Here is a 71,861-nt window from a genome sequence, read left to right as displayed (position 1 = left end):
TGTCTCTGCTACAGGAAGTCTTCACTCTCTGAGCCCAGAGAGCGTTTCGACGTATAAAGTTTTTGCTGAGGAAAAGTGCACACAGAAAGTGCAAAGTCCACTTGCTCCAAAAAGTCCTGCAACTGCCAGAGTTCCCTCTGTGTAGACATCTTGCAATGTGTCTAACTTCCTTCAGATAAGCTCTTCACAAATCTGACACATTTTCCCCAGATCATTCCAACAGTATCCATGTCTCCAATGCCCCACAACAGTGAATGCTGAAACTTGAGTTCTTTATCTATCCTGGGGTATGTGTTAGTTTGCCCAGCAACACAAAGAAGACAGTCACAAGATGCATGCAGCTGCACTTTTAGGAGGCGGGGAACCATTTCTGCTGACTCAAAGAGAAGTGACCCTTTCTCACTTTCCTTAATACTTCAGCAGTGGACTGAAACCAGCTTGCTTTACAAGAAATAAATGGAATCATACACTTGTCATTTTGTATCTACTTGGCAAGTTACAGTGGGGAAAACTGGGAAAATATTAAATAGGAGAATTCATGTAATCATGAACGCTTCTGGAATGGCAGTTCAAACTAATATACTGCATTTTCTGTTTTCCAGGTAAACAGTGGGGGAAAATACCATCAAAACCAAAGAAGGTTTAACTGGATTTGTTTCCTTCCTCGGCATACACGTGGGGCTTCATATCAGGAAACCATGAGCTGCTTTACTCAAATGCTGGGAAACTGGATTAGTTTTCCTTACTTGGAAGAATACCTGAGCTCAAGGACTTACTCTTGGTGGTTGAGTATGCTTCTGATTTTGCCTTGTTCAATCGTTATAATGACATATTTGTTTGTCTGTGCAATCTCATTTTTACTATATGTCTACAAGAAGAGGAATAACCAGCAAGAAACTGATTTTGATACCAAATGTTGGAAAAAGCCAAAGCAAATTACGTTTCAAGTTTTAGATACATTTGGAAAGATATGGCATGGTGAGTAAATGTTTCTTTCATACCAATAATTCAGCTACTATACTTTCATAGGACTGAGCATCAGAATTTCAGACTTGAGGCCCTGGAACAACAGTTACCACTACTGGTTTTTACCATGTGGTGGGTACATAGCGAATTTAATGAGTATATCATCGTGTAGTGAGACTTTGAGGGTGCAATTTTCTTCAGCATGGTAAATCACTAGGTAACCCTGAAGCATAAACTCTGTACACAAACCATGGAATTTGTCAGCAAAGGGTGTGGTGATGTGGTGATGTGGTGATGGCTGCTAATTTGGATGGACACTGTGAGAAACAGGATGATGGAATACAGAGAGCTTTGGCTTGATCAAGAGGATCCATCTTATGTTCTCATCGCTTCCCAGAGTGTGGTGTTGCTTTAGATGTTGAAGCATGAATCAGAAACACATTACTAAAATCAAGCTTGGGTCATAAGGATGAAACCCTCTGGCTACTTAGGACATGGTCAAGGGTGCATCTGTCTGGGAAACTTTTTTCTCACATTGTATAAAGTGATTCAGAGAATGGCCTGAAGATGCCTGAAATTAGAGCTCTTAGGGATGGGGAAAGAATGTGCAACACTGTACGGAAGGGTAATACTGTTCTTCAAATAAAAAAGGCTCAGGAAAATATAGTGTTATAACCCATATGAAAGTCAGGGGCATCTTAACCATTGGCGCTAGGGGTGCACAGCACCCAGGCGCCGGGCTCTCAGGGGTCCCAGGCTGAGAGTCCAGGGCCGAGCGTTGGAGTCCAGGGAAGAGCTGCCGACAGCTGAGCAGAGCAGAGCCCATCAGAGTTCGTCTTCTGCAGGCGGCTCTTCCCCGGACTCCAACGATCGCTCCCAAACTCGCACCAACCTGCCCGCAGCAGAAGAGCCTGTCGGCTCTTGCCCCAGCTGCATGGCAGCTAACTGTTTCAGTGCCATGCCCGGAGCACCATGTAACGTTGTGGGCACTGCACGATGCATCCTGTTGCATGTGCTGAGCTGTGGGTTCCTTTGCTGGCTTTTCCGCTGTCGCTGCACGCTCCCAGCACCGCCCAACATAATGTGCCAGCACAGAACATCGGGGAATGCAAGTGGCAGCAGAGGAAACATCTCTGGACAGGATCTGCCGCACGCCAACAGTGCCGACGGCAGCAACAAATCCGATGAATAGGAGTGAATGGATCCCAGTTGAAGCAGTTAGACGCCATGCAGCGGACGGTGTGGAGGCAGCAGGCAGACAGTGTGGTGACTGTGCCGCCTGATATTTTGTTCCCCCCTAGCATGGAACCCGCACCCACCTTCATGCCCCCCTGTGCGTTTGGCGCTGGAACCCCCATTAGTTGGCGCTGTGAGTCACTGCGCCTGCAACCATTCTAAAGATAAACAACTATCTCCTAAAAAAAAGTCAACAACTTTGGGGTGCCCCGTTAAGAAACGCTCGACAACTCTGGGCAACCTAGAGGTGCCTGGTGGATCTTTGCACCCCGACACCGCATATGCTTAAGATGGCCCTGATGAAAGTTTCAAGGAGATTGAAACAGCAAGTCACAGTTTTAGTGCAGAATGCTGCAACATATAGGAGAACTTTTTAACTGATCGTAAATTACAGTTTTCTGAACCACAGTGTTTTCTTCCAATAAAAGATTGCAACATTCCATTTATTTTTCAACAAAATAACATTTATTTGTTGCATTTTATATTATTTCCAGGTTATGAAGTTTTTGGCATGGAACATCTCCCTAAAGGACCAGTGCTTATTATCTTTTATCACCCAGTTTGTACTATTGACTATTTCTTCCTTATCGCTAGACTTTTCAAGGAGACAGGAAGAGAGTGCTTTTCAATATGTGATCATAGCATATATCGGTTTCCAGGTAAGTTATTAAATTTAAATCATGCTTTTTTACATAAAATATGTGAAATGTGATATAAAATAAAGCTATAAGATATAAAACAATGCTATAAAATATAAAACAGTGTATCAGGCAAGTAGGTGAAAAACAAAGCATGAAATATCACCAAGTGTCCTCACAAAAAAGGAAGCTGGAAACTGCAGGCTTGCTTTTAGCCATTTACAACATCAACCTCTTCTCGCAATAATGTTTCAGGCATCATATTTGAATCAGGCAATGTTTCCAATACAGCATGTCAACCTGGGTCTTTTGGCCCTTGATCACAGATTGCAGGAAAACCTGACCTGACCTCAAAACAGCTATGAGAGTGCTGCTGCTGCTGCTGCTTCTTCCACTTCTTCTTCTTCTTCTTCTTCTTCTTCTTCTTCTTCTTCTTCTTCTTCTTCTTCTTCTTCTCTAGTAATTGCAAGACAATTCCTGTGCTTCCATGCAGAAATTTCATGCTTTCTTGTACAACTTGTCTACATTCTTCCTCAGGGATCTAAGAACTGAAGGAATCTGGATAATGTGACATCTGCTTTCTATGCTGTAACTGCAGGCTCTCATATAATAATTGCTGCTGACTTTAATACTAGAATACGACAAGGTTTAGGAAAATGCATCTCTAAGTTGTTGATTTCCTCAAGTACAAAGAGTTTTGCAAAATTCAGTCATTAGTAAAGATGGCTATTCGTTACTGGAAAGAACAACGCAAAGTATGGGATTCTGCTTGGGAGCATCTGCACTAGCAAACCACCTGCGCAAAATCCTCTGTGGCAGCTGGGATGGGGTGGGAGGTAATGGCCAATCAAGCACTCCCACACACAACTTTTGTGCCCCCATGTGACACTGCAATCAAACACATGTGGCACCCTTGCTGTAGTGTTCATGGCCCTCCACTGCCACTCCCCCCACATCATCTTCCTCTGATGACACCACAGAAAGGTCATGGAAGGAAGGAAGGAAGGAAGGAAGGAAGGAAGGAAGGAAGGAGCCCAAAGTGTGCTCTTTGGGGGTATTCCACTGGTTAATTAATGCAGCATATACTCTCCACCCATATATCTGCGGATGAATCTCTGCTGTTTTCCACCAGCAAAGCCTCCTCTGTGCCATGCGTGTATCTCTCTCTCCGTGTGTATATACTATATCCAAAAGCTCTGCAGCCTAAAGGGATTGAAGTTTTGGGTGGTGCAGCAAGCACTATGGACTGTATTTTTATCATAATGCAAACTTGAATGTACTACAAACTTGACTTGAGGAACCCATGTCTAAAAAGGTGGCCACCTCAGCACTCAACCCCACTCAATGTGCTTTCCAAAAAAAGCCTACTGTTAGAACATCTGAGCAAAAGAGGAATTAGCATAAAGTCCCCCTCCATGAAATCCTAATTGAAATGGATTGGCAGAGAGCTATGCTTGTGATCCATAATAGTGCAATATCTTTGGAATAATGGCACTTGTATTGTATCCACACTCTACTTCTATTTGGGTCTTATTTTGTCAGGGTGGAAGACGGCTTTAGATGCAGCCGGGGTGAAAGATTTCAATAAAGCTGAATGTGTGGAAATTTTGAAGAAAGGCCATTCACTGGGCATTCCCCCTGGCGGAGGTAGAGAAGGAAACTTCAGTCCTGACTACAACATAATGTGGGGTAACCGCACAGGTTTCGCTCAGATAGCTTTGGAGGCAAAAGTGGTGAGTGATTTTTGTGCAATTTGCATTGCCTTCAGGATTATCCTAGATAAGACGCAATGTGTTGATATCCTTGATCTAGCATCCTAAGTAGTTGAGCATGGCAAATCCCCTGTTTGGGGGTCAAATGATATCTGCATTTTCCACCACTGCTCTTTTTTGTTTTAAAGCTATTAAAATCAATTACATTTAAAAAGAAAAATAGCTTTTTTCCTCTTCAATTCTTGAAAATCTGGGGGACAGCATGTGCAATTTGAAGTCAATTACATCAGGCTTGTCATTGTAATGCCAGATGCGGAGCATTATTCCTAGTCCTTAACCAAAATAAAGGTGGAGTGGGTGGGGTAAAGTAATTCTCCAGTTCTCAGCTACCTTTTGATTTTGATTTTTGATTTTATTCTTTTAGCCCATCATCCCTATATTTACACAAAACATTTGTGAAGCATACAGGAACATTGGAAAGTCAAGTGAGTATCAAGAAATCTGCTTTCAGGCAATAAACATTTTATAATAATATACATTTTTTTTAGAAACAGAATATCTTTTTACTACTTTCTAGTAGACTTTATTCAGTGTACACTGATCTGCAAAAGTTTTGCTGCCTGTCTCAGGACTGAGTGAACATGTCCTTGCTTAGTTTTTTATTAGATTTAAAAGATAGCTATAATCTATAAAAGTGGTAGGAACCCCAAAATGGAGGGGAACTGAGCAGGAAAAAAACCATATTCTGCAGTCTATTTTACAACTTATGACCTTGATTTTTAAAGAGCAGAGAAGAGCTGACAGAATATGCTGCTTTTTCTTTTCCAAAGGACTCATACTATTGAACGCTTCCTCTCTGGGATGGATTGACTGGAATTGCTAAAAACTCAGAATGCCAACTAATTTCAAATTTGATATGGGATCGCTTTCTTACAGACTCTTTTCCCTTTCATACATAGGGCTGACAAGATGGTTATATGAGAAAACACGGCTTCTCTACCTTCCCGTATATGGAGGATTTCCCGTGAAACTGAGGACATATATTGGAGAACCCATCCCATATGATCCAAATATAACAGCTGCAGAGCTGGCTGAAAAAGTAAGCTAACTCTACACCTGGAAGTAAAAAAGCAGGATTTTCCCCCCTGTTGGTTTCTCTCTTTCAGTTCTATAAAATGGTTTCTGCCTACTGACTTGCTCATTCTATATGACCAGAGATATAGACTCCATTCTACTCTACTATTTTTACCCATGCCCTGGTGTGCTGTTTTCAGGCAAGGAACCAGGGGGTGACTGTTTTTTCTCACTAGCCCTGTCAGCCCTTGCCATTCTAAGAGAACGAGGGAGGTGTTCATAGTGAGTTCAGGCACCTCTTTTTCTGGATAAATAGCACTGAGCATAGTGAAATATAACTCAATAGCATTTCTACAGTTTTCCTCACATAACTGGAGGTAACAACCATGCAGGAAAACTGATACGTTCCAAGCAGCCCAAGGCACTTATGGTTGGTTGTATCTCAGCAATTCTGATACAGTGCTCTTGGTAAAAACAAATCTGTAACTGAAAAAAAATGGGATTCTTTATTCTAATGGTTCTGATCCCTTTAGCATTTCCTCACAGATATGAATAACTGTGAATACCCATTTTGCAATATATTGATATAATCCAATATTCCTTTGTTCTTCTTTCAACAGACAAAGACTGCAATTGAAAATCTTCGGGATAAACACCAAAAAAGGCCAGGAAATATATTAAGAGCTATTTCAGAACGATTTGATAAGCATTACAAAGCTGACTAGTCCATATAAGGCAGTTGTAATGTTTATGATCATGCATCTGTAATAGAAAACTTTAATTATTATGTAATTAAAGCTAAGTTAAGATACACAGAATTGTGCTGGATTGTATATTAATTATTGTGAAGGGTCATTAGCTCATTAGCTCAGCCCTTGGTGTACATGCTGAAGAGCCTAAGTGCCTTCTTGTCCTATCCTGCAAAACTCCCAGAATTCCCCTTTTGGAGACTTACACTGGTAGCACCAGAATCAAAGAGTGTAACGGGAAGGTGAGTGTTTAATTGAACCTTGAAATAATGCTATATCTGAAAGAGTAATGTCTACAAATCTTCTGTATCAAAACAGTGACACTTCTTTTATGTGTATAAAAGGCTGTTCCAAGATCTGAGCCCTGTAAAGCCTCTCCTCCATCCGGGGTTGTGAGCGGGAGACGATTCCCGTGTCACGCAGGGGGCATCTTGCCCCCTGCACTCTCATCATTGCTGGCGCGCCACGCCTCCCAGTTGGGCACCCAATCAGGGGCCACCGCAGGGGCATTGTTTAGCCACTCAAATGCGGCCGCGCCAGCTCTCCCCACCATTGCGCTTCAGATTTTCCATGAGTCAAGTGTTCCTGCTCGTCGTCGTCTTATTTGAGCCAAGCACGTGGAAGAATTACGAAGTCGGAAGTTCCTGTTCCGATTCTGCAGTTGTGAGGTTTGGAGGAAGGGGTCCAGTGATTTTACCTGCATTTGTACTCTTATTTCGCCTTAGTAATTTTTGTGGGGCATCTGGAGGGTTCCTGGCTGTTGTTTTGCTTTAGTTAGAGTGAGGTCTCGGGTGGCTGCGGGTCGCTCCAGCACTGCCGACAGTACTGTTCTCCCAGCCTCCTCACCAATCCGGCGAGCCTCTTGGGCTTGGGTGGCGGTTAGGCATTGGAATGTGATGTTGGTGTATGGAAGGGCAAGGTGTGGCCATCGCCTACCCCTTCGCTTATGAGTATTCCGTTAAAGGAATACAGCGGTCGTGGATCCTGTCCGATGCCCTGTGTGGCGGGGCGCCATGGCACGACCCTCGGTGACATCAGGAGAGAGCTTATAGTTGTATTTGCATCAACAGGCTCCCCCTACTGGTGGTTAACCCCTCATCAGACTCACCCCTGTCTGAGTGGGTGGAGTCAAATTTGCTGTGGTCCAGTGCCTAAGCCAATACATTCTCACATGCCGTAATCAATAAAGTTGTGGCCTTTCCTTGCCCATTAACCTAATATAATGTCTCCACGTGTCTTCATTACCTAAGCAGGGATCGGGTCCTCGAATCACAACACAAATCTTTCTGCAATAGCTCTTGTGTATGCTCAGTGAGTCTCAGGACTTGGACAGCATAATGATGATACTAAAACACTCACTTGCTGAACAAGAACATGGAATACATGGAGTAGGCTTTGTTGCGTGGCGAGTCCCCTCCCCTCAAGTGAAATGAAGACACTGGACACATTATTTAAGGTTAATGGGCATAAAAAGGCCACACCTTTATTGATTACAGGAATTGGAAGGTATTGGCCTTAGGCATTGGCTCCTATCGACTACCCGGCATGGGGACCGGGATGGGTTATCCACCAGCCGTGGGAGTCCTGTTGAAGTACGCCAACTAGGATCCCACGGGTGTCACCACTCGGGGGCGTGCTGGAGACCCTCACTTCCCTAGGTTTCAGACAGGGCAACGCCCCCCGGAGTCCTCTACCAGACTCCCCTTTTCATTGGGGGAAGGTGATGGCACTTCCTCCCCCCTTCATTTGCATAACAATTAACCCCTGCCAATGCCTAACCACCAATACCAAAGAAGTTGTGACGTTTGCTACGAGGTAGGCGAAAAAACCAAAAGGCTGGAAGTGCGCCAAGTTGGAAGAATTCCTACCAGGCCCCTTGCAGCGACCAACCGGAGTCCATAGCAAGGTCAAAGCTAGCTAAGCCTAAAGGGTGGGTGGGATGGGAAAACCGGGCAGCTGGAACAACGGGGCAAAGAGGGCGGTCCCCGGGTGTACCTGGCCTTAAATGGGCTGGGCCACACCTCATCTGCCCGCCGATTGGCAGGCAGGGTCGCGGACACACCCGGGGATTCCCTCTTCTCGCGGGGGATAAAACCAGCCCCCTCGTGTGTGGGAGGGGGTGGCCCGCAACCCCCCTCCTCTTGAGCTCGGAAGTGGCTCTATCAAAAATGATCTTGCGAAGCTCTTGTCAAAAGTCCCTACCGGCATTAATGAACGACTTTCAACTCTTTGAATAAAACTCACCAAAAACCAACAGGTTACCATTCTAAGTGCTTATGCACCAACACGGGATGTCAGTGAAGACATTAAAGATAAATTTTACTCTCAGCTGGATATCAGGGTTTTATATAGTGCAAGTGCAGAATTCTTTGTTTTTGTTGCAGAAATTAAATCTTGTAGCAGCAAGGGTGTTTCCGATGCTGCTATAGCCTCAGGGCCAAACTCCCTTTCCAACATATGTTTCGATTGGATGTATTGCCATTGTTTTTCACTGGTTAATCCATACTTTACTTGCAAAGTCTTATGTTCCACAAATTTGTAATTTTCATCAATTAATTGATTCAATGTCAAAATAACTTTTTTCATCCAATTTTGCCAAATTATTACCGTATTTTTCGCTCCATAAGGCGCACCTGACCATAAGGCACACCTAGTTTTTAGAGGAGGAAAACACGGAAAAAAATATTCTGAATCAAATGTTGTACTAAACTATTTAAAGCAGCAAAGCGGGCGGCTCCTGTCCGCTTTGCTGCTTTAAAGCGCGCCTCAGAGGAGGGAAGGAAGGGGGATCATGGCTTATCTAAGTCCAGTTAATAATGCTGAGCCTGACTTTATATGCTTCTCAAAGCCCTTGACATATATACATTATAATGACATGCCGAGATAAGCCTCCTGCAGAGGAGGAGGGGAGGAGAAGGGAGGGAGCCATCATAGCTCAATGGGGAGAGCATGGAGAAGATCCCATCCCAAGTTCAGTCCTTGAAATATTCTCTGGGTAGGGCTGAGGGTGTATCTCCTGAAACCCTGGTGAGCCTCTGCCCATCAGTGAAGACAAAACTGAGCTAAATGGGCTCAGGGGTCCTGACGTGGTTCTGTTCCTGTTTAAATTAGCCCTTTCCTCAGAACCACGAGGACTACAATGTTAGTTTGTTGTTAAAGGGAACAGCTGTAACCTCAGTGGCTTTGCATGCAGAACACCACACGTTCAATCCCCGGCTTCTCCAGGCCTGAAGCCCTCTTGAAGTTGCTTTTACAGCTCAGGGGAAAGGGTAGGCAGCCACAGCATCTGTAGACTGTAACATCCTGGATTAAGGGAGGGAGGGATTCCCGTTGCAGCCAAAGAATTGTTTGAGGCCACCACGAAAGAGCTGATCTTAAGCTTGAAACCAGGACTTGCTCTTTAACCATGCTGCTTCTCCAGTTGCCAATGCCATCCATGTAACCTGTGTGAATATCAAACGTGGGTTGTGTCCAGGAACCTGGATGGATTTCTTTCATGTGTGTGCTTCTTTTCATCTTTAAATAAGTAGCCCATGCACGTTTCCGGCTCTTATGGCCATTGAGATTAGCCTGGCCGTCTCAGTGGAAATCTGGGGAGGCTGAGGTGGACTTTCCAGTGGTCAAAGTGTGGTTGTGTCTTCATGCCCGGCATCTATTTCCTGCCCTCTTTCCCCACTGCACCCCCACACCCTGCTTCAAAGGAGGAGGGAAGGAAGGGGAGCCATGCATCCTCTGCTCGCAACTGCAGCGGATTCCCTCCGCTTTGAAGCAGGAAAGTGGGAGAGGAGCTCCTTACACGAGTGTAAGCTGCTCCCCTCCCACTTTCCTGCTTCAAAGGGAGACCGGGAGGAGGGAGGGATGGATGGAATCCCCTTCCCTCCCTCCTCCCCAGCTCAGCAGCAGCGGTTCTTGCTGGCCTTACAGTGAGCCGGACGGCAGCCCAGTCCATCCCTCCTCCCGCCTCACTGTAAAGCCAGCCAGAGCCACACACACGCTCTACGCAGCTCTTGCTTTAAAGGGAGAGCTGCGCAGAGCATGTCAGCAGCAGCGGCTCTTGCTGGCTTCGCTCCCTAAGACGCACAGACATTTCCCCTTACTTTTTTTGGAGGGGTGTGCGTCCTATGGAGCGAAAAATGCTGTACTTGATTTCCAATTTTTATTTTTGGGTTGGCCCATATTGTTAATTTCTCATGCTGAAAGGGGTCAGACTTATTATTTTTATTTATATCCAACCAAATTTTTATAGGTGCTTTAAAAGTCTCCAGGATAATAGGATGTTTCATAAAATTGGAGCCGAGTTTACTCAGCAGGTAGGCCAGGTGATATAGTTCCAGATTTGGGAGACCAAAGCCACCTTCCTTAGTTGGAAGTTGCATTTTATGTAGTGATATTTTTGGTGGCTTTGTACCCCATAGGCATGATCTAAATAGTTGATTTGTTTTTTGGAAGTAAAATTTGGGAATATATATTGGTAATCCTCTAAGAATATATAAAAGCTTTGGAACAACATTCATTTTGAGGACATTAACCTTTCCCCAAAGGGAAAGGTTTAGAGGTCTCCACCTTTCAATATCAAAAGAAATCTCATTAATAATTTGATTCAAATTTAATTTTACAATTTGGTCTATATCCAATGAAATCATTATACCCAAGTATTTAATAAAGTCTTTGCACTTCCGAACTTGATGGTTTCTATACTATGTAGCCCTTGGCCCAACTGGTAAAATCTCTGATTTTGTCCAATTTATAGAATATCCCGATATTATGCCAAAGGTTTTTATTTTCTCCATAATTTTTGGAATTGTTTCTTCTGGTTTTGTAATAAATAAAAGGATATCATCCGCAAATAATGAAATTTTGCATTTATCTTTGTTGTGTTTTACACCTTTGATATGCTCATGCTTCCAAACTACTCTTAAGGACCATCTACTTTCGGAGTTCCCTGATAACATTGAGAAACACTGGACCAAAATAAAAACATCCATTGTTGCAGCCCATGAACACCTGGTGGATAAAAAAATGCTCAAGAGATCCAGCACTTAGCCAACACTCATGATGCATAGAGTTTCTTTAAATCCACAAAGACCATCTATGGGCCACTAAATCATGGCATATGCCCCCTATGCTCAACAGACAGTACCACACTTCTAAAAGATAAAGAAGCTATTGCACTGTGATGGAAAGAACATTACCAACATCTCCTTAACCACAACTCTCTGTAGCTGCTGAAGTCCTCTCACAAATTCCGCAAAAACAAATTAGAGATGAGCTTGCAGTATCTCCAAATCGGGGAGAGTTGTGTACAGCTATTAACCAAATGAAAAACAACAAAGCGAGTGGACCTGATGGGATACTTACCTGTATATGGTGTTTATTGACGTGACTAAGGCCTTTGACACTGTAAATCGTGTTTCCCTTTGGACTATCCTTCTGAAAATTAGTTGCCCAGATAACATCATTCGGTTCCTCCATGATAATATGACAGCAACAATCACAGATAACAATGGCTCTCAAAGTGAACCATTCACAGTGCGTTCAGGAGTTAAACAGGGTTGTGTTATCGCCTCAACTCTATTCATTCTATTTAATGCCATGATCCTGCACTTTGTCGAAGGGAAACTCCCCACCAGAGTAGAAATTATATATCTAACAGATGGAAAGCTCTTTAATCTGAGTAGGCTGAAAGCAAAGAGTAGGCTGAAAGCTAATAGAGTCTTCCCCGGGAAGGGGGGTCGAACTGCCCTTTCTCAATTCTGTCAGCCAACTCTCAACTGCAGAGTCTGTCCTTTGTTCACTTAGTTCAATTTCTGAGTCTAACTCTTCCCCTGAGCTCTGGGGGGCCACATTTCTGACACAAGAGAGGATGAAGGAAGATACTGTTAGCGTGGCGGTGGACAAAAATTTTCATGTGAAATCTAGGTAGGCTAAAGCAAAAACAAACAAACAAACTGCTGAGTGACTGTTTGTTGTTTTTTTTAATTCAAAGAGAATTCAGGACAGAGTAATACAGATTCACTACCAGAGGAAATAACAAATATTTGACAGATACACTGAAATATAACAAAATCCCTTATTGTTGGGTATATCCTCAAGCACAATCTTTTACATGTAAAGGAAGAAAACAAAGGTGTCGGGATCCCACTGAAGCAGACTAATTCTGGAGAAAATATGGGAAAGAATTAGCAGGAGAAAGGGCATTTGGTTTGGAAGCAGAACAGGAAGAAGAACCAACAGAGGTTAAGACAAGAGACAAAGAGACAAGAGACAAATAAAGAACAAGATGAATGTAAATGGACTTAATAATAAACTGAAAGAAACAAGATTGAACATGTGGTTAAAAAGTTAAATTTGGATATGATTTGCTTTCAAGAAACACACATTGTGAAGAACCATAGAAGAATTTTGATTAATAAAAGATTGGGAAAGGACTTTGTAGCCTTTGATGCAACAAAGAAGAGAGGTGTGGTAATGTATATAAAACCTGAACTGGATCCAAAGAAGAACAAAGAAGAATATTGATAACTCAAATAACATCAGAAGGAGAAAAAACATTGCCAATACAGTAGGTGTGTATGCACCAAATCAGAAAAAAAACTGGGCTGCCCAATTTCCCCATTGCTTTTTATTTCGGTCCTGGAGGTTTTGTTAAATATGATTAGAAGGGACCGTCTGATTAAAGGTATTCAGGTCGGAGCCAAACAATACAAATTGAAAGCTTTTGCAGATGACCTAGTTTTGACGTTACAGGAGCGAGCCAGAATCTAGTACGAAAAGAGTATTAGAACTGATTCAAGAATTTGGTCATGTGGCAGGATTTAAATTGAACCAGTCAAAAACTAAAGTTCTTGAGAAAAACTTAACACCGATTGAGAAAGAGAGGTTTCAGAAGGAGACTGGTTTAACATTAGCTAAGAAAGTAAAATATTTGGGGGTTAATATGACTGCTAAGAACTTAAACTTATTTAAAGATAACTATAAGAAATGCTGGACAGAAGTGAAAAAAGACTTAGAAATATGGTCAAATTTGAAGCTATCCTTGTTGGGTCGAATTGCAGCTATAAAGATGAATGTATTGCCAAAAATGTTGTTTTTATTTCAATCATTGCAAATTTTGGACAAGATGGGCTGTTTCAAGAAGTGGCAGAGAGATTTTTCTAGATTTGTCTGGCAGGGCAAGAAGCCCAGAATAAAATTCAAAATATTAACTGATGCAAAGGAAAGAGGCGGATTTGCCCTGCCAGACCTTAAACTTTACTATGAATCAGCAGCATTCTGCTGGTTGAAAGACTGGCTGCTTCTTGAGAACACGGACATTTTGGACCTAGAAGGTTTTAACAATGTTTTTGGGTGGCATGCATATTTGTGGTACGACAAGGTTAAAGCACATAAAGCATTTAAAAACCATATTGTCAGGAAAGCATTGTTCAATGTCTGGATAAGATACAAAGACTTACTGGAAAATAAAACCCCAAGGTGGTTGTCACCAATGGAAGAGAAGGCTCAGAAAAAGCTCAATATGGAGGCCAAATGGCCGAAATACTGGGAAATACTGGAACAAGAAGGAGATAAATTGAAATTGCAGAGTTTTGAGAAATTAAAAGAAAGTGCGAGACTGGCTTCATTAATATCAAATAAGAGAGGCCTATAATTTGGACAAAAAAATGGCTTCCAGGTGGAAAAATCAAAATTGGAAACAGAATTGTTACATCCCAAAACTAAGATACTTTCAAGAATGTATAACTTGCTGTTGAAATGGAATACGCAGGATGAAACGGTTAAATCTGCAATGATTAAATGGGCACAAGATATTGGTCGTAACATTATGTTTGCGGACTGGGAACAGTTGTGGACCACCGGTATGAAATTTACGGCATGTGATGCCTTAAGAGAGAATATTATGAAAATGATATACAGGTGGTACATGACACCAGTCAAGCTTGCAAAAATATATCATTTGCCCAATAACAAATGTTGGAAATGTTAAGAAAATGAAAGTACATTCTTTCACCTTTGGTGGACGTGCCCAAAGATTAAGGCTTTCTGGGAGATGATCTATAATGAAATGAAAAAGGTATTTAAATATACCTTCCTGAAGAAACCAGAGGCCTTTCTCCTGGGCATAGTCGGCCAACTGGTGCCAAAGAAGGATAGAACTTTCTTCATGTATGCAGCAACAGCAGCAAGAATACTCATTGTATATGGAATTAGCGGAAATGACTGGCAGAATCCGAGACCTGGGAAAAGAGTTGGTGGAAGAAGACTGGAAGAAATTTAAAGACTATCTTCAGAAACACTGTAAAATTAATGAATGTTAAAAATGATGTGGGATTGAAAATAAGAGGCACTAGCAACAAAGTTAATGAGAAGATGCAAAAATTGAGTTGATAATGGATGAAAATATAGAGCTATAATATGTTAAGATATAGAGTTAAGATAAATGAAAGAGGGTAAGGATTTGCTGATTTGATTATTTAAATGGGAATACAGAAAGGGGAGGTGTGAGGAAGTCAAGGAAACAAGCTAATGAGTTTAAAATTACAAAAAATGGGTTTGTTTTTAACTCTTTTGTATCTATTTGTTTTTTGTACTTTGTATTTTTATTTTTATTTTTTTATTTTTTATGTATTTTTGTATGGTTTTTCTTCTTCTTTTTTTTGTATTTTGTAAATTTATGTTTTTGTAAAATTTCAATAAATATTATATAAAAAAAAATCAGAAAAAAACTGGCCTTGAAGAAATTCTATTGGAAAATATGAGTTGAAATATCATATTGATGGGAGATATGAATAGTGTAGCTTCCCTGGAATGGGATACGATTATAAGAAAAAGTGATACCAAATACCTGGGGGGGGGGGAGAGATTCGTCCCATCCCTCTGCTGCTTCATTCCAGTCCCTGACACCAATACTGTCAGGCATCATAAAGACTATCTACCTCTCTTCTCTGTTATAACATTCCCCAACACACCCAATGATTTTCAGATCAAAAGTTTGGGCCTTTGTTCACATCATCTTCAGGAACAAATGCCCAACAAATTCTTAAATCCTGATCAGTCTACTCTGGTATTCATAATTGAGGCTATGGCAGAAAGAAATCAGCTAAGATGGAAACTTGAGTCTTTCGGGAGCTAAAGGATAAAGGTGTGTGTGTGTATGTCAGTGTGTGTCAGTGTGTGTAAGTGTAAGTGTAAGCCTGGTTGCTCCAGCAACTCTGGGCGGCTGAGAACATAATAAAAACACAGCAACACATCATCGATTAAAAGCATCCTGATACAGGGTTGCATTCAGATGTCTTCAGAAAGTTGTGTAGTTGTTTATCTACCTGACATCTGATGAGAGGGTGTTCCACAGGGCGGGAGCCACTCTCAACTACGAAGGCAGCCTGCCTGGTTTCTTGTAACATCACTTCTTGCAGTGAGGGAACCGCCAGAAGGCCCTCGGCGTTAGACCTCAGTGTCCGGGCAGAATGATGGGGGTGGAGATGCTCCTTCAGGTATACCGGACTGAGGCCGTTTAGGGCTTTAAAGGTCAACACCAACACCAACACTTTGAATTGTGCTCAGAAATGTACAGGAAGCCAATATAGATCTTACAGGCTGGGTGTTATATGGTGCCAGCGGCCGCTCCTTATCACCAGTCTAGCTACCAGAATCAACACAGAATTAACCTGTGCATCCATGGACAGATGTGAGTTCAAAATGACCCCAAGGTTGTGCACCTGATCCTGATTATTCAATACCTTCTGAATAATCCTATTATTCAATACATGGCAGCATGGCTTAGGTTTGCAAAGTTGCATCTGAACAAACCACAAGACTTCTGGAACAATGTCCTTTGGACAGACGAGACCAAAGTGGAGATGTCTGGCCTTAATGCACAGCACTACCTTTGGCGAAAACCCAACAGCATATCAGCACAAGCAGCTTGGGGTGGTGATTTGGGCTTGTTTTGTAGGCACAGGAGCTGGGAATCTTGTAGTCATTGAGTCAACCATGAACTCCTCTGTATACCAAAGTATTCTAGAGTCAAATGTGAGGCAATTTGCTGACAGCTATAGCTTGGCCAAAATTGGGTCATGCTGTTAACAGGACAAGGATCCCAAGCATACCAGGAAATCTATCACAGAATGGCTGGAAAAGAACAGAATCAATGACCTAGTCAAAGTCCAGACCTCAGCCCAATTGAAATGCTGCGCAAGACATTAAGATAGCTGTGCATAAACAGATGCCAGCAAACTTCAATGAGCTGAAGTGATGTGAGAGACTGATAAAGTCCTACAGAAAATGATAGCTTCTTATTGTTGCTAAATGTGGTTCTACAAGCTATTTAATAATAAGATGTACTTAGTTTTTCACACATGGCTTTTCCATATTGTCTTTATTTCTGTTAATAAATGGCAAGGTGTAATGTGTCGTTTGTTGTTGTTCATCTGAGGGTGTGTGTGTGTGTGTGTAATCACATTTTTAAATGTGGAATTGTTCCCAATGTAGTAAACATTCATATAGATTTGTTTTGGGATGCCTCATAGGAATCATAGAGTTGGGGTGAACCACAAGGGTCATCTATGCCAACCCGCTTGAAGCTAAATCACTCCTTTTCGAGAGCAGATGTGCCTCATGCCTTCCTCCACAGACATCCTATTGGGAGAAAGCCAGCAAATGGGTGCTAGACGAACAGGCCTCTGAGTTCCTGGGCCCTTGACCAGGACCTGCCAGCCACAGCTGCTTTGTTGACCCCTTGGGATAACTCTGTGTACTGCAGAGGTCTGCAGAACACATGTTCAAACCAAGTGAAAGCTTATCTCTATAAACATAAAAGAGATGTGAATTATAGACATTACTCTTTCACTTGTAATATTATTTCATGTTTCAGTTAAGCACTCGCCTTCCCATTATAAAAGGGGAATTCTGGGTGTATTGCAGGATAGGGCAAGAAAGCACTCGTATGTCTTTGAAAACCTAGGACCTTCTGCACACACAGCAGGTGCTGAGTTACTGAGCTAGGGTCCCTTCCAGATAATTAATAAACAATACAGCACAATTCTGTGTATATCAGCTTAGCTTTAATAACATAATTATTAATGCTTCCTATAACAGACATCTCGTCAGCAACACTGCAACTGTTTTATATGGACTAGTTAGCTTTGTAATGCTTATCAAATCGTTCTGAAAGAGCTCTTAACATATTTCCTGGCCTCCTTTCGCGCTGCGCTCCGAAGGCTTCAGGCGGCTATCCCTGAAGCCTGGAGAGCAAGAGGGGTCGGTGCGCACAGACCCCTCTCGCTGTCCAGGCTTCAGGGATAGCAAAGCAAAGCCTCCAGAGTGTGGAGGGAGCGCTCCCTCTGCGCTTCGGAGGCTTCGCGTTGCTATCGCTGAAGCCAAGGAGCCTGCATTCGTTCCATAGGACGCACACACATTTCCCCCTAATTTTTGGAGGGGGAAAAGTGCGTCCTATAGAGCGAAAAATACGGTAATAATAAATAATTCAGATTGTAATTTAGTTTTTTGTTTTGTTTTGTTTTTGAATTGGATTATGATTTGATTTGTTATTAATTGGATGTTCTTAATCGAAAATTTATAAAAAATATTATTATTATTATTATTATTATTATTATTATTATTATTATTTAAAAAGATCCTTTCCACCCACTCTTGCTAGGAATGGGGAAGCCCTAGCTCAGTAACCCAGCACCTGCTGTGTGTTCAGAAGGTGCTAGGTTTTCAAAGACATACGAGTGCTTTCTTGCCCTATCCTGCAATACACCCAGAATTCCCCTTTTGTAATGTGAAGGCGAGTGCTTAACTGGAACATGAAATAATATTACAAGTGAAAGAGTAATGTCTATAATTCACATCTCTTTTATGTTTACCCCTACCTTACCCCTACCTTTACCCCTTAGTCAATAGCTGGTGTTCTGTGACCCAATATGTTGTTATGTGACATGGCTGCTATTGTAGGTGTGATTTCATAATCTTTAATTACAAATGGGCACAACCTCTTAGCAGTCTTTTTCACAATGCTTGGTTTCTTCATACAAATGGTAATACAAAGTATTGGAGCCTCAGCTTCACAATCTGTCCTTCCAGTGAGCAATCAGGGCTGATTTCCTTCAGAATGGATAGGTTTGATCTTCTTGCAGTTCATGGGACTCTCAAGAGTCTCCTCCAGCACCATAATTCAAAAGCATCAATTCTTTGGCGATCAGCCTTCTTTATGGTCCAGCTCTCACTTCCATACATCACTACTGGGAAAACCATAGCTTTAACTATATGGACCTTTGTTGGCAAGGTGATGTCTCTGCTTTTTAAGATGTCCTAGTAGTTGTATTATTTGTCACTTCCCATGCAGGAGTCAGAGAGAGAGAGAGAGAGCCTGGTTGCTCCAGCAATTCAACAGGACATTTGCAAATGAAGCAGGGTCTACTATGGTTTCAAACTGAATGAGAGACTTTGATGAGATTCCTGCATTGAAGAGGGTTGACTAGATGACCCTTGGAATCCCTTCCAGTTCTACACTTTATGATTCTATGAACAATTTTTTTTTACTTGCATTCCTGGTAAGTCTAAATCACCTTTGCTTCAGTCACCTCTCTGTGGATGCAGCAGAAGTCCTGTCTGGTGCACTTTTTTGTAGGCTAATTTCCACCCCTATGGAGAAAGGTCCCTTTCTGTGGTGCTTTAAAGAGACTGTGATGAGTGTGCCATTTGTATGAAGAAACCAAGCATTGTGAAAAAGACTGCTAAGAGGTTGTGCCCATTTGTAATTAAAGATTATGAAGTCACACCTACAATAGCAGCCATATCACATAACAACATATTGGGTCACAGAACACCAGCTATTGACTAAGGGGTAAACGTAGGTATTGTGACAAGTGTGTTGCCTCCATTTGCTGGTGGCTTCTCCCACTATAAGATGTGTATGAGATAGGAACATGATGTAATGCACAAACCTTAATAACATGTTCGGTTTACAATATTGAATCCTAGTGCTGCTTGAGTAAAAGCTCTTCCATTGGCACCATGCTGCATTAATTATGCAGCATGTATTGCTTGCTTTGGAGCCCCAGAAATTCCAGGTTGACATGCTCTGATATCAAAGGGTCTCTGGCATCCGGCACATGTTCAATACTGTCAGGTGGAGGTGAAGGATCCAAGTCCAGCGTGTGTTAATCAGTTAAGTCAGAGGAATAATCGCATACATATACGTTGGTCCATTTTACTCTGTCATGCAGTGCCTGCAATTCAGTCACAGACTCATTAAAAACTGAAATTCATCAGGCGGTTTACAATATGATGATGATCATATCTATCTACATCTACATCTACATCATCTACATCTATATCTATATATTTATTTCTATATTTATTGTCAGGCTTTGGGGGATTCTATCCACTCCCCCTCCCCCAGTGGCAGCAAGAAGCAGAGAAAAACAAGAAGAGTTCTTACTAATGAGTTTATTCAATCATCACAGCGAGAGACAATGGCACTGCTCCAACTAAGATCCTCTCCACTCCCTTCCTACCAACAGCATTTTTCCTTACAGTGGCCACCGGGGGCTAATTGTCTCTGAGTCCTTTGCTCTTGCACTCTCAACGAACGCCGGGTTCTGGGAGAAGGGGGGTCAGAAATACTCTCCAGTGATAACATCTCATCTGGCTGCTCTGGCTCTGTCTCCTCACCATGGCATATCTTTCTAAACATATCTTTAACTTGCCTTGGAATGCCCCAAAATTTGCTATCAGCCTCAGTTTCTTGCTGGTTATTCATCTTCTTGTAAAAACAGAGCAAAAATGAGGAAGCACAGAGAACCAAATACACTATTTTCAATAATGGATAAAGCAAATCAGAAGCATAAATAACCACCCTGGGTGATCCACTGAGCTCAGGTATTGCTGTGAGTCCTGAAGGCCGCTCCCTGCAAGGCCCTTTCCACCTGGCCTAGGGGGTGGGGCCCAGACTCACCAGCTCTACTAAAGCGGTGCCTGCTGAGACCAGAGGGACATTGCCTGACAACAAACCCTAACTATTGGATTATTTTGCCCCATCTTTTAGTGCCTGCCAAAGAGCTGTGTCATGCTTATGATAATGTTTTATTCTTTTGTTAGTTAGTTATGCTGTTTTAAATGTGCATTTTATATTTGACCTCACGTAGCAGTGGTTTTTTAAAAAAATGTTTATGTTTTGTTTTTTGTTAACTTACTTTGTGGAGTGTGTATTCTGTAGTTTACCTCCTTTGTAATGTTTTATTTTGAAATCTTTGGGATAATTTAGTGTTTTTTTTTAGTTAATTATGTTGCTTTGACTGTATAGTCTATATTTGACTTTCTTCAGATTGTCTTATTGATGTTTTAATGTGTTTTAAACTGCTTTTGAGATTTTTCTTAAAATATAAAGCGATATAGAAATGAAATAAATAATTAGATAATCTAATAATTAAATAAATGGTACTACTATCGCAAACAAAAGTGCGCCTAAAAAGGTTGATGAGGGCTTTCTCAGGATACTGCCAAAGAGAACACCTGGCTGTGAATTGCAAGAAGTCAAACTAAAGAAAACTAAATTTTCAAGAAATTATAGGACCCATAGGTGGTAAGTGCATAATCTGTTGATCGAACAAGTTAAAGTCTTTAAATACCTTTGCCCTGTTTTTCAGTTAGCAGGGTCGTGGGGAGCACATCAGAAATATGCAAAGGAAAAAGCATCTCAAAGCGCCAAAATTCTGACAGGCTTTTTACATACAAAAGGTGGCAATCGTATAGCATCAGCACTGTTTAAAGCTAATCCCCTAGCACAGTTATTGCATGGGGTCAGATTTGGACAGGCCCTCACCTTGGATCTACAGAAGCTGTTCAACCTAAGTTCCTAAGGCAATTTTTTTTCTGTTTAGTGCTTGGACTAAAATTGTCAGCCAAAAGATTTACTTTTCTGGTTTATCATCACAACAGTTATTAACACTGGGCTTCAGTAAAGTAAATAATTAAATTAGACAGCACCTAATTGAACGACAGAATAATTTGGCCACAATAAGGCAATTTTGTCCATGGTATGATTATTTATTATTTTCTACCTAGTCATTTTGACACTTGGGCACCCTATTTGCAAAATTTAACAATTCCAAAATACAGACGTGCTTTCACTTTCGCAAGCTTGAATAAACTGCCTTCAGCTGTACTTGAGGGTTAATTTCAGAAAATTCCACTGGAAAAACAATGATGTCCATGTGGAGATTGCAGTATTGAGTCAGTGGCTCATGAGCTTCTAGATGACTAGGTGGCAGCAAAATATGCAAGGTTTTTAGTGGGGGCAATTAGAATAAGATCTATTATTTGATTATTGATCTAAACCTCCAAAATGTATTTTGTATAGTTAAGTTTTTACCTCTTCAGTACATTTTATTTTATTTTATTTTATTTTATTCCTATGGCTAGTGGCTGATGCAAATAAAATTCTTCTGATCTGAACTTCTCAGGTTTTATGAGGATTTATAAAGGGGCGCTGCATCATCACTCCAAAAGTCACCAGAGAATGATCTGACAATGGGCTCAGTACAAACCCCGCTATCGATGCATTTCTGTTCTGCCTTCCCACTCCCTTACAGAAACCTGAACCAGGGTATGCCCTGCCTAGGTAAAGGTAAAGGGACCCCTGACCATTAGGTCCAGCCGTGGCCGACTCTGGGGTTGCGGCGTTCATCTCGCTTTATTGGCCAAGGGAGCCGGCGTACAGCTTCCGGGTCATGTGACCAGCATGACTAAGCTGCTTCTGATGAACCAGAGCAGCACATGGAAACGCCGTTTACCTTCCCGCTGAAGCAGTACCTATTTATGTACTTGCACCTTTAAGTGCTTTCGAACTGCTAGGTTGGCAGGAGCAGGGACTGAGCAATGGGAACTCAACCCATCACGGGGATTCGAAACACTGACCTTCTGATCGGCAAGTCCTAGGCTCTGTGGTTTAACCCACAGCGCCACCCGCGTCCATGCCCTGCCTAATGGGCCTTTTATTTACTGAGACAGTCTCATGGTTGCCACAGAAGCCATGATTCCTGAGCTGCCCCAGGACCTATAGGTTTTATGATCAAGAGCCATGAGTTACTTCCCTCACTTGGGACAGTGAATTCTCAAACTTTCACAATAAGCAGAGAGGGAGAGATTTCTTGGCAGTGATGAGAGATTGAGAATTGGAGGGATTGTTCTGTGGTATTACGGCAGCAGATAAAGGTGTAGTGTAACTTTTGATTTTGTTTGAAATGTATTGTTATGAATAGATTGAGGACTTCCATTTTTTGCCGCCATGGTGAACAATGGTTCTCACCATAACATGCAGACAATTAAGGATAATTTGAGAATAATTATCATTGCAACCCCCCGCCCCAGGTCGGGGAGAGCGCTCACACTCGCAGATCACCCAGTAGCTGCCTCCCGCTCCTACGGAATGCACTGCATGCATTGGAAACTCTCCAACGTGGTCACCATGCACAGAGATTCTTCTGTTTTTTAAGACATATCCGAATTCAGACTTGAGAAGCAGGCATGTTCTGGAAGAAGGAGACAAGTTAACCTGCTGCTGAATGCATGAGCCATCGAGTGCCAAGGTCTCGATCTGGAGAAGATTTTAATCGAAATTGGATTGATATGTGGTAGAGAGAAGCCTTTGTTTTCTCTTTATATATTCACCATGCTTTTTTTATAATATGGCATCTCTTCACCAAAGCAAAAAATTAGTTACTAATGGATTGCAATTATTAATGGACTGCAAGAGGGAATCAATCAGAACTTTATAATGCTTATGGATTAATTCAAAGAATGAAACTGTGGAACATATTGGGATGTTCTGTGGCAATACCCTCCCACGGAGGATTCTAACTTTGATTTATTATGGTGTTGATGAGATATCAGCTTGTTATCAAATGGGAAAGTATTGAAAGAAAATGCTGAAAGTCTGCCCAGATTAATGGCCAGACGCCAGACCACTTTCGGTTCTGAGAAAAGCAAGGTGGTGAAAGGTCACTACGCAGTAAAACTGAGTCCTTTGAGCAGGGGGGAAATGCTGGAAAGGATTGATTGCAACAATAAAGGATGGCTGAATGTTTTTTTTAAAAAAGCATTCCACACAGAAAGTTACCAGGTATAAACTCCTCTTGCAAATTAAAGAATATAGAACAGTTAAATACAAATGAAAGTCAACACATCAGTGGCTGATAAAATAAAGGATCAACATAGGAACTGTATTATTTGGGTTAAATTGGAATGGAGCAACAAAAAGGAATCAACATCTCCTAAAAATCTCCTAAAATCAGAACATGGGAAGTCAACCAAAATGTTTAATTTGAAATCTGACAATTGCCTTTTTTAATTGAATTATGATTTGGTATTGTATTAATGTGGTCTATATTGGAAAAAATTATTATATTAAAAAATGCAGTGTATTGTTGTGGACTGCTGCAGGCTATGGTGGATGATGGGGATTGCTCGCCCTGAGTGACCCGATTGCTCCAAATAGACAGGAAAGCAGCTTAGGCAAGGCACCTTATCTAAAAAACCCCATAAGGAAAATTCTGGTTCCCAAGGGTCCAGTGGTGTCGGAGAACGCTCCCTAGGAGTCTCCAAAGCTCCAAAGGGAACTACGGAAGCTCCAATATTGAATGCAGAGACACTGTGCAATCAAGACCTCTCAGCAAAACGCCTCAAGTGCCACCATTAAGGCAGCAACTTTTCTATAAAAAAGAAATCAGACCAATTTATATATATATATATATATATATATATATATATATATATATATATATATGATCCACACCAGGGAGGTAAAGAGAAGCCCCCCCCCCCGTCATGGCATAAAATCTGGAGGGACTAAGAGAAGAATAAGTGACATACCCCTTCCACCCAATTGTAAATTGATAATAATGCTACCTCTGGACTTTCGATCAGCTTTAACCCAGTGATTTCTGTTATCTCCTTAAACATACTTTGCCCCCCAAAATGCACATATTTACACCCCCACCCCATGTGAACATAATTCCTTTTCCTGGCATCCCCTCCAACATAACACCCAATATTCCTTGTTTATTTGATTTAATCTGACTGGTGTTAAATACCATCTCTAAAAAATTTACAATAATTTTATTTTATTCTTATGGACAGCATTTTCAACGTAGACTGAAATTAGTGGAGCTCCAACCGGGGCTTTTGTTGAACCAATAAATCTTAAATAATTAACAGCCGGAGTCATCTCGTGGGGGGGGGAGACCCAAGCCTTACATTCTTGATCCTCCTTTTCTACTAATATTTTATAAATTTCACTGATTTCCCCTTTTATAACTGTATTTTCTTCTTTATCGCCTCTTTTTATAGAGCAGTCTCTATCCTCCTCCATTATCTGTTCACAGACCAGAAATGCTGCAACACATGGCTCTTGACCATAAAACCTCTAGGTCCTGGTCTCCACGGCAACCGTGAGACCATCTCAGTAAATTAAAGGCCCAACACATAAGACAGAACATACCCTAGTTCAGGTCTCTCCAAGGGAGTGGGAAGGCAGAAATCAATTCGTAGGGAAGTTTGTGCTGAGCCCATTGTCTGAGAAGGATATTTCGATAGTGAAATTCAAAGTGATGATGCAGTGCCCTTCTATAAGGCTGGGGGATCCATTAAGGTGGTCTGTTCCCAGAGACTTATGGTATCTGGTGGATTCCTGAATACTCAGGAATTTTCAAGTTGGCATGCTCACCACTTCTGTCAAAGTCTTGCTATATAATTGGGAATTAAGGTAGGCACTTGACAGGATGGCTCTCAACATTCAAGCAAACAGGGCTCCCTCATATTCTCAAGAGTGTCAGGTGATGAAGTAGAACAGTGCCTGGAAGGGACTCAGCAGCTTGCAAAGCAACATCTCTCTCTGGAAAGCCTGTGGTTTTTATCTGGCTTTTAGAAGACAGGAGTGCCTGTCTTCCTGTGGTCCATGGGGTCACAAAGAGTCGGACATGACTAAACAACAAAGTGGTTTTAATGAGTTTTAATTAGCTTTAACTTTTCTTCAAGTGATTCATGAAGTGGCTAGTGAAGATAAGATACATGTGCTTTTTATGTTTTCTAGTTCTGTTTGGCTTTTACAAGCCATGGATATTTGTTCTTAATGAGTCTATGAATGAATCACAAACAGAGTTTTGCGAGTACAATTCCTACGTTTATTCCTTAGTCAAGAACTGGTTTTCTGTGACCCAATATGTAATTGTACATTATGAATGTTCTTGTAGGTGTGACTCCATACTTTGATTACAAATGGCCACAATTTCCCTGAAGCAGCCTCCCCAAGTCTTCTCTCTTTTTCACAATGCTTGGTTTGTTTATACAGATGGCACACCCAGCACAGTCTCTTTAAACCTCCACATAAAGGGACGTGTCTCCATAGTGGTGGAAATTAGCCTACGAAAACGTAGAGCACCAGACAAGACTTTTGCTGCTCTCAAAGAGAGGTGACCAAAGTCAAGGCAATCTAGGCTTACCAGGAATGTAAGTAAAAGTTTTTGTTCATAGAATCATAAAGTGTAGAGTTGGAAGGGGCCCAACGGGTTGTCTAGTCATTGCCCCTGCAATCTCAACAAATGATTCTTGGTTAGTTTTGCAAATGTGCTAGTAGTTGTGTTATTTGTCAGTTACTGTGCATGGGTCAGCAAAGAGAGAGAGAGAAATGCTGTCTTGTCTGAATGTGTGTGTAAAAACCAGTTGTATGAAAATCTTAGCCTGTTTCTACATTGTCAACTTAAAACACAGTTAGGATGTTTGCTACTTGCGGAGATGAAATTAAGCACTTACAGTTTTTCAGATATTATAACACTGAGAAGCAGAAATTTAATTCCTCCCTGTAACACAGCTATTATTGGAATCAAAACAGCTGTGGTTTAAAGCCCACATACCCTTATCAACCCCTTCATGGATCACTGCCTTGCCGTGGCGAAGGGGCTTGAATAACTCAGAGAAGCTATGAGCTATGCCGTGCAGGGCCACCCAAAATGGACAGGTCATAGTGGAGAGTTTTGTCCAAACATGATCCACCTGGAGCAGGAACCCGCAACCCACTCCAGTATCCCTGCCAAGAAAACTCTATGGGCAAAGACAACAGGCATATAAAAGTTATGACGCTGGAAGATGAGCCCCTCAGGTCGTAAGGCGTCCAACATGCTACTGAGGAAGAGCGGAGGACAAGTACAAGTAGATTCAGAGCTGATGAAGCGGCTGGGCCAAAGCCGAAAGGACGCTCAGTTGTGAATATGCCTCGAAGCGAAAGGAAAGTCCAATGTTGTAAAGAAAAATATTGCATAGGAACCTGGAATGTAAGAACCATGAACCTTGGCAAGTTGGATGTGGTCAAAAATGAGATGGCAAGAATAAATATTGACATCCTGGTCATCAGTGAACTAAAATGGACAGGAATGGGCGAATTCAGTTCGGATGACCATCATATCTACTACTGTGGGCAAGAATCCCGTCAAAGAAATGGAGTGGCCCTCATAGTCAACAAAAGAGAGAAAGAAAGTCAACATAGTCAACAAAAGAGAGAAACAAAAGCTGTACTGGGATGCAATCTAAAAAATGATAGAATAATCTCGATACGAATCCAAGGCAGACCTTTTAACATCACAGTAATCCAAGTTTATGCACCAACCACTGGTGCTGAAGAAACTGAAATTGACCAATTCTATGAAGACTTATGTCAGGGAACTGCCATCAGTGCCGGAGGGAGAGAGCAAAAGCCAGAGGGATTCCAGAGAGTGTCCAGGGATCGGGAGAAGCAGCCCATCTTCTGCGGAAGAGAATCAGCATAGCACCAGTGGAGAAGGGGGGCAGATGGGGGAAGCAGCGAGGCGGTCCCATGACTGGGACCAGCGGGGAGAGTAGGGGTCCTCTGTTGCCCACGCCCTCCTTACCCTCCTTCGCGCAGAGAGGGTAGGAGGAGACTAGACGTCAAAGAGCTTCCTTGCTGGAAGAAGTTCAAGAAACGCCCACTCACGGATTCTGCCAGCCACTGAGTCAGCCACGAGCGAGTGGCGTCCGGACAGATAAAGTTTACTTTGGCAACCCAGCCAAGGTGTTTGCACCCAGCCAGGGAAATAGTTGCCTGCTTGCGCACGAGCAACCCCTTAGAAACCATTACAACTTACAACACCTTATAGAAATGACACCAAAGAAGGATGTTCTTCTCATTATAGGGGATTGGAATGCTAAAGTAGGGAGTCAAGAGATAAAAGGAACAACTGGCAAGTTTGGCCTTGGAGTTCAAAATGAAGCAGGGCAAAGGCTAATAGTTTTGCCAAGAGAACAAGCTGGTCATCACAAACACTCTTTTCCAACAACACAAGAGACAACTCTACACATGGACATCACCAGATGGGCAGCATCGAAATCAGATTGATTATATTCTCTGCAGCCAAAGATGGAGAAGCTCTATACAGTCAGCAAAAACAAGACCTGGAGCTGACTGTGGCTCAGATCATCAGCTTCTTATAGCAAAATTTAAGCTTAAACTGAAGAAAGTAGGAAAAACCACTGGGCCGGTAAGATACAATCTAAGTCAAATCCCTTATGAATACACAGTGGAAGTGAGGAACAGGTTTAAGGATTTAGATTTGGTGGACAGAGTGCCTGAAGAACTATGGATGGAGGCTTATAACATTATACAGGAGGCAGCAACTAAAACCATCTCAATGAAAAGGAAATGCAAGAAAGCAAAGTGGCTGTCCAACGAGGCCTTACAAATAGCGGGGGAGAGAAGGCAAGCAAAATGCGAGGGAGATAGTAAAAGATACAGGAAATTGAATGCAGATTTCCAAAAAATAGCAAGGAGAGACAAGAAGGCCTTCTTAAATGAGCAATGCAAAGAAATAGAGGAAAAGAATAGAATGGGAAAAACCAGAGATCTGTTCAAGAAAATTGGAGATATGAAAGGAACATTTCCTACAAAGATTACCATAATAAAAGACAAAAGTGGAAAGGACCTAACAGAAGCAGAAGACATCAAGAAGAGGTGGCAAGAATACACAGAGGAACTATACCAGAAAGAAATGGATGTCTCGTATACCCCAGGTAGTATGGTTGCTGACCTTGAGCCAGACATCCTAGAGAGTGAAGTCAAATGGGCCTTTGAAAGCACAGCTAATAACAAGGCCAGTGGAAGTGATGGCATTCCAGCTGAACTATTTAAAATTTTAAAAGATGATGCTGTTAAGGTGCTACACTCAATATGCCAGCAAATTTGGAAAACTCAGCAGTGGCCAGAGGATTGGAGAAGATCAGTCTACATCCCAATCCCAAAGAAGGGCAGTGCCAAAGAATGCTCCAACTACTGCACAATTGCACTCATTTCACACGCTAGCAAGGTTATGCTTAAAATTCCACACGGCAGGCTTAAGCAGTATGTGGACCAAGAACTACCAAAAGTGCAAGCTGGATTGCGAAGGGGCAGAGGAACAGGAGACCAAATTGCAAACATGCACTGGATTATGGAGAAAGCTAGAGAGTTCCAGAAAGACATCTACTTCTGCTTCATTGACTATGCAAAAGCCTTTAACTGTGTCGCCCACAGCAAACTATGGCAAGTTCTTAAAAAAATGGGAATGCCTGATCACCTCATCTGTCTCCTGAGAAATCTCTATGTGGAACAAGAAGCTACAGTTAGAACTGGATAGGGAACAACTGATTGGTTCAAAATTGGGAAAGGAGTACGGCAAGGCTGTATGTTGTCTCCCTACTTATTTAACTTATATGCAGAATTCATCATGCGAAAGGCTGGACTGGATAAATCCCAAGCCGGAATTAAGATTGCCGGAAGAAATATCAACAACCTCAGATATGCAGATGACACAACCTTGATGGCAGAAAATGAGGAGGAATTAAAGAACCTTTTAATGAGGGTGAAAGAGGAGAGTGCAAAATATGGTCTGAAGCTCAACATCAAAAAAACGAAGATCATGGCCACTGGTCCCATCACCTCCTGGCAAGTAGAAGAGGAAGAAATGGAGGCAGTGAGAGATTTCACTTTCTTGGACTCCATGATCACTGCAGATGGTGACAGCAGCCATGAAATTAAAAGATGCCTGCTCCTTGGGAGAAAGGCGATGGCAAACCTAGACAGCATCTTAAAAAGCAGAGACATCACCTTGCCAACAAGCCATGGTTTCCCCAGTAGTGATGTATGGAAGTGAGAGCTGGACCATAAAGAAGGCTGATCGCCAAAGAATTGATGCTTTTGAATTATGGTGCTGGATGAGGCTCTTGAGAGTCCCATGGACTGCAAGAAGATCAAACCGATCCATTCTGAAGGGAAATCAGCCCTGAGTGCTCACTGGAAGGACAGATCGTGAAGCTGAGGCTCCAATACTTTGGCCACCTCATGAGAAGAGAAGACTTCCTGGAAAAGACCCTGATGAGGGCACAAGAAGAAGGGGACAACAGAGGACGAGATGGTTGGACAGTGTTCTCGAAGCTACAATCATGAGTGTGACCAAACTGCAGGAGGCAGTCGAAGACTAGAGTGCCTGGCGTGCTCTGGTCCAAGGGGTCACAAAGAGTCAGACACGGCTAAATGACTAAACAACAACACCCTTATCAATTTTGTCTCTTTTCCCATACTTTTTTGTTGAAAGATATAGTGGAGATAGAGTAAAATAAAAATTCAACTATGTAAAGGTCTGTTTTCAGATGACTTAGTAATTTGTAGACAAAAATGCAATGGCTGTGTATTGTGGCATGGTCCCCAATAACCCAACCGGAAAGAAGTTCTAGAGGCAGTGAAAACAGGGTTTGGCCTTCGCCATCTGTTCTTCTCTGGCAGCAGCGCTGCTATTCCATTTCACATCCCCAGAAAGAGGCACTTTGCAGTTTACTTCCAAAATGCTGCCACCCATCAGCTCACTATTTCCCCCACCCTCCCTCTTGTTTGGTGTTGTGTTCGCTCCACATAATTTAAGTCAAGTGGATAGCCTCAGTACAAGAAACAACTGTGTAGCAGAGATCACTTTTACTTTGGGGGCACAAAGACACACACTGTCTCTGCTACAAGATGTCTTCACTCTCTGAGCCCAGAGAGCGTTTCGACGTATAAAGTTTTTGCTGAGGAAAAGTGCACACAGAAAGTGCAAAGTCCACTTGCTCAAAAAAGCCCTGCAACTGCCAGAGTTCCCTCTGTGTAGACGTCTTGCAATGTGTCTAACTTCCTTCAGATAAGCTCTTCACAAATCTGACACATTTTCCCCAGATCATTCCAACAGTATCCATGTCTCCAATGCCCCACAACAGTGAATGCTGAAACTTGAGTTCTTTATCTATCCTGGGGTATGTGTTAGTTTGCCCAGCAACACAAAGAAGACAGTCAAAAGATGCATGCAGCTGCACTTTTAGGAGGTGGGGAACCATTTCTGCTGACTCAAAGAGAAGTGACCCTTTCTCACTTTCCTTAATACTTCAGCAGTGGACTGAAACCAGCTTGCTTTACAAGAAATAAATGGAGTCATACACTTGTCATTTTGTATCTACTTGTATCTACTTGGCAAGTTACAGTGGGGAAAACTAGGAAAATATTAAATAGCAGGAGAATTCATGTAATCATGAATGCCTCTGGGATGGCAGTTCAAACTGATATACTGCATTTTCTGTTTTCCAGGTAAACAGTGAGGGAAAATACCATCAAAACCAAAGAAGGTTTAACTGGATTTGTTTCCTTCCTCGGCATACACGTGGGGCTTCATATCAGGAAACCATGAGCTGCTTTACTCAAATGCTGGGAAACTGGATTAGTTTTCCTTACTTGGAAGAATACATGAGCTCAGTGGCTCAGTCTTGGTGGTTGAGTATGCTTCTGATTTTGCCTTGTTCAATCGTTATAATGACGTATTTGTTTATCTGTGCAATCTCATTTTTGCTATATGTCTACAAGAAGAGGAATAACCAGCAAGAAACTGATTTTGATACCAAATGTTGGAAAAAGCCAAAGCAAATTACGTTTCAAGTTTTAGATACATTTGGAAAGATATGGCATGGTGAGTAAATGTTTCTTTCATACCAATAATTCAGCTACTATACTTTCATAGGACTGAGCATCAGAATTTCAGACTTGAGGCCCTGGAACAACAGTTACCACTACTGGTTTTTACCATGTGGTGGGTACACAGCGAATTTAATGAATATATCATCGTGTAGTGAGACTTTGAGGGTGCAATTTTCTTCAGCATGGTAAATCACTAGGTAACCCTGAAGCATAAACTCTGTACACAAACCATGGAATTTGTAAGCAAAGGATGTGGTGATGTGGTGATGGCTGCTAATTTGGATAGACACTGTGAGAAACAGGATGATGGAATACAGAGAGCTTTGGCTTGATCAAGAGGATCCATCTTATGTTCTCATTGCATCCCAGAGTGTAATGTTGCTTTAGATGTTGAAGCATGAATCAAAAACACATTACTAAAACCAAGCTTGGGTCATAAGGATGAAACCCTCTGGCTACTTAGGACATGGTCAAGGGTGCATCTGTCTGGGAAACTTTTTTCTCACATTGTATAAAGTGATTCAGAGAATGGCCTGAAGATGCCTGAAATTAGAGCTCTTAGGGATGGGGAAAGAATGTGCAACACTGTACGGAAGGGTAATACTGTTCTTCAAATAAAAAAGGCTCAGGAAAATATAGTGTTATAACCCATATGAAAGTCAGGGGCATCTTAACCATTGGCGCTAGGGGTGCACAGCACCCAGGCGCCGGGCTCTCAGGGGTCCCAGGCTGAGAGTCCAGGGCCGAGCGTTGGAGTCCAGGGAAGAGCTGCCGACAGCTGAGCAGAGCAGAGCCCATCAGAGTTCGTCTTCTGCAGGCGGCTCTTCCCCGGACTCCAACGATCGCTCCCAAACTCGCACCAACCTGCCCGCAGCAGAAGAGCCTGTCGGCTCTTGCCCCAGCTGCATGGCAGCTAACTGTTTCAGTGCCATGCCCGGAGCACCATGTAACGTTGTGGGCACTGCACGATGCATCCTGTTGCATGTGCTGAGCTGTGGGTTCCTTTGCTGGCTTTTCCGCTGTCGCTGCACGCTCCCAGCACCGCCCAACATAATGTGCCAGCACAGAACATCGGGGAATGCAAGTGGCAGCAGAGGAAACATCTCTGGACAGGATCTGCCGCACGCCAACAGTGCCGACGGCAGCAACAAATCCGATGAATAGGAGTGAATGGATCCCAGTTGAAGCAGTTAGACGCCATGCAGCGGACGGTGTGGAGGCAGCAGGCAGACAGTGTGATGACTGTGCCGCCTGATATTTTGTTCCCCCCTAGCATGGAACCCGCACCCACCTTCATGCCCCCCTGTGCGTTTGGCGCTGGAACCCCCATTAGTTGGCGCTGTGAGTCACTGCGCCTGCAACCATTCTGAAGATAAACAACTATCTCCTAAAAAAAAGTCAACAACTTTGGGGTGCCCCGTTAAGAAACGCTCGACAACTCTGGGCAACCTAGAGGTGCCTGGTGGATCTTTGCACCCCGACACCGCATATGCTTAAGATGGCCCTGATGAAAGTTTCAAGGAGATTGAAACAGCAAGTCACAGTTTTAGTGCAGAATGCTGCAACATATAGGAGAACTTTTTAACTGATCGTAAATTACAGTTTTCTGAACCACAGTGTTTTCTTCCAATAAAAGATTGCAACATTCCATTTATTTTTCAACAAAATAACATTTATTTGTTGCATTTTATATTATTTCCAGGTTATGAAGTTTTTGGCATGGAACATCTCCCTAAAGGACCAATGCTTATTATCTTTTATCACCCAGTTTGTACTATTGACTATTTCTTCCTTGTCGCTAGACTTTTCAAGGAGACAGGGAGAGAGTGCTTTACAATAATTGATCATTCCATATATCGGTTTCCAGGTAAGTTATTAAAATTAACTCATGCTTTTTTACATAAAATATGTGAAATATGATATAAAATAAAGCTATAAGATATAAAACAATGCTGTAAAATATAAAACAGTGTATCAGGAAGCAGGTGAAAAACAGCACATGAAATAAGTTGGAAACTGCATGCTTGCTTTTAGCCATTTACAACATCAACCTCTTCTCCCAATAATGTTTCAGGCATCATATTTGAATCTATGGCCCATGATCACAGATTGCAGGAAAACCTGACCTGACCTCGAAACAGCTATAAGAGTGCTTCTTCTTCTTCTTCTTTTACTCTAGTAATTGCAAGACAATTCCTTTGCTTCCATGCAGAAATTTCATGCTTTCTTGTACAACTTGTCTACATTCTTCCTCAGGGACCTAAGAACTGAAGGAATCTGGATAATGTGACATCTGATTTCTATGCTGTAACTGCAGGCTCTCATATAATAATTGCTGCTGACTTTAATACTAGAATAGGACAAGGTTTAGGAAAATGCGTCTCTGAGTTTATGATTTCCTCAAGTACAAAGAGTTTTGCAAAATTCAGTCATTAGTAAAGATGGCTATTCATTACTGGAAAGAACAGCGCAAAGTATGGGATTCTGCTTGGGAGCATCTGCACTAGCAAACCACCTGTGCAAAATCCTCTGTGGCAGCTGGGACGGGGTGGGAGCTACAGCTAAGGAAAAGGGCAGAAGCCCAAGTGAAGCCCCAAAGACATGTCCGTGGCTTTCATAGCAAGTCCAACCAATCACCAAATCTGCACACAGATCCCAGAAAACATGGCCCCACCCAAACACATGGCCAATCAGGCACTCCCCCACACAGCTTATATTCCCCCATGTGACACTGCAATCAAACACATGTGGCACCCTTGTTGTAGTGTTCATGGCCCTCCACTGCCACTCCCCCCACATCATCTTCCTCTGATGACACCACAGAAATGTCATGGAAGGAAGGAAGGAAGGAAGGAAGGAAGGAAGGAAGGAAGGAAGGAAGGAACCCAAAGTGTGCTCTTTGGGGGTATTCCACTGGTTAATTAATGTAGCATATATTCTCCACCCATATATCTGTAGATGAATCTCTGCTGTTTTGCACCAGCATAGCCTCCTCTGTGCCATGTGTGTATCTCTGTGTGTGAGAGTATGTACTATATCCAAAAGCTCTGCAACCTAAAGGGATTGAAGTTTTGGGTGGTGCAGCAAGCACTATGGACTGTATTTTTATCATAATGCAAACTTGAATGTACTACAAACTTGACTTGAGGAATGCATGTCTAAAAAGGTGGCCACCTCAGCACTCAACCCCACTCAATGTGCTTTCCAAAAAAAGCCTACTGTTAGAACATCTGAGCAAAAGAGGAATTAGCATAAAGTCCCCCTCCATGAAATCCTAATTGAAATGGATTGGCAGAGAGCTATGCTTGTGATCCATAATAGTGCAATATCTTTGGAACAATGACACTTGTATTGTATCCACACTCTTCTTCTATTTGGGTCTTATTTTGTCAGGGTGGAAGACGGCTTTAGATGCAGCCGGGTTGAAAGATTTCAATAAAGCTGAATGTGTGGAAATTTTGAAGAAAGGCCATTCACTGGGCATTTCCCCTGGTGGAGGTAGAGAAGGAAACTTCAGTCCTGACTACAACATAATGTGGGGTAACCGCACAGGTTTCGCTTGGATAGCTTTGGAGGCAAAAGTGGTGAGTGATCTTTGTGCAATTTGCATTGCCTTCAGAATTATCCTAGATAAGACGCAATGTGTTGATATCCTTGATCTAGCATCCTAAGTAGTTGAGCATGGCAAATCCCCTGTTTGGGGGTCAAATGATATCTGTATTTCCCACCACTGCTCTTTTTTGTTTTAAAGTTATTAAAATCAATTACATTTAAAAAGAAAAATAGCTTTTTTCCTCTTCAATTCTTGAAAATCTGGGGGACAGCATGTGCAATTTGAAGTCAATTACATCAGGCTTGTCATTGCAATACCAGATGCGGAGCATTATTCCTAGTCCTTAACAAAAATAAAGGTGGAGCGGGTGGGGTGAAGTAATTCTCCAGTTCTCAGCTACCTTTTGATTTTGATTTTTGATTTTATTCTTTTAGCCCATCATCCCTATATTTACACAAAACATTTGTGAAGCATACAGGAACATTGGAAAGTCAAGTGAGTACTTTGGTTGATCAAGAAATCTGCTTTCAGGCAATAAACATTTTATAATAATATACATTTTTTTAGAAACAGAATATCTTTTTACTACTTTCTTGTAGAGTTTATTCAGTGTACACTGATCTGCAAAAGTTTTGCTGCCTGTCTCAGGACTGAGTGAACATGTCCTTGCTTAGTTTTTTATTAGATTTAAAAGATAGCTATAATCTATAAAAGTGGTAGGAACCCCAACATGGAGGGGAAGTGAGCAGGAAAAATACCATATTCTGCAGTCTATTTTACAACTTTTGACCTTGATTTTTAAAGAGCAGAGAAGAGCTGACAGAATATGCTGCTTTTTCTTTTCCAAAGGACTCATACTATTTAATGATTCCTCTCTGGGATGGATTGACTGGAATTGCTAAAAACTCAGAATGCCAACTAATTTCAAATTTGATATGGGATCGCTTTCTTACAGACTCTTTTCCCTTTCATACATAGGGCTGACAAGATGGTTATATGAGAAAACACGGCTTCTCTACCTTCCCGTATATGGAGGATTTCCCGTGAAACTGAGGACATATATTGGAGAACCCATCCCATATGATCCAAATATAACAGCTGCAGAGCTGGCTGAAAAAGTAAGTTAACTCTACCCCCCCCCCCCGTTGGTTTCTCTTTTTCAGTTCTATAAAATGGTTTCTGCCTACTGACTTGCTCATTCTATACGACCAGAGATCGGGTTCATTATATAGACTTTTGTGCATTATGTTCATCAGTCAGCTTTCCCTCTCCGGAACTTGTTGAGACCACGAAAAACCTATGCATTGTATGTAGTGCTGCACAAAGATCTGCTCATGCAATAGGACTTCTTCTGCCCACCATATGCCCCAGAATCTGCCCCAGAGGGTTCCTCCAAGCCCCCTCCCCGGTGGGGGACCCAATAAGCACTGTACGCTCCTAATCCTCAATAAAACTATTACTGAAGAACTTCTGATGTTTGTTTGAATTATTGCAACTCTGCACGTGATTGTGACTCCATTCTACTCTACTATTTTACCCATGCCCTGCTGTGCTGTTTTCAGGCAAGGAACCAGAAGGTGACTGTTTTTTCTCACTAGCCCTGTCAGCCATTGCCATTCTAAGACAACGAGGGAGGTGTTCATAGTGAGTTCAGGCACCTCTTTTTCTGGAAAAATAGCACTAAGCATAGTGAAATATAACTCAATAGCATTTCTGCAGTTTTCCTCACATAACTGGAGGTAACAACCATGCAGGAAAACTGATACGTTCCAACCAGCCCAAGGCACTTATGGTTGGTTGTATCTCAGCAATTCTGATACAGTGCTCTTGGTAAAAAACAAATCTGTAACTGGAAAAAATGGGATTCTTTATTCTAATGGTTCTGATCCCTTTAGCATTTCCTCACAGATATGAATAACTGTGAATATCCATTTTGCAATATATTGATATAATCCAATATTCCTTTGTTCTTCTTTCAACAGACAAAGACTGCAATTGAAAATCTTCGGGATAAACACCAAAAAAGGCCAGGAAATATATTAAGAGCTCTTTCAGAACGATTTGATAAGCATTACAAAGCTGACTAGTCCATATAAAGCAGTTGTAATGTTTATGATCATGCATCTGTAATAGAAAACTTTCATTATTATGTAATTAAAGCTAAGTTAAGATACACAGAATTGTGCTGGATTGTATATTAATTATTGTGAAGGGTCATTAGCTCATTAGCTCAGCCCTTGGTGTACATGCTGAAGAGCCTAAGTGCCTTCTTGTCCTATCCTGCAAAACTCCCAGAATTCCCCTTTTGGAGACTTACACTGGTAGCACCAGAATCAAAGAGTGTAACGGGAAGGTGAGTATTTAATTGAACCTTGAAATAATGCTATATCTGAAAGAGTAATGTCTACAAATCTTCTATATCAAAACAGTGACACTTCTTTTATGTGTATAAAAGGCTGTTCCAAGATCTGAGCCCTGTAAAGCCTCTCCTCCATCCGGAGGGGAGGGATTGTGGGTGGGAGACAATTCCCGCGTCACACAGAGGGCATTCTGCCCCCTGCACTCTCATCATTGCTGGCGCGCCACGCCTCCCAGTTGGGCACCCAATCAGGTGCCACCGTGGGGGCATGGTTTAGCCACTCAAATGCGGCCGCACCAGCTCTCCCCGCCATTGCGCTTCAGATTTTCCACGAGTCAAGTGTTCCTTTCTTCGTCGTCGTCTTGTTTGAGCCAAGCACATCGAAGAATTACGAAGTCAGAAGTTCCTGTTCTGATTCTGCAGTTGTGAGGTTTGGATGAAGGGGTCCAGTGATTTTACCTGCATTTGTACTCTTATTTCTCCTTAGTAATTTTTGTGGGGCATCTGGAGGGTTCCTGGCTGTTGTTTTGCTTTAGTTAGAGTGAGGTCTCGGGTGGCTCCAGGTCGCTCCAGCACTGCCGACAGCACTGTTCTCCCAGCCTCCTCACCAATCCAGTGAGCCTCTTGGGCTCGGGTGGCGGTTAGGCATTGGAATGTGATGTTGGTGTATGGAATGGCAAGGTGTGGCCATCGCCTACCCCTTCGCTTATGGGTATTCCGTTAAAGGAATCCGGCGGTCGTGGATCCTGTCCGATGCCCTGTGTGGTGGGGGGCCATGGCATGCAGTGGCGTAGCGTGGCGGGTGCCAGGGGTGCCGGCCGCACCGGGCGCAACATCGGGGGGGGCGCGAGTCCAGAGGGCCCAGCCCTGTCGTGCCCTCGGCCCGCCCCTATTGTCAGAGCGGCCGGCCAGCCTCCGCCTGCTCCTTTTTGCCCACCCGAGGACTGCGGCAGCGCCCGCCCCCGTGGCCACCTACCCCCGCCTCGCCCATTGGCTTGCCTCCCTCGGCCCCGCCTCTCTCCGATGGCCGTGGGGGTGTCCTGCTCAGCGCCGTCGCCTTTTTTCAGGAGGTAGGGAGGCTGGACAGGGAGGTGGGGTCGGAAGCGGGCAGAGAAGGAGGGGAGCTCGTAGCCAAAAGGGCTGCGCCAGCCGGCAAAGGGCCGGGGAAAGTTTGGAGAGGAGAAACGCACCGTCATGATTTCCCGGTGGAAGCGGCAGGATTAGGGATGGCGAAGCGTAATTACGCACGAATTTCGCTGGGTGAGAGCTTCGGGGATCGATCGGTGGAAATGGGAATCAATTGGAATATGAGGAAGAGAGAGAGAGAGGGACCATCATTCATAGGCATAGATTTGTAGGGTTAGGGGGCGCAAATCCACGGGTTAGGGGGCGCAAATTACTTGCCTTGCCCCGGGTGCTGACAACCCACGCTACGCCGCTGATGGCATGACCCTCGGTGACATCAGGGGAGAGCTTATAGTTGTATTTGCATCAACAGGCTCCCCCTACTGGTGGTTAACCCCTCATCAGACTCACCCCTCTCTGAGTGGGTGGAGTCAAATTTGCTGTGGTCCAGTGCCTAAGCCAATACCTTCTCACATGCTGTAATCAATAAAGTTGTGGCCTTTTCTTAACCTAATATACTGTGTCCACGTGTCTTCATTACCAAAGTGGGGATCAGGTCCTCAAATCACAACACAAATCTTTCTGCAGAAGCTCTTGTGTATGCTCATTGAGTCTCCGGACTTGGACAGCATAATGATGATACTAAAACACTCACTTGCTGAACAAGAACATTGAATACATGGAGTAGGCTTTGCTATCAAAAACGATCTTGTGAAGCTCTTGTCAAAAGTCCCTACCGGCATTAATGAACGACTTTCAACTCTTTGAATAAAACTCACCAAAAACCAACAGGCTACTATTCTAAGTGCTTATGCGCCAACACGGGATGTTGATGAAGACATTAAAGATAAATTTTACTATCTGTTAGATATCATCCTTTCAGAGACACCTAAGGAGGATAATGGGACGCGGGTGGCGCTGTGGCTTAAACCACAGAGCCTAGGACTTGCTGATCAGAAGGTCAGCAGTTCGAATCCCCACGACGGGGTGAGCTCCTGTTGCTTGGTCCCTGCTCGTGCCAACCTAGCAGTTCGAAAGCACGTTAAAGTGCAAGTATCACTTTCAGCGGGAAGGTAAACGGCGTTTCTGTGCTCTGCTCTGGTTCGCCAGAAGCGGCTTAGTCATGCTGGCCACATGACCCGGAAGCTGTACGCCAGCTCCCTCAGCCAATAAAGCAAGATGAGCGCTGCAACCCTAGAGTTGGTCACGACTGGACCTAATGGTCAGGGGTCCTCTTTACCCTTTAAGCAGGATAATATTATCCTCCTGGGTGATTTTAATGCAAGACTTGGGCAAGATTTCGATCTGTGGCCTGGGACTATTGGGAAAGAAGGAATTGGCAACAGCAACCAGAACAGAATCTTTCTTTTGACTATATGTCTAGTGCACAATTTTGTTATTACCAACACACACTTTCGACAAATATATATACATATATATATACACAGTCGTACCTTGGATTCCGAATGCCCTGGAACTCGGACATTTTGGCTCCAACAATGACGCAAACCCGAAAGTGATTGTTAAGGTTTGTGAACGTTCTTTTGGAACCCAAACGTTTGACGGGGCTTCCATGGCTTCTGATTGGCAGCAGTAGCTTCTTGCAGCCAATCAGAAGCCACAATTTGGTTTTCAAACATTTTGGGAAGTTGAACGGACATCCGGAACAGATTCCATTCAACTTCCAAGATATGACTGTAAATTTAAATCATGAAGGCACCCTCAGTCGAACCACTGGCACCTCTTAGACAATGCAATTGGCCAAGCTGAAGATTGCCATGATGTGCTCCTTACCAGAGCTATCATGAGTGCCGATGACTGCTGGACAGATAACTGATTAATACGGTCCGCAATGGCTATCAAGATTATACCTCAACACAGGCTTTAAGGAAGGAAACCAAGGCGCAAAATAAACACTGAAGCCCTTCAAGATCCCATTAAGTGGGATTGCTTCCAAAGTACTCTTTTTTAAAAAAATCATTTAATCATTTTTTCTTTTTCTTTTTTTAAAATAATTTTTAGTGAATGATTTTATGTTTCAAAAAACAATACAGCCATACTACCACAAAATATAATTAAGAAATAAAAATTACATATATCGATATTTAGTTTGTTATTTGTTATTTACCATCTTATTTCCTCCCAAACATTGCATACAACAACACATATGTGCAGACACCTACACCCGCACAGAAAATGATAAGAATGAAGGTAAATATTTTTTCCCCTTTTATCTTCCAAAATCTTTTTTTCAACTTTGACTTCCTGTCAAGTCCCTTTGCATATGTTTTATCTTGCATTTGAATGTACACAAAACAACAAACCTTTCTATATAATTTTTCTAATACATTCTGATAACATAATAAATCCTTAATTGTAGTCCACTTCCTTTTATTTCCTTTATCACTCGAATTATAGCAATAGCATTCAAGGAGTCAATACTATTATTGTATTTTTGAACATATTTTTTATAAACATCCCATTTTTTCACTAATTTTTGCTTTGAGTTTCTTCTGAGTTTACTAGTCAGTTGAGCCGTCTCCACCAATTCCTGTAATTTGATTTGCCAATCTGTTATTTTTGGAGCCTCGTGATCTTTCCATCCCTTGGCTACAAGTATACAAGCCGCTGCGGTTGCATAAAAAAATACCTCTCTTAGATTTTTGGGGATCTCTTTATCTAAAATACTTAATAGAAATGCCTCCGGTTTTTGGGTAAAAGTTATCCCCATCATCTTTTTTAATTCATCATATATTTTCCCCAAAAAAATCTTAATCTTTCCACACGTCCACCACATGTGGATCATGTCACCGTTATTTCCTCCACATCTCCAACAAGCATTCGCCAAATTATTATACATTCTTGATAATCTGGAAGGAGTGAGGTACCACCTATGAGCCATTTTCATCATATTCTCTCTTATATTATAGCTGGCTGTGAATTTCAAATTTACCTACCATAAGTTTTCCCAATCTTTTAGCATAATTGGACGGCCCACATCTTGGGCCCACTTTATCATTGAAGCCTTAACCTCCTCATCCATTACTTCGTAGTCTAAAAGAAGTCTATACATTTTTGCAATTATTTTAGTTTTACTATTCAGTAATTCTCTTTCAAATCTTGAAGGCTCCTTTTCAAAACCTATCCGCTTATCCTGTCTGAACATTTCATTCACCTGGAAGTAATCTAGCCAACTAGAAAAGTGATCTTTTATTTTCTCATAACTTATCAATATTAGTTGACCCTCCTCCTCCCTTAATATTGTGTTATACGTTATCCCATTCTCTTTGATGATGTTGGGTTTTTTTAACAGCGATTGCTTCTAATGGAGAGTTCTATCTTGGGGTTTTCAGTTCCAAATATCTTTTGTATTTTCCCCACACCTTATATATAGCATTTCTTATTATATGATTTGAAAAACTCCGATGCGCCTTTATTTCCCCACAATTAAGATAGCCATGCCATCCAAAACGTGTGTCATGACCTTCTAGATCTAAAGTATCCCAATTTTTTAATAAACACCAATCTTGCAACCAGAGAAGACATGAGGCTTCGTAATATAGCTTCAAATCTGGTAACCCGAAGCCACCTCTTTCTACAGTATCTATTAATATCTCGTGCTTTATTCTTGGTCTTTTACCCTTCCACAAAAGTTTAGAGATTTCTTTTTGCCAGTTGTCAATACTGCTGGTCTTTCCTATAATTGGAATCGTTTGGAATAAAAAGAGTAGCTTCGGTAAGACTATCATTTTAATTACCGAAATATGGCCCAGGAATGATAAGTTTAGGCTTGCCCATGTCTTCAACTGTCTTTTGATATTTTTCCAACAATTAATATAATTATCTTCATACAAGTTAATATTCTTTGGTGTTATCCATAAACCTAAATACTTGATTTTGGGGTAGATTTTAATTTGTATTATTTTTTCTAATTCTGCTTTTTCATCTGGCGACAAATTTTTAACTAATAGTTTTGTCTTGTTTAAATTCAGTTTAAACCCCGCAACTTTACCGTAGGCATATATTATTTCCAATGCCTTTGTTAAACTCTGTTTTGGTTGCTCCGTAGTTATAATTAGATCGTCAGCAAATGCCCTCATTTTGTAACTTCTATTTCCCAGCATAATCCCTTTTATTTCTTTTTCCTCCCTAATTCGTTTACATAAAACTTCCAATGTTAGTATGAAAATTAAGGGGGATAGTGGGCAACCTTGTCTGACACCTTTACTGATTTCACACTCCTGTGATAAATTGCCATTTATTATAATTTTAGCTTTTGTTTTGAATATATTGCTTCAATCCCTTTTATATACTGTATACCAAAATCCATATGGTGTAATAAACCTTTCATAAATTTCCAGGAGACCCTGTCGAAAGCTTTTTCAGCATCTATGGCCATTAAGACCGCCTTCTTTTCTATTCTTAAGTCTAAATACTCTAATAAGTTTATAATGTTTCTAGTGTTGCTATAAATGTGCCTCCCAGGCAAAAAGCCAGCTTGGTCATTGTGTATAATCATCTGAAAGATTGCTTTTTATCTTTCGGCTAAAATATTTGCATATAATTTATAATCGCTATTTAGGAGTGTGATAGGCCTATAGTTGTTAATAAGTAGATTGTCCATTCCCTGTTTTGGAATTAATGCAATAAGGCTATCTTTCCATGAGTCCAGCATGGTTCCATCTTTTAAAATGTTGTTCATGATACTTCTTAATGGGTCAGACAGTATGTCCTCAAATTTTTTATAATATATTGCCGGTAGGCCATCAGGCCCTGGTGACTTTCCTATCTTTGCTTCCTTAATTGCTCTTTGAATTTCGTACAATGTAATAGGAGCATTCAACAGGTCTTTTTGTTCTTTAGTAAGTTTCGGAAGACCATTCTGTTCTAAATATTCTTTAACTTCTTCTGATGTTTCATTTCCTTCCTTATAGAGTTCTCTAAAGAATTCGACAAATTGTTTCTCTATTTCTTTAGGGTTGTTTATTATTTTGCCTTCGCACTTAACTCTATTTATAAGCCTTTCTGCCTCTCTCTTCTTTAATTGCCATGCTAATAACCTTCCTGGTTTATTAGCATGTCCAAAAGTTTTTTGTTTCAAAAATCTTAGTTTCCATTCCATTTCTGCATTTATTAGCATTAAATATTGAGATTGTAGGATCTTAATATTTCTTTTTAATTCTACACTATTTGGTTTTTTGTATAATTCCAGCTCACTTTTTCTAATCTCCTCTAAGATTTCTTGTTGTTTTTTTTCCCCTTTTGTTTTCTTTGAATTACGTTTTGTTGAATAAAGAAACCTCTTAAGACAGCTTTACTAGCATCCCAGACTATCTTTAAATCGGTGCCCTTATTTAAATTCAGTTCAAAAAATTCCTTTTTTTCTACTATTTTTCTACTATATTTTTCTACTTTTTTTCTACTATTATTTCATCTCCTAACTCTTCACTCCGTTTTTGTCTATCATATTCTAAATCATATTTCTTTCTGTTGAGTAGGGTTTTATCTAGTGCAAGTGTAGAGTTCTTTGTTTTTGTGGCAGAAATTAAATCTTGTAGCAGCAAGGGTGTTTCCAATGCTGCTATAGCGTCAGGGCCAAACTGCCTTTCCAACATATGTTTCAATTGGATGTATTGTTGTTGTGTTTCACTGGTTAATCCATACCTTACTTGCAAAGTCTTATGTTCCACAAATTTGTAATTTTCATCAAGTAATTGATTCAATGCTAAAATACCTTTTTCATCCAATTTTGCCAAATTATTACTTGATTTCCAAGTAATCAAGCATAATAGGATGTTTCATAAAATTGGAGCCGAGTTTAGTCCACCCTACAAGAGGTCAAAAGAAACTATATTCGAAAGTAGCCCAATTGGGATTCCTGCTAGCTTTCCAATCACTAGTCTTACTCAGCAGGTAGGCCTGGTGATATAGTTCCAGATGTGGGAGACCAAAGCCACCTTCCTTAGTTGGAAGTTGCATTTTATGTAGTGATATTTTTGGTGGCTTTGTACCCCATAGGCACAATCTAAATAGTTGATTTATTTCTGGGGAGTAAAATTTGGAAATATGTATTGGTAATCCTCTAAGAATATATAAAAGCTTTGGAACAATGTTCATTTTGAGGACATTAACCTTTCCCCAAAGAGAATAATTTGAAACTCCGCACCAGAGTAGAAATTATATATCTAACAGATGGAAAGCTCTTTAATCTGAGTAGGCTCAGTGTCTGTAAGTGTAAGCCTGGTTGCTCCAGCAATTCTGGGCGGCTGAGAACATAATAGAAACACAGCAACACATCATCGATTAAAAGCTGCCTGATACAGGGTTGCATTCAGATGTCTTCAGAAAGTTGTGTAGTTGTTTATCTTTTTGACATCAGATGAGAGGGTGTTCCACAAGGCGTGAGCCACTACCGACTTCGAAGGCAGCCTGCCTGGTTCCCTGTAACATCACTTCTTGCAGTGAGGGAACCGCCAGAAGGCCCTCAGAACTGGACCTTAGTTCCCGGGCTGAATGATAAGGGTGGAGACACTCCTCATGTATACAGTGGCAGGGCCATTTAGGGCTTTAAAGGTCAACACCAACACTTTGAATTGTGCTCAGAATGTACAGGGAGCCAATATAGATCTTCCAGGCTGGGTGTTATATGGTGCCAGCAGCTGCTCCTTATCACCAGTCTAGCTACCAGAATCAACACAGAATTAACCTGTGCATCCATGGACAGATGCAAGTTCAAAATGACCCCAAGGTTGTGCACCCGATCCTGATTATTCAATACCTTCTGAATAATCCTATTATACAATACATGGCAGCACGGCTTAGGTTTGCAAAGTTGCATCTGAAAAAACCACAAGACTTCTGGAACAATGTCCTTTGGACAGACGAGACCAAAGTGGCGATGTCTGGCCTTAATGCACAGCACCACCTTTGACGAAAACCAAACAGCATATCAGCACAAGCAGCTTGGGGTGATGATTTGGGCTTGTTTCGTAGGCACAGGAGCTGGGAACTTTGTAGTCATTGAGTCAACCATGAACTCCTCTGTATACCAAAGTATTCTAGAGTCAAATGTGAGGCAATTTGCTGACAGGACAAGGATCCCAAGCATACCAGGAAATCTATCACAGAATGGCTGGAAAAGAACAGAATCAATGACCTAGTCAAAGTCCAGACCTCAACCCAATTGAAATGCTGCACAAGACCTTGAGATAGATGTGCATAAACAGATGCCAGCTGTTAAGTTGTGGGCGAACATATCAGACGACACAGCGATTCTTCCAAAGCAGCTCTTTATTTGTAAGCTGGAAAAGAACTGAATTGAGGAGCTCAGTCAGCCTGCTTATATAGAGCTCCAGAACAATGTAACTGTTGCAACTTTCTAAAACTATCCAATCACTGAACATCACTTTCGATCCTTCGTTTGCATACAAACTATCCAGTCACTGAACGTCACTTTCAATCCTTCATTTGCATAACTATCTACAGTATCCCCCTGCTGACCCAGGGTGAGAACTTCATTACATAACACCCCTCCCCACCGAGATAAGGCGTTAGTTACAATCGTAATGGTTTCCTTATATACAGCACTACACGTAATGGTTCAATTAGACACAAAAGCATATCGGTTACATTTCACATCCTTAGACCAACAGTGATACATGTCCAACAACATAGTCCTTTAAATAGGTTGGGTGCTTGGAAACTCTGCCAGACCACCGGGGACTGGTAGCCAAGTCCAGGGGGCCACACAATTCTTGCTGAGGCTGTGGTGCAACCCTAGGTGGCGTTGAAACCAAGTCCCCTGGATCCGCTGCTGTGGGTGGAACCTCCGCAAGTGGAGTTGGTGGAATGTCAGGCACGGCAGTGGTCTGAATCTGTGGTATGTCTGGCAGACCCTCTGAAGCAGCTTGGTTCGGCTCCAAGCCGGCAGATTGCGAGAGAAGTGTAGGTGCAGCCTCAACATCTGTAAGTGTCTGTTCTGGAGTCACGAGCACAGTTGGGGGCACCACGGTAGTGTCCAAGTCCCCAACCCTGCGCCTAAGCTGGTCTATGTGCCGGCGCCACAAGCGTCCATCTTCGACTGCCACCTGGGACGAGCGAGTTCCAGTGACTCCCACTACTGTGGCTGGCACCCAAGGAATGTCCCCCACCATGTTCCGGGCAAAGACCTGGTTTCCGGGAACAAAAGACCATGGCGCGTTGGCACAGCCTGGGGGTTCGGCCACGGCAAAGTCTGGGTGCAGCCGGTCGAGCGGGGACCTGAGGCGGCAGCCCATAAGCAGTTCAGCAGGACTTCGCCCTGTGGCCTCATGAGGGGTGATGTGTTGTACGAACAAGTATTCGGCGACCCGCTCGTGCCAGTCTGCCCGGCCCAGGCGCGCCAGTGCCTCTTTTGCCGAGCGCACCATTTTCTCTGCTTGCCCGTTGCTGGATGGATGAAATGGTGCCGTTAGAGCATGGCAGATGCCCAGTCCCAAAAGATACCGCTCAAAAGTGCCTGACGTGAACTGTGGTCCGTTGTCGGAGACAAGGACATCAGGACACCCATGCGCCGCAAAGAGGCCTCGCAGCACCCGGATGACGGCCTCGGTAGTGGTGGAGGGCATCAGGGCAACCTCCAGCCATTTGGAATAGGCATCCACCACTACCATAAAGGTCCAGCCGTGAAAGGGGCCGGCCAGATCGATGTGCACCCTCAGCCAGGGTGTCTTGGGCATCTCCCAGGTGTGTCCCTTAGCTGCCGGTGGTGCAGGTCTCTATTCTTGGCACGCTTGACAGGCGGAAACCGAGGCAGTGATGGCATCGTCCATGTTAGGCCACCAGACGTAACACCGAGCCAACACCTTCATTTTGACGATTCCCGGGTGGCCAACGTGTAGAGCCTCCAGGACACATTGACGGAGTGTTTGGGGAATCACGACGCTGCGATAATACCGCAGAACAATTACTCCAATTCTCAATCTCCCATCACTGGCAAGGAATCTCTCTCTCTCTCTCTGCTCAATTTAACAATAAGTTTGAGAATTCACTTTCCCAAAGGGAGAGAAGCAACACATGGCTCTTAAAAATAAAAAATAAAAATATTTATGATTTCCAGGTTTATACACTTCAATAATTTTACAGTCATTCTGGATTCTGGTAGTAGACCCCCTTCTCTGCTTCCAGGTGTCCTGCCATGGCCCCCACTGAGGGAGGGAACGCCCTGCTGCCACAGCAACCACCCCCTCCTCCAGTACCGGGTGTCACCTGCGGCCACCGCTCTGGGCCCCAGAGCAACGCCAAGCAGCTCGGCCCCAGAAGTGACTGCCACGGCATCCCCTCACAGGGCGCTGGACGGCGCGGGGAGGATGCTGGAGCCGCTGATAAAGTAAGAGTTCTTCAGTGAGGAGAATGCACCCAATTGGCAGGGGCTGCTTGTGCCAGTCCTGAAGAAGGGGACGTAGGGGCGGTGGGTGTATGGGGGGGGGAGGGATCCAGAAATGCTGGCCTGGGGTCAGGAGGAGAGAAGCCGACTGGCTCCTCAGAGAGAGAACTTTTGCCTTCCTTTCCTCCTCCCCCCCCCCACTTGAACTCTCTCTTCACGCACCTCTCGTGCTGCTCCCACCAATGCCAATGGGTAGATCACTGCCAGTTTTTTATTGTTGGTAGTAGATTGCAGCCTGGTCTATTGCTTTCATTTCATGGATCAATGGCCTCGTTAGCTAGTAAGATTCGTGTTAAATTGCTATTTTAGGGGTTGTTTTTAATTGTCTGGAACGGATTAATCCATTTTGCATTACCTTTTCTGGGAAACCACGCCTTGGTTTTGGAACGCTTTGGTTTTGGAACAGACTTCCGAAACGGATTAAGTTTGAGAACCAAGGTACCACTGTATGTTTATTTGGTTTTAATTACATAATTATTAAATTTTCCTATTACAGAACTATGGTTTGTTTTATATGGACTAGTTAGCTTTGTCATCCTTATCAAATTGTTCTGAAAGAGCTCTTAATATATTTCCTGGCATTTTTTGGTGTCTATCCCGAAGGTTTTCAAGTGCAGTCTTGGTCTGTTGAAAGAACAAAAACAAAGGAATACATTATGTTATAGCTAAAGGAATAGCAAAAAAGCTAAAGGAGGCAGAGCCAGTAGCATTAAAAATCCCAGACAGATGCACCAATGACCATGCCATAAGTAGCTACAGGGTTTCATCATTGGGAACCAAACTTGGCTTTAGTAGTATATTTTTGATTTATGCTTCAACTCTTAAAGCAACATCAGCATACCCTCCAAAGTTTCTCAGATGAAAATAAGCATGTAAATAATAATAACAATAATAATTTTATACTTTATACTTTATTCTAAGGGTTGTATAGTGGCTTAACTCCTTTGCTCAGGAGTCACATACCTCAATACCCTCCAACATTTCTCAAATGAAAATAGGAACATCCTAAGGAAAAGCGGGACATTCCAGGATCAAATCAGAAATCCTACCAGGATGGCGTCTGTAAATCCGAGACTGTCCCTGGAGAACAGGAATACTTGGAGGGTTTTTAGCAGTATTCTGGGAGAAATTGAGAATATAAGAAGAATCCTGTTCATGAGGCCAAAGGCCTCTATAGCCCACCGTCCTGTTTCTGGCAATGTCCATCTAAAGGAGTACTTAAATCATACCAACTTCTATGAAAAAATGGAAAGGTTTTGCTCAAGTGGCTATAAATACCAAAGTGTGCATACACAATTAAGTACTGTCCATACACAATTGTACATGTGGACACTTCCAAAAGCATATATTTTATTGAACAAAATATGACACTATATGACACTATGAAACAGAGAGAAGACATGGGTTGATTTCCACTAAAATATTTTAATCAATAATCATTTAATATAACTAAGATCCCCATTGTAATATGAAGTATTAGCATATGATATTCAGTGGAAAAACAAAATTCAAAATTCAAGCCTGTTCCTAAACAATACAATTGGCACCCTATCTCTCTCATATTCCCTTTCAATCTTCTTCCACTTATTTTGCTTTCTTGTTTCTTTAAAGATGTAAGGAAATATTTATGTAAGGGGAAACAATGCACCTCTCAGCAAGGGTCAAATCACAGAACAATCACTCCAATCCTCAATCTCCCATCACTGGCAAGGAATCTCTTCCTTTCAACTCACTTTCACAATAAGTTTGAGAATTCACTATCTAAAGGGAGGGAGGTAATCTGTAGGGCCTGGGTCAGCTCAGACTTCATGGCCTCTGTGGCAACCATGAAGCTCTCTCAGTAAATTAAAGGCCCAACAGAAGTGACAGAACATACCCTAGTTCAGGTCTTTCCAGGGGAGGGGGAAGACAGAAATTCATAAGTAGGGAGGTTTGTGCTGAGCCCATTGTCTGAGATGGATAATTCGATGGTGAAATTTGAAGTGATGATGCAGTGCCCCTCTATAAGGCTGGGGGATCCATAAGGCGGTCAGTTCCCAGAGACTTATGGCATCTGGTGGATTCCTGAATACTCTCAGGAATTTTCAAGTTGGCATGCTCACCACCTCTGTCGAAATCTTGCTATAGAATCGTGAAATAAGGTAGGCACTTGGCAGCTTGGCTCTTAAGTGTCATCCTCAACACTCTCAAGTCCCTTCCTCAACACTGAAGCAAACAGGGCTCCCTCATATTCTCAGGAGTGTCAGGCGATGAAGTAGAACAGTGCCTGGAAGGGACTCAGCAGCTTGCAAGGCAACATTTCTCTCTGGAAGGCCTGTGGTTTTTAATCTGCTTTTTAGTAGGTTTTAAGCGGTTTTAATGAGTTTTAATTGGTTTTAACTCTTCTTCAAGTGATTCATGAAGTAACTAGGGAAGATCAGAAACCTGTGGTTTTTTGTTTTTCGGTTCTATTTGCCTTTTACTTCCCATGGATATTTGTTTTTAATGTCTCTGTGATCCTTTGATATCAAAGCATGTCAACCTGGAACGTTTTTGCTCCTGATCAAGCAATGCATACTGCAGGGGCAACTCGTGAAGAAGCTTTTCAACCAGCTGCATGCAGTAAAATCAGCATGGCAGGATTTAATTTCAGTGATCAAACAGATGGTATTGGAGATCTCAGAAAATGCCTGGAGCACAAGTGACTGGCCCAGTTTATTGGAGTAGGTTTGATTACTGAGGGTGATTACTTGAGATTCAGTATTCTAACCCAGTAGCGTTCATGAAATCCTCATTTGCTGTAGAATTAAAGAGTCACATGCCAATGAAAGAGCTTTCACTTATGCACTAGGATTCAATATTGCAACAGAGCATGTTGTTAAGGTTATGTATTACACAATCTACATATTGTACCTGACTGGGCTTACCAGGAATGTAAGTAAAATGTAGGCTTACCAGGAATGTAAGTAAAAACTTTTGTTCATAGAATCCTAAAGTGAAGAGTTCGGAGGGGACGCAGGGGTCATCTAGTTAACCCCTTGCATTGCAGGAATCTCAACAAACGATCCCTGCTTACTTTTGCAAATGTGCTAGTACTTGTGTTATTTGTCAGTTTCTGTGATAGCATCTCTCCCTTTGTGCGTGTTTGTGCATTCATGCATAAAAACCATGTATGATCTTTTTTTAAAAAAAAATTGCATTTTCAAAAACAGGAACAGAGAGCATGTTTAAGAGACATATTGTAATGGCAACCACATGTTTAAGGTCCCATTTGGCCTTTTTATATCTGGGTTTCTAACCTTGCCCTAGTTGCGGGGGGGGGGTTGGTTCGTTCGTTCTCTCTCTCTCTCTCTCTCTCCAGTAAAAAACTGAAGGAGAAAACAGTCTAAAATTGAGAGTATATTGCTATGGGGAAACTCCATTGCTGAATTCACTCACTCATGGAATTAACAACCTGACAAAAAGTCCTTTTTGGAAATAAAAATGGATAACTAGCAGAAAATGCCTTTTACAAATATAAAAGAATTGTCACTGTTTTAATGCAGCTGATTTATAGGGATTACTCTTTCAAGTGTAACATTATTTCATGTTTCAGTTAAACACCCACCATCCCATTACACACTTTGATTCTGACTCTAGCAGTGTAAGTCCACAAAAAGGGGCATTCTGGGAGTCTTGCAGGATAGGGCAAGAAAGGACTTGCACCTCTTCGAAAACTTTTGCATAGACAGGAGGTGCTGAGCTACTGAGCTAGCAATCCTTCCAAAGAAGTCATACACAATCCAGTACAATTCTCTGTATGTTTATTTGGTTTTAATTACATAATTATTAAATTTTCCTATTACAGAACTATGGTTTGTTTTATATGGACTAGTTAGCTTTGTCATCCTTATCAAATCGTTCTGAAAGAGCTCTTAATATATTTCCTGGCATTTTTTGGTGTCTATCCCGAAGATTTTCAAGTGCAGTCTTGGTCTGTTGAAAAAACAAAAACAAAGGAATACATTATGTTATAGCTAAAGGAATAGGAAAAAGCTAAAGGAGTCAGACACAGTAGCATTAAAAATATCCCATTTTTTCCAGCTAAAGAAGCACAATATGTAATTTCTTTCTGGGATCAGAAGTAAGGGCAGATAAGGATTTTTAGCTAATTGTGGTAGGAAACCATCTCTCCAGATCCTAAGGCATATGCAACTGGCTCCCCAGCAAAGGAGAGGGAGGAAATTACTGTCTCCTTGCATATTGAACCTTGATCATGAACCCATAATGCTCACTCAGACCCTGCTCTGCAGTGTTCAGCCAAAATGCATGTACCAGGCCTAAGAGGAACTATGCAAGTCCTACTAGGCATACTGCCTTGGCAAGTCCCTAAAGGGCACCCTTAACACAATAATGTCTCAGTAAAGCTGATCTTTCTCTCCACAACTTTCTCATCTGTACAGATTTAACGCGGTAGGAGCAAACAAACCACACCACTGTCAAATGACGATGACTGCATCCCAACAATGTGAAATAAAAGGAAGGAACCACAGGACAACCAAGCATTCAACCCCCACACACCCGCAAAAATAAATTACTTCTCCGCTCCTTCAAACAAGCAACCAAAAGCCGGAACTAGATGTGGGGAGGGAGAGGGTGAAGCAAGAATGAAAGCAGAAAGTTCTTGGGGGAGACGAGAGCAACCATGAATATTAAGGGTCTGGAAAGGAAACCTTATGAGCCACAGTGAAAGAAGCTGGGTATTTTCAGCCTGAAAAAGAGGGGACTGAGAAGAGTTATGACAGCCATTTCAAATATCTTAAGGGTTGTCACATGGAAGATGGAGTAAGCTTATTTTCTCCTGCTCTGCAGGGTAGGACGCAAACGAATGCCTTATAATCATCATCATCATTTTTTAAATTTATACTCCACCCATCTGACACGGTTTCCATAGCCACTCTTCAAGTTGCAAGTAAGGAAATTCCACCTCAACATCAGGAAGAGCTTTCTGACAGTGCGAGCTGTTTTGACAGTTCAACAGTCTCCCCTGAGAGGTTGTGAAGGTGTTTAATAATAATAACAATAATAATAATTTATTTGTATCCTACCATCCGTGGCCAAAGCTGGGCTCAGAGCGGCTCACATCATATAAGACAATATGCATAAAACCAAGCGATCAATAAATTAAGATACATCCCACAATTAATTCAAACAAATTAAAATTAAAACTGGACAAGTGGAAATCTTCAGGGTAAAATTGAAAGTGGTTACCAACTGTAACCACTGATTTCCACTGATATTATAAGCACCTTTGAGTGGGCTGGGAACCTCCTTCATGCTTTCCCCCCCCCCCAAAGATCTTTATTGAAACTTAACATATACACATAATAACCAAAATTCCCAATGATTCCCTCACATAAAATATAATATCTAAATTACAACAGCTGCATAATTATACAATTAATTATAAAACCCACCACCCACCCTCTACTTCCCTCCACAGCAATTCTACTTCTTTATATTTCTTTCTACTTTTCCCCCCTTGCATTGTATAATAAATTATTTTTGTTAAATTCTGATTTTTCCTTCTTTCTTTATTGGTTTTGTTATTGCTTACATTTTTTATTCTAAGCCTATTAGCATGCCATTTTTAGAACAATATTTTGACATACAATCTTCAAAATACTTCCACTCCATTCTTAACTTTTGATTTGAATGATATCTTATAACTGAAGTTAATTTTGCCAATTCTATATACTCACTTAATTTACAAATCCACTCTTCCTTTGTTGATGTGTCCTGAGATTTCCATTTAGTGGCAGCTGTTGTTGCATTTTTTTTTTTCATATGTGGTATGTCATTGCCTACCACTCCTAACAGATAAGCTTCAGGATTTTTTTATGAAGGGTTTTTTAAGCATTTTCTAAAGTTCCTCATGTATTATTCCCAAAACTTCTTTATTTTCTTGCAACCCCACCACATATGAATTATCGTTCCAGGTTCTTTGTTACATTTCCAACAAAGGTTGGATTTAATTATAAATTTTGGCGAGTTTAACTGGTGTTAAATACCACCTGTAAAACATTTAAACAAAGTTTTCCTTTATCGTATAGCAAGTGGTAAAGCGGATATTCTCACGCCAGAGTTTCTCCCATTGTTCTAAATATATAGTGTGGCCGATATCTTTTCCCCATTTGGCCACTGTTCCTTTTACCTCTTCATCAAATCATAGTCCAATAATAGAGTGTAAATTTTCGATAATAATTTCCTATTGTTTTGTAATATAATGGTGCTAAATAGCAATTGTTCTTTGGCGAAACCTTTTCTTTGATCTCCCTTAAACACACTTTTAAATTGTATATATTGCCAATTATCCATCCCATATTGTTTTAATTCCTCATATGTTTTAAATTTTAACTTTCCTTGGTCTTCCTCCAGTATTTGTCTATATGTTGCCCAGTTCAGATTCATATTCAGTTTTTTAACTGCATGGGCTTCTAATGGAGAGATCCATATAGGAACTTGTGGCTCTAATAGCGGTTTATATTTATTCCAAACTTTCAACAATGAATTTCTGAGTATATGATTTTTGAAGCCATTATGTACCTTAACCTTCTTGTACGCTAGGTAGGCATGCCATCCATACCTATTGTCAAAACCTTCTAGATTTAAAATACTAGTGTTTTCCAATATAATCCATTCTTTTAGCCATGCCAGACATTCTGCTTCATAGTATAATTTTAAATTCGGTAATGCCAGTCCTCCTCTCTCCCTTTTATCTGTTACTAGTTTATACTTTATGCATGGTTTTTTGGTTTGCCATATGAATTTTGTTAGATATTTTCTCCATTCATCAAAACAATTTTCTTTAATTATTATTGGTATTGTTTGGAACAAATATATCATTTTGGGTAAAATATTCTTCTTAATTATAGATATTCTCCCCATTAATGTCAGCTTTAATCTACTCCAGGTTTCTAGATCTCTTCTAATTTCCTTCCAGGCTTTTTCATAATTGTTTCCAAATAGATTAATATTTTTCATCATCAATTCTATACCTAAATGTTTTGCTTTTGTTTTGTAACAATTTCCAAACCTAATTTCTTCTGTAATTCGTTCTTTTCTAATTCCTGTATGTTTTTTACCATAAGTTTTGTTTTTGACATATTTATCTTGAAGCCTGCTACTTTCCTGAACTCACTAATTATTCTCAATGCTTTCATTAAACTGCTTTCTGACTCGGTTGTTAATATAATATTGTCCGCAAAAGCTTTAATTTTGAAAACATCCTTGCCTAATGTAATTCCCTTTATCTCTTTTTCTTATTTTTCATGCTTGTTCTTATACAAGGAGAAAATGAGTCAGACAGAACCCTGACCAAAGGCCTGGCGGAACAGCTCCGTCTTGCAGGCCCTGCAGAAAGATGTCAACTCCCACAGGGCCCTAGTCTCTAGTGAGTGAGCGTTCCACCAGGCCAGAGCCACGGCTGAAAAGGCCCTGGCTCTGGTCGAGGCCAGTCTGATCTCCCTGGGGCCCGGAATCTTTAGGATGTTGTTATTTGCAGACCGCAAGGTCCTCCGTGGGGCATACCAAGAGAGGCGGTCCCATAAGTACAAGGTTAAGCAGAGGCTGGATGGCCATCTGTCATGGATGCTTTAGTTGATATTCCTTCATTGCAGAGGAGTAGACTAGATGACTCTTGGGTCCCTTTCAACTCTAAGATTCTATGATTCTATATCTAAAAATTTGTTGGGGGTTCAAAGTTGGTAGCTCAGAGGGCATTTAATTAGTCTCAACAAGTTAAGCAGAGGAAAAGCTGAGTGATCAATATAATGCACAAAAATATATATAATAAAGCCTAGCTCTGGGTCATACAGAATGAGAAGCCAGTATGCAGAATACAATTTAGAACTGAGAAAGTGAAAAAACAATAGGAAAGATTATTCTGTTTTATATTTCCTGGTACTTACTTTTTCAGCCAGCTCTGTGGCAGTTATATTTGGATCATATGGGATGGGTTCTCCAATATATGTCCTCAATTTCACTGGAAACCCTCCATATACAGGAAGGAGTAAACATCGAGTTTTCTCATATACCCATCTTGCCAACCCTGTGTATGAAAGGGAAAAGATTCTGAAAGAATGTGACCCCATATCAAATGGATGAGACAAAGAAGCTTTGAATTGGCCAACAAACTCGGCAGGATGTTAACCTGGTTAATAAAGAAAAGGCAAAAAGATAAAATTATAGGTAAAATAATAGATCAAGGGGAAGAGATAGTAGACCCAGAAAAAATAAAACAGTGCTTTGTAATTTATTATAAAAAACTGTACAAATCAGAAGATAAAGATGAGAATAAAATAAATGATTATCTATAACAAAACAAATTACTGGTAATATTAGAAGAAGAACATAGATATTTAAATTCAACTATCAAAATAGAAGAAATACTACAAGTAATGAAAAACAAACAAAAGTTGGGGAATCTCCGGGCCCAGATGGAATTTCAATTAGTTACTATTAAAAAAATTAGAAGAGGCCATACTTCCAACCCTGAAAAAGATTATGAGCAATATATTAGAGAATGGGAAGACACTGGAGTCATGGAAAGAAGCCTTAAAAACCTTGATCCCGAAAGAAGGAGCAGATCTGATGAATACCAAAAAATATAGACCAATTTCATTACTAAATTTAGATTACAAATTTTTTACAGGAATACTTGCAAACAGATTAAAAAAGATATTAAATAGACTAATTAACGAAGACTGGGCTGGCTTCCTCCCGGGAAGACAAATATATAACAATACAAGAACAATTATGAGTTTATTAGAATATTTGGGGGTAGGTGGGAATAAAAGATCAGCAATGATGTTAGTGGACGCTGAAAATGCATTTGATCATGCATCATTGGATTTCTTGTTGAACACCATTGATGCAATGAAATTAGGAAATTAAATATATTGCAGAATCAAGGCAATATATAATAACCAGAAAGCAAAATTAATAATAAATAATGAACTAACAAAAACATTTAACATTGAATAAGGGATTAGACAAGGCTGTCCATTCTCACCACTTTTATTTATCACCATATTAGAAACATTAGTAACAGCTATAAGGAAAAACCAAAAATAAAAGGTATTTATTTGGGCAACAGATTTTATAAACTCAAAGCCTTTGCAGATTACATCATCATAACCACCGAGAACCCAATAGAGAACATATTAGAAACACTGACAAAAATGGATGAATTCAGGAAAGTCTCGGCTTTAAACTAAACAAAGACAAAACAAAATTATTCGTGAAAAACATGTGTGAAGAAGAAAAAAGAGGATTGTAAACTAAAACAGGATTCAAAAAAACAAATAAGGTGAAATACCTAGGCATCTGGATCACAACAAAAAATATAAACCTTTTCAATTACAATTATGTAAAAAAATGGAAAGAAATAAAAAAAGATTTGGAGATTTGGGGGAGGTTAAATCTGTCACTGTGGGGCAAGATGTCCATAATTAAAATGACAGTGCTACCAAAGATGTTATTCCAATTCCAAACATTACCAATAATCAGTGGAGTTAAATGTTTTAAAGAGTGGCAAAAAGATCTGGCAAAATTCATTTGGCAGGGTAAAAAACCTGGAGTAAAATTACTAACAGAGATTAGAGACAGAGGTGGATTTGCAGTTCCAGAAGTAAAAGGAGTGATACTAAAGTGGGTGCAAGATCTGGGTTATCCTATAGAATTACAAAAATGGGAAGAGCTATGGAGAAAGAATCTAAGATTCACAGCATGTTACGTAATTAAACAAAAGTTTATGAAAATGCAATTTAGATGGTATTTAGCCCCTTCGAAATTAGCCAAAATGACTAAAAATTATGATAATAAATGTTGGAGATGCAAATTATATGAGGAAACCTTTTTCCATATGTGCCCAGGAATCAAAAAATATGGGACACAACCTATGAGGAATTAACAAAAATATTAAAATTTACATTACAAAAAACCTCGGAAGCATTCTTACTAAGGATCTTAACAAATAACATTCCAAAAGAAAGCAAGAGAATATTCCTCTACACAGTGACTGCATCTAGACTGCTAGTAGCTAAGTATTGGAAGAGTGAATTTATCCCATCAAGAGAGGAATGGCAGTTAAAACTCTGCGAGTACTTGGAACTCACGAAAATGACAGAATCAATAAGAAACAAATCAGCAGACAAAGTCAAAAAAGAATGGGAATGTTTCAACAATTATTTAATGAAACAAGGTTATACTACTAAGACCTGGTTGTGTCTTGAATAACTCCGCAAATAGTGACATACTGTTTCCTCATACCAAGATGAGGATTAATATTAAATACAAGGGGGTAAGTAAGCTAATGCAAATTGAAATCATAATGAGGCAGAAGGAAGCCAACATCAGTAACAAATAAGTAAAGAGATTCAACCCATACTGAAGGTCACTATATATAAGAAATACTATTATAGGGTTGAATTATAGCAAATAGAATTTTTTTAAGAAAGAGGTCTTAAGGCAGTCTAAGTTATTATTTCGATAGAGTTAAACTTTGCTTAATTTTTGTTCGTTTATTTTTCTTTTCTTTTTTATATCCTTTTCTATTCTATGTACGTTGATATGTATGCTTTCCCCTTTTTCCCTTTTCTTTTTTCTTTTTTTCCCCAGGCAGGTTATTAAAGTATTTTAGCCGTGTTGCCGTGTTGATCTGCTGTAGTCGAAACAGCTGTCTGAAGAAGTGTGCATGCACACGAAAGCTCATACCAATAATTAACTTAGTTGGTCTCTAAGGTGCTACTGGAAGGAATTTTTTATTGTATTTGTTAACAATGCATTTATAATTTTGGGGGGGGATTTCTATAAAAATATTCTGAAAGAATGCGACTCCATATCAAATTTGAAATTAGTTGGCATTTTGAGAGTTGGTAGGAAATAGATATTCATTATTTAAAAAAACACCATTGTATATTATTAAAATGTATTTTGCCTGAAATTATATATCTTGATCAACCAAGGAACATAATAAATTTAACTCACTTATCTTTCCAAAGGTCCTGAATGCTTCAGAATCATTTTGTCCAAATATAGGGATGATGGGCTAAAAGAATAAAATAGGAAATAAACAATAACAGAAAGGTGAGACCTGGTTAATTACTTCCCCCCAACCATTCCACCTTAATGTTTGTTAAAGACTAGAAGGAATGATTCACACCTGGCATTATAATGACAAGCCAGACGTGATTGGCTTCAGAATTCCTGACAGATCTATTCAAATATCTCAGATGAAGAAAATTCACAAGCTGTCCCCCAGATTTTAAGGAATTGAAGAGAGTAAGAAGAAAAAAGTTGTTTTTCTTATTAAACATTGATTTCAGTAGCTTTTTTTAAAAGCAGGAGTGGGGAATCCATGGCTCTCCAGATATCATTTCACTCCATCCTCGGCTATGGAGGATGCTAGATCAAGGATGTCAACACAGTATGTCATATCCAGGATAATTGTGAGGACAATGCAAATTGCCCAAAGATCACTCACCACTTTTGCCTCCAAAGCTAGCCGAGCGAAACCTGTGTGGTTACCCCACATTAAGCTGTAGTCAGTACTAAAATTTGCTTCTCTACCTCCACCAGGGGCAATGCCCAGTAAATGGCCTTTCTTCAGAATTTCCACACATTCAGCTTTCTTGAAATCTCTCAATAAGAGCACATCACAAAACATCTTTGGCCCTAGAAGAAAGCCCCAAATAGAAAAATGCATTTTATATAGCTCTCATTTAGGAAATAGTGTGGATACTATACAAGTGTCTTCATTCCAAAGATTACTGATCAACTAGGATTTCATGGAAGGGGGACTTTATGCTAGTTCCCCTTTTGCTCACATGTTCTGGCTCATAGAGTGAGGCTGAGTGCTGAGGTGACCACCTTTTGGAGAAGTGTTCCTCAAGTCAAGTCTCTAGTACAATAGGTTGATATTCAAGTTTGCATCATGATAAAAATACAGCCCAGGCATCACCAAACTCAGCCCTCCAGCAGTTTTGGGACTACAACTCCCAGTGGTCAGTTTTGATGGGCGTTGTAGTCCCAAAACAGCTGGAGGGCTGAGTTTGGGGGTGCCTGATACACCCCATAGTGCCTTGCCGGACAATCTTCAATCTCTATATGCTGCTTGGGTTTTGGATACGGTGGGCATTCACACATAGACAGATACAGAGAGAGAGAGAACAGAGAGGAACCCATGCTGGTGGAAACCTGTCTCCACCAGCAGAAGCCCATCTTTTCACCCAGACAGGAGGTTAGATGCTCCATTAATTTACCCAATGGAATGCCCCTCTCTGTGCTACTGGGCCTGTTTGGGCTCTGACCTCACTTCTTTTGCTTTATTTTTAAAATTGACCTATGTGTGGTGTCATAGTTTCCTGGTGTGGCTGCTGTGTGCATGCAGAGGAAGATGATGTGGGGGGAGTTGCAGTCGAAGTTCCATGAACACTGTGTAGAAAGGATGCCACAAGTGTTTGCTTGCAGTGTCACGTGGGGGCATAAAAACTGTCTGTGAGAGTGCTTGATTGACCATGTGTTTGAGGGATCCATGTTTCCTGGGATCACTGCACATTGCTTAATAGGTTGGAGTTGCTATGAAAACCATGGGCATGTATGTGTGATTCTGCCCTTTTCCTTAGCTGTAGCCCCCACCCCATCCCAGTTGCCACGAAGTGTGTATGAATACAGTGAATTTTTCACAGGAAGCTTGCTAGTGAACATACTCTCAAGTAGTTTCCCATACTTTGCATTGTTCTTCCCAGTAAGACACATCCATCTTTATTAATGACTGATTTTTGAGCCCAACAGGACCAGACTGGATCTGCTCTAACAGCCCATGACCTAACTGACCTACTGCTAGAGCTCTGGGCACTGATCAGTGTAAATGTCTTGTTGTTTCCTGTAACTGTCTTTTCATCTCCTGATTACCCTGAAATTACTTAGGCCTAGAAAAGACAGAGGGTCCTCAACTGAGCCTTCCAGAACAAAGTTGGATCCAGAAGCCCTTCAAACGGCAAACCCGCTCCTTCAAGGGGAGTGCAAACCTATCCAGAACAAGCAACTGACCAATTTGTCGGACATTGCAAGATCCAAGCTCAACTTCTTTTTCCTCATCCATTTCACCACTGCGTCCAGGCAATGGCTCACAGAATGCACAGGCTCTCCTGATTCAGATGTGATGGAGAAAGAGAGCTGAGTGTCATCAGCATACTGATGGTACCTCTCCCCAAAACTTCTATTGCGTACTCCCTGCAGCATCCCATAACATAGTGCTACTCCCTGGAATCGGTCCTAAAGATAGGATTGGAACCATAGTAATACAGTGCCCCCAATTCCCATTCCTTAGAGACAGTCCAGGACAATGCCATAATCAATGGCATCAAATGCCTACAAGAGATCACGAAAAAAGAACAAGGTCACATGCCCCTTGTCCCACTTTCTTCGAATTCTGGCATCAGGAGTTGCTGTGGGAACCAAACTCCAGTTGAATATGATGCTGAGGATGGCAGTGGTTTGGGAGTGATATCCAGGGTCAAATTGCATGCAAAGCATTGTACAGCTGATGTTATGTTCCATGTATTTTCTCCCATGTTGGTAGCTGTAGCCCTGTGGGCTGAGGAGTTTAGGAACAAAATGGTGAGATTCTGTTGTGACAACCTGGCAGTGCTTTGCATTATCAACTTACAGCCCTCCCGTTCGCCTTGGTGCATACATTTGTTTTGCACTGCTTGGACTTCAGCATCCTATTCACAGAATAACTGGATAGCTGATGCTGTCTGTCGGTTCCAGAAGAGGTGGTTCCGCAAGCTGGCACTGGGTGTTGTGCACAACCTGATGAGGATGCCAAGCAAACCTTGGCAATTGATACCTCAACTGGACATTTCTTCTACTCTGGACCCCTGTACCAGGCAGCCATATTTGCCTAATCACCAGGAGTTCAGAGACATCAGGACCACCTCTATGGCCCATCCACTTTAGGACCAAGAGCAGAACAGACCAGATAAATGTAAGCCCATAATACCAGATGCTCTATTGTTGCTGCTGTCCCTGTGTTCTTTCACCTTGGAAGCTCTGCTGTTTCCTGCTGTTTCATTGGTTGCCTTTCGTGGGGCTTTGGGCCTACAAGTTACTTTCTATGTCTAGGGCAGGCCTTGTTGTTCCAGAATGTCCAGTTCGCAGATGGGTTGGTACGCATTCTCCTAAGGCAGTCCAAGATGGGCCAGAAGGCTTTGGCTCCAAGGTCATGAACAAGAGTTGCCATGATGTACCTTTATGCCCTGTGACAGCACTTGCAGCCTATCTGGCCACGCAGCCTGTGTGTGGGTCACCTTTTCCTCTCCCAGGATCAATTTGAAGTTTGGACAGTTCTCTGCCCAATTAGCCATAGCTTGTGATCCAGTTCAGTTTGGTTTGCATTCCTTTCGCATAGGTACAGCCATAGCTGCAGCTCTCATGGGCATTGGATCTGGGACATTGGAAGATGGCAATCTGATGCATTCAAACTTTATATTCACTTTTAAGCAAAGTGCTATATCTAACGTACTCCCCCCCTTTTTTGATGGATCTGGCCAGTTGCCAGGAGCTGTCAGAGTCATACTGAGTGGCCAGTCCATTTCATTCTGGGCTCATCCGTGTGCTACTTCATCCATTGTTTGAACCCAGCTGAGAATCTGCCAGGGCAAATTGTCACTGGGAAATGAAGAGAGGCTTGCTTTCAGAGGATTCCCCCAACTGGATAGAAAGGGGTGCCGAAAGATCACCACTGGGTTGCTTACATTCCCCATGGTCACATCCATCAAGATCTTCCTCTATCAGTACAATGGGGTCCACCCTTCAGAGGAAGCCTGAAATCTTTTCTTTGCTGGCCTGCAATGAGCTCTATTTGAGCTCTCTTTTTTTGTTCTTAGGAGGAGGTGAACTACCTGGCATTGATCTCTTCCAGTGGCTGTTAGTTCAGGCAGGAAACATAATACAAGAGAGAGTGGAGTAAATAATTACGGTGGTATTTAGTGAGGGGCAGTCTTTGATCACCTTACATTGTCTTGTGTTGGGTCATTGGGGATGGCATTTGGGCTTTGTATGCACATTGGGCTGAACACTGACGTGGTTGACATTCACATTGGTTTGTGCTCAACAAGTCATGTGCCCACAATTCTAGGAACAAGGAGGACATATTTCTTCCAGTCCTTTACTCTGAGGGAATGTTGTCTGTAAACATGGCCAAGAAAGTGGAGTAACCTGTTTCCTCCTGCCTAACTGTATATTGATTTGGCTAGCTTAATTTAATTTACAGATCCTTTAGGCTGTTATATAACCTTTTGTCCACAATATTTCATTTCATTTTCACTTCAATACTATGCCCTGAGTCTTCCTTAAGGTGCAGTTTGTGTTGGGAAACACCCTGGGATCTTCGGATGAAGGACAGTATACAAATTTAAGAAAGACAGAAATGAATTGGAAATAATTATTCATCCTACATTCTGTCTTACTTGCAGGGACTTGGTGAGAAAGAACCTCTCCACTAATTTACTGTTTCACCTGTTGCTGCTATTTTATTTACCTGTGGTTTTTTGCCAGATACACTGTTTTGTATTCTACAGCATTGTTTTATATTTAATAGCATTGTTTCATGTCATATTTGGCACATGTTTTATGCAAAAAAGCACAATTTTAATTTAAATAATTTACCTGGAAGATTATACAAGAGGTGATGAACTACTGAATGGCACAGTCTCCCTTTCTCTTCATAAGCTTTGCACACAAAGAAGCAATAGCCGCAAAGCCAAATTGAGTGATGAAAAATAACAATCCCTGGCCCTTTAGGGAGATGTTCCAAGCCAATAACTTCATAACCTGAAAATAATACAAATGGCAACAAATAAATATTATGTTGTTGAAAGGTAAATAAAATATCACAATATTTTATTGGAAGAAAACAGTGTGTTTCGGAAGGGGGAAAATGAAATTAAGATCAGGTACAAAGCTCTGCTATTTATTCCAGCATTCTGGATGCCAGGAGAGTATCCAAGAGGAACAGGACTTTCTCTTTGGTGGTCGCAGAACTAAAGGGGCAGGAGGGGACTCTCTCCTGGAATATTCATTCCTTGCTTCCTTTTGGATACAGATGGAAACATTTTTGCCCAGTCTTTCAGTTATTTTGCTCTTTTAATCTACTTTATGTGTGTTTGACCCTTTGAGATGATTTAACATGATATCAAACTAAATGTTTTGGAGACTTTTATTTATTTATTTGAAGGGCAGTATTACCCTTCTGTACAGAGTGCTACTTTGGGGAAGAGCTATCTTAGGCCAGGAGCACATTTCTTCCCCATCCCTAAGAGCTCCAACCAGACATCTTCAGACCATCTTCTGAATCACTATATACCAAGTAAGAAAGCTGTTTTCCAGACAGATGCACCATTGACCATGTTATAAGTAGCTACAGGGTTTCATCATTGAGGCCCAGGCTTAGTTTTAGTAGTGTATTTCTGATTTATGCTTCAACTCCTAAAGCAACATCAACATACCCTCCAACATTTCTCAAATGAAAATAAGCCCATCAAATAATAATAATAATAATAATAATAATATAACAATAATAATTGTATTCTTTATACGCCACCCATCAGACTGGGTTGCCTCAGCCACTCTGGGTGGCTTACAACATATATAAAAACATTAAATGTTAAAAAACTTTTGTATACTTGGCTGCCTTCGCTCATGTGTCGCCTAACTCCCTATCCTCTGACATTTCTCTGATGAAAATAGAAACATCCTGAGGAAAAGCAGGGCATTCCAGGATCAAATCAGAAACCCTGCCAGGATGGCGTCTGTAAATCCGGGACTCTCCCTAGAGAACAGGAATACTTGGAAAGTTTTTAGCAGTCTTCTGGGAGGATATAAGAAGAATCCTGTTGATGAGGCCAAAGGCCTCTATAGCCCACTGTCCTGTTTCCCACAGTGTCCATCTAAAGTAGTAGCCATCAACACAACTTGTGCTGGCAAATACCATAATTTATGTTTCAGAGCTGCCTTGTGGTTTATCGTACTCAGGAAAATTGCACGCTCAAGGTCTCACTATACAATGTTATATTAATTACATTGGCTGTGTACCCACAACACATTTCTCTTGTGACAATCCATGAAGCTGTTTTTAGAGGGCTTTGCTAATTGTAGCTCTGTGAAGTGTAAGCAACATTCTCCAGGTTTGGGGGGGGGTTAAATATGATTGAAATGTATGGTGTTTATGCAGCCACCAACTCACCCTTTCTTCTGTAATACGTCTTGATTTTGTACGTACCTCATAAAATATTTTGTTTTTCCTTAGGATGGCTTATTACATATATAAATATCCATGCCTTTGTTTTGATCCTTATAAAGCCAACCAAAACTTGTAGCTCTTATGACACTGAGGTGGGTTCAGAGCTACACTCCTGATGCACTGTGGCAACCATTGTTCCAGTGTTTCAAGTCTGAAATTCTGATGCTCAGTCCTATGAAAGTATAGGAGCTGATAAGACTGAATTATTGGTATGAAAGAAACCTTTACTCACCATGCCATATCTTTCCATATATATCGAAACAGCGATACATAATGTGCCTTGCCTTGTCCCAAATTTTGCTATAAAAATCATTTTCTTGCTGGTTATTCATCTTCTTGTAGATATATAACAGAAATGAGACAGCACAGCAAAATATATATAAAAATAACCAGAAAGAATAAAGCAAAATGGGAATGATAAATAACCACAGAGGGTGAGCCACAGAGTTCAGGCATTCTTCCAAATAAGTAACACTAATCCAGTTTTCCAGCATTTGAGTAATCCAGCTCATTGTTTCCTGATCTGAAGCAAGTGTATGCCAAGAGATGAGAAGAGCAGAAGTGTATGCCAATGAAATAAATATATCAAGTGAAATTCGCCTCAGTTATGATGGTATCTTTCCCCCCACTGTTTACCTGTAAAACAGAAAATGCAGTACATCAGTTTGAACTGTCAACCCAGTGCATTCATGATTACATGAAATCTAGTTTTCCCCACTGTAACTAGCCAAGCAATCATCCCCCGCCCCAGCATTCATTGTGGAGATCTACAAAATTAGTAATGTACGATCATCATGTTCTTTGTTGTAAAGCAAGCTGTTTTCATTTCATGGCTGAAGTGTTAAGGAAAGTGGAAAAGGAGTTACTTTTCCATGAGTCAGCAGAAATGGCAGTTGCAGGACTTCGTTAGCCACTAGACTTTGCACTTGCTGTGTGGAGTTTGTCTCAGCACTTACTTTATAATCTGAAATGGCCTCTTGTCTTCAGAGAGTGAAGACTTCTTCTAACAATTGCAAAGAACGTGTATATATAGTGTGTGTCTTTTTGCCCCTGAAGTAAAAGCTCTCTCTGCTACATGGTTGTTTCCTACATTGAACCTAACCACTTGACTGAACTTCTGTGGCGCAAACACAACACCCAACAAGGAGGGTGGGGAGAATGGTGAGCTAAAGTTTGGAAGCATTTTGGGATACACTGCAAAGTGGGATTGCAGCTCTGCTGCCAGGTAATAGCAGATGCTGAAGGCCAAACTCTGTTATCACTGCCTCTAGACATTCTTTCCACTTCGGTTATTGGGAACCATGCCACAACACCCAGCCATAGCTGTCAAGGTTTCCCTTTTTTAAAGGGAAATTCCCGTATTCCTCGCAAGAAAAGGGAAAAGTTGACAGCTATGCACCCAGCCATCACATTTTTGTCTTCAAATTACTAAGTCATCTGAAGACCCATTAGCTTTACATAGCTGAATTGCATATTTCTGATTCTACTCTATTTTCACTACATCTTGCAATTAAATAGTATATAGAATAGACCCCAAAAATTGGGTGGTTTTTTTGGGAGAGGGAGACCTGAAATCACAGCTGTTTTGATTCCAATAAGACTTTTGTGCCTATAATAGCCACATGATACGGAATAATTAAATTTCTGTTTCTCAGAGTTGTAATATCTGAAAAAGCTGTAAGTGATTAATTTCCTCTTCCCACATAGCTATGCAAAGGTAAGTGTTGGGGTTTATCTTAGATATCTCACTGCTTCCACCAAGATTTTGGTGAGTCTTACGTCAGACTGGATCCTTTCCACACGCCCTTGCCAGGAATTAGGAAGACCTCATCCCTGGTATTAGAAGAATGATAAATTGCAGATGAGGTACTGTTGTGACTAAAACAAACGGTTTTTATCTTGTGTGTATTTGAGGCTACATCCAATGCTCTCCCACTGCTTTTTTGGAGAGCAGTGTACATATGGCATTAGCCACCATCCATCTCTATCCTGTTCTGTCTTCTGAAATACTGTGTTGATTAGTTTTCTCCTAAACCAGTCTCAACCCTGGTTGAAATTTTCATACTACTCCTAAAATGTGACTTCCTAAAATCCTGTGGTGAGGCCAGGAAAGCTTGTTGAATCTCCAGCGGTGCCTTATACAAGCTCCACTTTGGGGCAGTGTGAGCTCTGAAGAGTTTGGGCTGTCACAATTTGGATAATGGGCCATGGCACTAGAGGGAGAGATCAGCTCATTGCCACACAGCCTCTAAGACTCTCACTGGAGTGACAAAACTTCCCAAATTAAATCCAAATAAGAAGATAGAATTCAAAGAATTAGTAGGGAATCTTTGGGAAAGAGTCTGGGAGTGAAAAAAGGGAGTCCACTCCAGATCTGGTAAAATCTGGTGAGAAAAATTGGACTGCAAAGAAATGGGTACAATTAAATGGGTACAGTTTAAACAACTCAAATTACAATTGTGGAATGTAAACAATGATACTCCCCTTTTAGTACAGTGGTACCTCGGGTTACATACGCTTCAGGTTACATACTCCGCTAACCCAGAAATAGTACCTCGGGTTAAGAACTTTGCTTCAGGATGAGAACAGAAATCGTGTGGCGGCGGCACAGCAACAGCAGGAGGCCCCATTAGCTAAAGTGGTGCTTCAGGTTAAGAACAGTTTCAGGTTAAGAACGGACCTCCAGAACGAATTAAGTACTTAACCTGAGGTACCACTGTATTTGAAGCCCAACCTCCAAATGAAAGATAACAGTGGATCTAAATGTACTGCCAAAGTATACAAATTAAAACCGATTAAACAAGACGGAAAGAAAGAAATAGCAACCTCGTACTATCAAATAGGGGCTTTCGAAAACTTGGGTGCCAAAGGAAATAAGATTTTAATCACAAACCAGACTTGTGAGTGTGGCCAGGAGGACTGGATAATCGGTTTCCTGTGTCCTGTTCTGTTTCTCCATATGGGAAGATATTTTGCGTGTGGTTGTGTTTTCCAAAGTCGTCCTTGGGCAATGCTGTGCTGATAGAGTGGTTTAGGGATTAACTCAGGAGCTTTGTTGCCCAATGTAATGGTTATAGGGGTGGCTCGTGCGTAAGTTGCCGCCACTCCTGGCTAGGTTGCCTGGTTAAACCTTTTCTGGCTGGACAGCCCTTCACTTCGTGGCTGTTTCAGTCGCTAGCAGAATCCGTCAGTGGGCGTTTCTTGAACTTCTTCCAACAAAGAAGTTCTTTGACGCCAAGTCTACCCCTACTTTCCCTGCGCGGAAGTCTTCTGTGCAGGGTGGGTGTGGGTAGCGGAGGACACGTGCTCTCCCCGCTGGTCTCCGGCGAGGAGTCCTGGAGCCCCCTCGCCGATTCCCCCATCTGCCCCCCTTTATCCCTGGTGTTACGCTGATTTCCTTCCCCAGCTGATGAGCTGCCTCTCTCCCTGCTGGGCCCTTCTCCAGCATCGCTTGGGAGCCTTGCCTCTGCCTCTGGCTCCGATGTCAGTTCCCTGACATCCACCTCCCCCCCAGGACCCCCTCCACCCCCGGCCCGACCTTTTGATCCAACTTCGTCCCTTTCCTCGGCCGACGATTCAGGGAATCCCCAGAAGGAGCTGTTGTCATCCTCTAAGGATTCAAAACCCGCTTCCCACCCGCTCCGATCTCTTCCTGCAGGGTGGGCCTCCCAGTCTGATTCTTCTTCCTCTGACGCCTCTCCTCCCTCCTCTTCGGAGGCAGGAAAACCCACAAAATCCTCTTCATCATCTGTGGTTCCAAATTGCTCCTCCCAGAATCTTGCTAGTGGTTTCGGTTTATCTGGGAACAGGCTGTGGAATTCCTCCACAAGATACCCGTCACTGATTGCCTCTGCGGGAACCCACGTGTTTTCTGACCCGGGTTCTCCCTCCCAAGCTACCAAGTACTCCACCTGGTGCCCTCGCCACCTTGAATCGAGTATTTCCGTGGCTTGGTTGTGGTGTTCCCTCTCCTCTACCTGCGGGTGTGTGGTGACTTCTCCCTCTCGCCCCGGGAATTCCCGCCCACTCCCTGTACGGTGAGAGTAGGGACCTATGGAACACCGGGTATATCTTCATGCTATCAGGCAACTTGAGCTTGAATGCCACAGGGTTCACCTGCTGTGTTACCTCAAAAGGTCCCAGCCGCCTTGGCTGCAACTTCTTGCACCCTCCCTTAAAGGGTAACCCTTGGGTTGACAACCACACCCGGTCTCCCACCCGTATGGTCTCCCCTTCCCGACGGTGCTTGTCTGCCTGCCTCTTGTAAATTTCCTTGGCCCGTTCCAAGTTCATCTTAAGTTGCTGGTGCAAGGCCTCCATTTCTTCCACAAACTGCTCTGCCGCAGGTACGCTCCACCCTTCCTCCCCCCTCCCCAGGAAGGCCCTGGGGTGACACCCATAATTGGCCATGAACGGGCTCATTCCCGTGGACACATGTTCAGCGTTATTGTACGCAAATTCAGCCAGCGCTAGGTTCTCTACCCAATCGTTCTGTCTCTCGCTGACGTAGCAGCGTAGGTATTGCTGGAGTGTACTGTTCGCTCTTTCTGCTTGCCCGTTGGTTTCCGGGTGTCTCGCCGTCAAGAAGCCCACCTCGACCTGCAGCAAGCTCATGAGCTTCCTCCAGAACCGGGAAGTAAATTGTTTCCCGCGATCTGAGATGACCCTCGAGGGAGTCCCATGCAGCCTGAAGATGTGATCCACAAACAACCTGGCTGTTTCCTCTGCCGTCACCGCATGCGAGCAAGCTATGAAATGGCACATTTTTGTCAGTAGATCGACTACTACCATGACTGCTGTCTTCCCCCTTGACTTGGGCAAATCTGTCATAAAATCGATGGATACCACCTCCCAGGGTCTTCCCGGCATGGGTAAGGGTTCCAGTAACCCTGCAGGGGCAGCCCTCTCCCCCTTTGCCCTCTGGCAGCAGTCGCACCCCCGTACAAATTCCCGTACATCTTCCCTTACCCTTGGCCACCAGAACTGCCTGGTGACAAGCAACATGGTTTTGTGTTGACCAAAGTGCCCCGCTGTTGGGTTGTCTTGGAGTTGTTTGAGTACCCTTCCCCTCAAGGTCTCCCCCGGTACGTACAGCGCCCCCTTGTAGTACAGTAGCCCTTCCTTTTCCTCAAACCCTCCATGGTTTTCCCTTCCGTCCCGGAGTTCCCTGATTTTAGTTTGAGCGAATTCGTCGTTTCTAGTAAGCCCGGCCAGTTCTCGTTTCCCAACCAACACTCCCCCACACACCCATCGGTTCTCGGGGAACACGTGTCTGACTTCCGGCGGTCCCTCTCCTTCCATGTACTCCGGCTTCCGGGAGAGAGCATCTGCTCTTACGTTTTCCTCTCCCGGCACATACCGGATCTCGAAGGAAAACTTGGAGAACTCCTGTGCCCATCGAATCTGTCTCTGGTTGAGTACTCGCGCAGTCCTCCAGTATTCCAAGTTCTTGTGATCTGTACACACCTGGATCTTGTGCTGTGCCACTATTAGCAGATGTCTCCATCGTCGAAATGCTGCATAAATTGCAAGCAGTTCGCGGTCATACACCTTGTAGTTTTGCTCCGACTTGCTCAGCTTCCTCGAGAAAAAGGCGCACGGCCTCCAGCTCTGCTGGGCCCCTGGCTGCAACAGTACCGCTCCGATGGCTTGGTCTGATGCGTCGGTCTCCAGCCTCATTGGCTTCTGCAGATCCACGTGCAGGAGCTGCTCTTCTGAAGCGAACGCCTTCTTCAGTCTTTCAAAGGATTGCTGGGCACTTTCTGTCCAGACAAACTTCTTTTTGCTATGGAGACAATCTGTGATGGGCGCTGTCAAGTGGGCGAAGTTCTTGATGAACTTCCTGTAGAAGTTGCTGAACCCTGGGAACCTCTGCACGTCCTTCCGAGTTTTGGGGGCCTTCCATTCCAGCACTGCCTGCACCTTGCTTGGGTCCATAGCTAGGCCCTTGTCTGACAACTTGTACCCCAGAAACTCGACTTCTCTGACGTGAATTGGCATTTTTCCAGCTTGACCCACAACTGGTGCTTCTGCAGTCTCTTTAGCACTTCCCTGACGTCTCTGACATGTTGCTTCTCATTGTCCGAATAGATTAAGACGTCGTCCAAAAGGGCTACGCAGTTCTTGTACAGCAGGGACCCCAACACGTGGTGCATGAAAGCTTGAAAGCAGGCGGAGCCCGACTGTAATCCAAATGGCATAACTAAGTACTCAAAGGCCCCCAGGGGTGTGAACATGGTGGTTTTCCATTCGTCCCCCCCTCTTGCAACCTTCACTGGAGTTTGAAACCTCGCGCGCACACATCTGTTTCCATTGGCTCAGCCGGCTGGGAAGGCTGCCTCGGCATTTCAGGAATGCAGTAGTCATGGCAACGTTCCCCTCTCCCTTCGCGCTTCTCCTGAGCCCGCGCTTCCTGTCTTACTCCAATCGCAAGCACAGCCTTGGTCAGCTGATGCATCGACTGCGGGCGGGGCGCACGGGAAAGCTCGTCCTTCACAGTTGGGGACAACCCCTCCTCAAACAACATTTGAATGGGTTCAGAGTCCAGATTACACCCTAGCCGGTGGATCAACATCGCAAAGTGCGACCAGTAGTCTCTAACTGATTGGCTCCCCTGCTTGCACCCCATCAATTCCCGTCGAGTGACATTTTGCTCCACTT

The 71,861-nt window shown here is 42.1% G+C and overlaps 3 protein-coding genes across 3 annotated transcripts in view; 2 read left to right on the top strand and 1 right to left on the bottom strand.

The window, feature by feature from the left end:
* Positions 1–6,757, top strand: part of LOC128417458 (transmembrane protein 68-like) — a 9,101-nt gene extending 2,344 nt beyond the window's left edge. The window contains exons 2-7 of the mRNA XM_053396138.1: positions 603–978; positions 2,697–2,861; positions 4,383–4,573; positions 4,977–5,037; positions 5,512–5,651; positions 6,247–6,757. Coding sequence (XP_053252113.1) covers positions 699–978; positions 2,697–2,861; positions 4,383–4,573; positions 4,977–5,037; positions 5,512–5,651; positions 6,247–6,351 — 942 coding nt within the window. The 5' untranslated portion in view covers positions 603–698 and the 3' untranslated portion in view covers positions 6,352–6,757. The remainder of the gene's footprint in view (positions 1–602; positions 979–2,696; positions 2,862–4,382; positions 4,574–4,976; positions 5,038–5,511; positions 5,652–6,246) is intronic.
* A 24,022-nt stretch (positions 6,758–30,779) lies between these two features.
* On the top strand, positions 30,780–37,629 carry LOC128417453 (transmembrane protein 68-like). The gene is made up of 6 exons (XM_053396134.1): positions 30,780–31,406; positions 33,117–33,281; positions 34,808–34,998; positions 35,402–35,462; positions 35,946–36,085; positions 36,950–37,629. The coding sequence occupies exons 1-6, from the start codon at positions 31,127–31,129 to the stop codon at positions 37,052–37,054; spliced, it is 942 nt and encodes a 313-aa protein (XP_053252109.1). The 5' UTR covers positions 30,780–31,126; the 3' UTR covers positions 37,055–37,629.
* A 14,011-nt stretch (positions 37,630–51,640) lies between these two features.
* LOC128417451 (transmembrane protein 68-like) lies at positions 51,641–65,809 on the bottom strand. Its single transcript, XM_053396132.1, has 6 exons — positions 65,434–65,809; positions 63,569–63,733; positions 59,379–59,569; positions 58,883–58,943; positions 55,804–55,943; positions 51,641–51,829 (listed from the first exon to the last, which is right to left on the bottom strand). Exons 1-6 carry the CDS (start codon positions 65,711–65,713, stop codon positions 51,725–51,727), a joined length of 942 nt encoding a protein of 313 aa, XP_053252107.1. The 5' UTR covers positions 65,714–65,809; the 3' UTR covers positions 51,641–51,724.
* Between the last annotated feature and the right edge of the window lie 6,052 nt (positions 65,810–71,861).

This window comes from Podarcis raffonei, chromosome 7 (genome assembly GCF_027172205.1).
Source record: "Podarcis raffonei isolate rPodRaf1 chromosome 7, rPodRaf1.pri, whole genome shotgun sequence".
NCBI classification, from domain to species: domain Eukaryota; kingdom Metazoa; phylum Chordata; class Lepidosauria; order Squamata; family Lacertidae; genus Podarcis; species Podarcis raffonei.
Note: the sequence above shows the minus strand (reverse complement) of the source record. Positions and strands in the feature narration are given on the sequence as shown.

Excerpts from the sequence above, each read along its gene's own strand:
- LOC128417451 (XM_053396132.1), bottom strand. The coding sequence starts at position 65,713 with ATGAGCTGGATTACTCAAATGCTGGAAAACTGGATTAGTGTTACTTAT. Across the intron at positions 63,734-65,433 it reads ATATGGAAAGATATGGCATG|GTTATGAAGTTATTGGCTTG; the intron begins GTGAGTAAAGGT and ends TATTATTTTCAG. Across the intron at positions 55,944-58,882 it reads CAGGACCTTTGGAAAGATAA|GGTTGGCAAGATGGGTATAT; the intron begins GTGAGTTAAATT and ends TTTCATACACAG.
- LOC128417453 (XM_053396134.1), top strand. The coding sequence starts at position 31,127 with ATGAGCTGCTTTACTCAAATGCTGGGAAACTGGATTAGTTTTCCTTAC. Across the intron at positions 31,407-33,116 it reads ATTTGGAAAGATATGGCATG|GTTATGAAGTTTTTGGCATG; the intron begins GTGAGTAAATGT and ends TATTATTTCCAG. Across the intron at positions 33,282-34,807 it reads TTCCATATATCGGTTTCCAG|GGTGGAAGACGGCTTTAGAT; the intron begins GTAAGTTATTAA and ends TTATTTTGTCAG.